General features: G+C 48.9%; 9 protein-coding genes and 2 long non-coding RNA genes across 19 annotated transcripts; 4 read left to right on the plus strand and 7 right to left on the minus strand.

Moving 5' to 3' along the window:
* Positions 1–1,767: 1,767 nt before the first annotated feature.
* Positions 1,768–3,144, minus strand: LOC105696216 (protein dj-1beta). The gene is made up of 5 exons (XM_012418480.2): positions 2,932–3,144; positions 2,649–2,807; positions 2,305–2,494; positions 2,092–2,223; positions 1,768–1,965 (listed from the first exon to the last, which is right to left on the minus strand). Exons 1-4 carry the CDS (start codon positions 3,094–3,096, stop codon positions 2,096–2,098), a joined length of 642 nt encoding a protein of 213 aa, XP_012273903.1. The 5' UTR covers positions 3,097–3,144; the 3' UTR covers positions 1,768–1,965; positions 2,092–2,095.
* Positions 3,145–4,940: 1,796 nt separating this feature from the next.
* LOC105696222 lies at positions 4,941–13,604 on the plus strand. The gene is made up of 9 exons (XM_023435000.1): positions 4,941–6,478; positions 6,568–6,749; positions 10,849–11,021; positions 11,464–11,526; positions 11,605–11,732; positions 11,871–12,242; positions 12,360–12,703; positions 12,784–13,053; positions 13,162–13,604. Exons 1-9 carry the CDS (start codon positions 4,941–4,943, stop codon positions 13,602–13,604), a joined length of 3,513 nt encoding a protein of 1,170 aa, XP_023290768.1.
* Positions 13,605–16,792: 3,188 nt separating this feature from the next.
* LOC105696199 lies at positions 16,793–18,880 on the plus strand. Its single transcript, XM_023434985.1, is given in 4 exon segments — positions 16,793–16,928; positions 17,007–18,223; positions 18,326–18,480; positions 18,574–18,880. Coding segments are annotated over 4 exon segments (1,815 nt in total).
* Positions 18,881–19,440: 560 nt separating this feature from the next.
* On the plus strand, positions 19,441–28,897 carry LOC105696276 (receptor-type tyrosine-protein phosphatase S). 3 transcript variants are annotated; one of them, XM_012418642.2, is made up of 29 exons: positions 19,441–19,911; positions 19,972–20,127; positions 20,189–20,469; positions 20,583–20,799; positions 20,856–21,185; positions 21,248–21,598; positions 21,660–21,806; positions 21,865–21,983; positions 22,059–22,242; positions 22,988–23,049; positions 23,156–23,548; positions 23,633–23,825; positions 23,912–24,223; positions 24,297–24,541; positions 24,599–24,671; positions 24,743–25,284; positions 25,352–25,620; positions 25,678–25,966; positions 26,054–26,141; positions 26,264–26,340; positions 26,417–26,692; positions 26,785–26,982; positions 27,092–27,288; positions 27,373–27,479; positions 27,561–27,775; positions 27,832–27,960; positions 28,018–28,172; positions 28,257–28,392; positions 28,526–28,897. In XM_012418642.2, the coding sequence occupies exons 1-29, from the start codon at positions 19,674–19,676 to the stop codon at positions 28,598–28,600; spliced, it is 6,054 nt and encodes a 2,017-aa protein (XP_012274065.1). In that variant the 5' UTR covers positions 19,441–19,673; the 3' UTR covers positions 28,601–28,897. The 3 variants fall into 3 exon arrangements, with proteins under 3 accessions (XP_012274065.1, XP_012274066.1, XP_012274064.1); XM_012418643.2 differs by having other exon boundaries at positions 23,156–23,351; positions 23,430–23,548; positions 25,352–25,966; XM_012418641.2 differs by having other exon boundaries at positions 25,352–25,966.
* On the minus strand, positions 26,228–26,563 carry LOC105696281. The gene is made up of 2 exons (XR_001103706.1): positions 26,441–26,563; positions 26,228–26,360 (listed from the first exon to the last, which is right to left on the minus strand). It is a non-coding gene; the product is annotated as an uncharacterized LOC105696281 (long non-coding RNA).
* Positions 27,016–28,118, minus strand: LOC105696279. Its single transcript, XR_001103705.2, has 4 exons — positions 28,001–28,118; positions 27,581–27,724; positions 27,179–27,449; positions 27,016–27,107 (listed from the first exon to the last, which is right to left on the minus strand). It is a non-coding gene; the product is annotated as an uncharacterized LOC105696279 (long non-coding RNA).
* Positions 28,765–31,931, minus strand: LOC105696200 (ornithine decarboxylase antizyme 1; the record flags this gene model as incomplete). Its single annotated transcript, XM_012418447.2, has 3 exons — positions 28,765–30,762; positions 30,839–31,088; positions 31,800–31,931. Coding segments are annotated over 3 exons (498 nt in total), but the record flags the coding sequence as incomplete, so codon positions are not given.
* Positions 31,932–36,069: 4,138 nt separating this feature from the next.
* LOC105696278 (myosin-2 essential light chain) lies at positions 36,070–38,180 on the minus strand. 2 transcript variants are annotated; one of them, XM_012418647.2, is made up of 4 exons: positions 37,872–38,180; positions 37,736–37,763; positions 36,689–36,994; positions 36,070–36,614 (listed from the first exon to the last, which is right to left on the minus strand). In XM_012418647.2, the coding sequence occupies exons 1-4, from the start codon at positions 37,872–37,874 to the stop codon at positions 36,508–36,510; spliced, it is 444 nt and encodes a 147-aa protein (XP_012274070.1). In that variant the 5' UTR covers positions 37,875–38,180; the 3' UTR covers positions 36,070–36,507. The 2 variants fall into 2 exon arrangements, with proteins under 2 accessions (XP_012274070.1, XP_023290761.1); XM_023434993.1 differs by lacking the exons at positions 37,736–37,763; positions 37,872–38,180 and adding an exon at positions 37,137–37,687.
* A 279-nt stretch (positions 38,181–38,459) lies between these two features.
* Positions 38,460–42,931, minus strand: LOC105696277 (mediator of RNA polymerase II transcription subunit 24). Of its 3 annotated transcripts, none has more exons than XM_023434991.1 (12): positions 42,704–42,931; positions 42,282–42,520; positions 42,075–42,200; positions 41,627–41,963; positions 41,128–41,550; positions 40,825–41,008; positions 40,367–40,766; positions 39,831–40,276; positions 39,646–39,738; positions 39,268–39,558; positions 38,734–39,181; positions 38,460–38,616 (listed from the first exon to the last, which is right to left on the minus strand). In XM_023434991.1, the coding sequence occupies exons 2-12, from the start codon at positions 42,408–42,410 to the stop codon at positions 38,470–38,472; spliced, it is 3,024 nt and encodes a 1,007-aa protein (XP_023290759.1). In that variant the 5' UTR covers positions 42,411–42,520; positions 42,704–42,931; the 3' UTR covers positions 38,460–38,469. The 3 variants fall into 3 exon arrangements, with proteins under 3 accessions (XP_023290759.1, XP_023290760.1, XP_012274069.1); XM_023434992.1 differs by having other exon boundaries at positions 42,646–42,931; XM_012418646.2 differs by lacking the exon at positions 42,704–42,931 and having other exon boundaries at positions 38,470–38,616; positions 40,367–40,742; positions 42,282–42,410.
* A 279-nt stretch (positions 42,932–43,210) lies between these two features.
* Positions 43,211–55,197, plus strand: LOC105696307 (LIM and SH3 domain protein Lasp). 3 transcript variants are annotated; one of them, XM_012418687.2, is made up of 6 exons: positions 43,211–43,501; positions 48,355–48,449; positions 50,833–51,104; positions 51,477–51,680; positions 52,066–52,208; positions 52,891–55,197. In XM_012418687.2, exons 1-6 carry the CDS (start codon positions 43,433–43,435, stop codon positions 53,068–53,070), a joined length of 963 nt encoding a protein of 320 aa, XP_012274110.1. In that variant the 5' UTR covers positions 43,211–43,432; the 3' UTR covers positions 53,071–55,197. The 3 variants fall into 3 exon arrangements, with proteins under 3 accessions (XP_012274110.1, XP_012274113.1, XP_012274112.1); XM_012418689.2 differs by lacking the exon at positions 43,211–43,501 and adding an exon at positions 43,822–44,193; XM_012418690.2 differs by lacking the exon at positions 51,477–51,680.
* Positions 55,198–55,270: 73 nt separating this feature from the next.
* LOC105696304 (putative pre-mRNA-splicing factor ATP-dependent RNA helicase DHX16) lies at positions 55,271–59,120 on the minus strand. Of its 2 annotated transcripts, none has more exons than XM_012418684.2 (12): positions 58,938–59,120; positions 58,650–58,841; positions 58,404–58,572; positions 58,083–58,324; positions 57,797–57,996; positions 57,396–57,691; positions 57,028–57,332; positions 56,800–56,957; positions 56,440–56,713; positions 55,927–56,362; positions 55,754–55,859; positions 55,271–55,692 (listed from the first exon to the last, which is right to left on the minus strand). In XM_012418684.2, the coding sequence occupies exons 2-12, from the start codon at positions 58,810–58,812 to the stop codon at positions 55,384–55,386; spliced, it is 2,658 nt and encodes an 885-aa protein (XP_012274107.1). In that variant the 5' UTR covers positions 58,813–58,841; positions 58,938–59,120; the 3' UTR covers positions 55,271–55,383. The 2 variants fall into 2 exon arrangements, with proteins under 2 accessions (XP_012274107.1, XP_023290772.1); XM_023435004.1 differs by having other exon boundaries at positions 58,650–58,864.
* Between the last annotated feature and the right edge of the window lie 7,204 nt (positions 59,121–66,324).

Raw genomic sequence — 66,324 nt, forward strand, 5'->3', positions numbered from 1 at the left:
GGCGGAGGCCTCATCCCTGGAGGAGCCATCGGCTTCGTCATCGTCTCGACGGACGTCCTCCACGGGGACATTAACGAGGTTTTTTGTCCGATTCCATCCGAGGGATGGATTTATGGTGATGGGGCGGTTAACGCCCGTCGACTGCGTCGCCATTGTCGCCGCGGCCTTCGGCGAGGACTCGACGCCCTAGGAAATAAGAAAAACATTAAAAAATATGGAGAAAACCTTATCGAACGAAACCCAGAGTTCGGATGAGGAGCGAGCCTAGGTTTCCCGACACCTGTCGAACCGACCAGGTTCACCGGTTGATTTCCATAGGAACTCGGAGTTCGTTATTGCAAACTACGTCTAACTAAGCTAGTTTCCATCTGTATAACTAACCGGTAACCGATTCGTTCCCGGTAATTAATATATCCCCGAGTAACGAGCCGCGGCGCGGTGGTCCGGCCTACCGCCTGGCGGAATTGCTAGCATTTGTCAATTATTAATCAAGCCATTTATCCAGTTGGTTAACGAGACGCGTCCGAGTGCACTGGAGCAGCTCCCGGTCGGCGGGGCGATTTCTCGGCTTCGATCTCTCCATTAGCTCGGCCGGTTCCGGTCGCAGTTTCTCGGGGATGCCCGAAATCAAGGGCGTCGATTTTTCCGGTTCCCTTGGAAGAAAAATCGACGCCGGCAGAGGATCCCCGAGAAATAACTGGGTTCGTCAGTATAAATAGCCGGGAGGTACCGTTGCTCGATCCAGTCCGAGGGTGATCCGATCGTGATCGATGTAGATCGCTGCTAGGATCTATCGCAATTCCGAGCGCCGACGGGGACCGGTGTCTCTACCGGTGCCTGCTCGAGATCTGTTTCCGGGTCACGACACGGCAGGTTGACGCCGAAGGTACCATTGTGTCCCGTACCGATCCCCGATCTCCTTGCATCGATTAGCATTGATTTGTGGACCGTCGTGAATTACCCGCCGGGCACCAAGGGTAATGGAGATCGCCGCTTCTCTCTCTCTCTCCTCTTCTTTTCGATCGTGCCGACTCTCCGTGGATATCGGTCCGATCGTTCGATGACCCCGCAGCGATTTCAATGAGCGTTTTCCGACCACCGACGAGGCGTCGACTTTTATTCTAGAGTACATACATGAATTCGTTAAAATTACCGGATACTAAAATTACCGAGACCGATTTTTTTTCTTTTTTTTTTCTTTTTTTCTTTCCCACGTGTACCGAGTAACCGAGCGGGATTTCCTCGATGTCGTTGATAAGGTGGGAAAATTATCCCGATTTATGGGGGAGGTTTCGACGGTACTTTACGGTCGAGGTTGCGGCTCGACCTGCTTACATTTCTGATGGTGTATCTCGGGTTACGAGATTTATATTAAAATACCTGCGTCGAAGCCTCCGAGGCGAAAGGTGCACATTGACGATGCGTGAACGCATTTTATGCTCCGCGATAACATCGTGAACACACCCTGTTATCCCGAAGCGAAGTGTCTCTTGGCCGCGTCGGGAATTCGTTTTGAGGTTTCTTTTGTAAAATTAGCATAGGGTGCGTCCGACTTCTCGATACGAGTCTCGCGCGATTGCGTAAGTAAACGTCGACAAGAAGGGAACGGAAGTCATCGATCGTCATTGACGCCAAACAATAGCCCGTGCACCGAGGAATACCGCTTAACGATATGTCCTTCGAGATTTACCGCCACTTGCCGATCTAGTCGAGGAAATCTGGCGGTGGAAAATATGAGGAACGCGGAAACTTAAAGATAGGACCCACTGAAGGAAAATTATCGTGTATTACACTTATTCACTTTATGTCTCTTGTAACTGAACATCGATCCAGTGCACTCATTTATCTCGACACTGAAATTGGTTCACTGCGATATGTAATTGACCTGTCGATGGAACGATGGTGTATGACCTTGCGAGACGATGATATAGATGAACTCCAAAGCAGACCGCTTTACCTGCGTAGCTGCAGAAAGGTATACTTATTTCATAAAGTACATTCTAAAAATGTTTAATCACATTTTTTAAAATAAATTTTGCACATTGATTGAAGCTAATAAAACCCAACAAACAACGTAAGCTGTAGTCTTACAACTTCATTTATAGTCTTCGTACAGCATCGCTTTTGCCACTGGAGCAGCAGCTTCCTTATTTAACAGTTTTTCCACAATAGCCAGTCCGAAAGCGAATGCAGTCGCTGGACCTCTACTTGTTATCAAGTTACCTAGGAAATATAATTTAAACCATTTGAGTAAAATTATAATATATAGCCATTACACAGTCATTTAAAATAATTAGACCGTACCATCCGTGACAACTTTCTCGTCAAGATACTTGTAATCATCTTTTAGCTCATCCTTGAAAGACGGGTACGACGTAATTTGTTTTCCCTTTGCGACATCGTGTGATTTTAAAGCCGTAGGAGCAGCACAGATAGCTGCAATCACTCCGCCTTTAGCTTCCTGCTCTTTTAGCAAGCTCCCAACTTCAGGCGACTACAAAAAAATAATATTACGATCCCTTTAAATGTAAGATATATTTATCGATAAAAACGCAATGGAAAGAGACCGATCAGAGTATGCCTCAGGCTGTATTTAATTTCTATACATATTTTTAAGTATTCCTGTAAATACAAAATATATAACTTACGGATGCCAAAGCCTTCGAGCCACCAAGCCCTCCGGGAAGTATCACGGCATCAAATTTCTCAGTCTTGACATCAGCCAACTTAACATCGGTACAGATTTTCACATCTCGGCTGCATTTTATACAACCATCGCTAGTGATACTAGCAATCGTAACTTGAATCTGCGAAAATAAATGAACTAATTGAATATTACCAGATACCAAATCGACCGTACCCCGCTTAAATTACATAAACGATGCGTGACCGGCATCGACCGCAAACTTTAAGGTTAGAACTATTTCTCACCCCGGCACGTCGAAGTACGTCCGTAGTTATAACAGCCTCCATCTCCTCGGCTCCATCAGCCAGCAGCAATATCGCAGTCTTCTTCGCCATATCTGTCGAAACCGCACAAATCTGATAACTCCGTTTAACTTTCAACACAAAACTTCGCAGCAGAACACTTAACATCGGTCAATCCAAAGTCGCCTCGTTCCTCGTTCCAGAATGAAGCTCGCAAGATGGCGGACGCCTCTCTCAAGATGGCGGCATAGTCGCTTCTTTCCGCTCCCCTCGAGTCGTATCCACAAAGCGAATGAATTTCCTCCTGTTTCGATCGTCAAAATCATTTAGTAAATTCGAGAACCGACTCGCCACAATTTCTCCCTACCCCAACTCACTGGGTACATGGAATCCATCGGATAACAATTCCATGATAACAGTTTTCCGAAAGGTAGTTTATCGACAGGGGTATGTCCCTATGGTGTAGATAAATGAGTCAGCTTCCACGCGCGCCGTTAGAGGGGAACACTCGTCTTGAGCCTCCCTCCACTTTTCCGGGCCCCAAGTCCGGCTTGGTTTGGGCCCAGTGGAGGGGGGGGTATTCGGCGGGTCGAGGGGAAAGGAGAGGGGGGTCGGGGCCCGTTCTCCGAGGCCTTGGATCGTCGGCCGGGGTGGGGCGACCAGGGGGCAGCGGCGCATTCCAAGGCAGAACAACTCGGCCCTCTCGGAGGCGGAGAAGGCCCGCCGTCTCCCATGACATTAGAGCGGCCACGGTACGACTCCGGGTTCTCCCTTCCTCGTTTCGGCTGAGATCGACGGTGCCGATCGGATCGCGGAACGGGCCCAGAGCCAATCTTGGGCCCGCTCCAAGAGAAAGTGCGCCCCGATCCTCCGAGGCGACCACCGGGCGCGCGAATCGAGCCAAGTCGAGTCGAGAGGAGCCGCGAACTCGCATCGCGTGGGACCGAAGACCCAGCGGGCCCCGACATGCCGTAACAAGGCCCAAGAAGTTCGGGCGCGGTGCAGAGGAAATGGAAACCCATGGAGCAGCTACGAGCCCCGATCGGCGCCGCTGAGACGGATCTTCTCGAGGTAAGTGACCCTGCCGGGATCCGACGGCCCGATAAGGCCCAAAAGTGGGAAAGAGACGAAGAGAGTGTACAGCGCACCGAGACGCGACCGGAGAGACGTGGACGAGGATAATTAGATCGGTGACAGCCCGCGAGTCCTGAATGCACCCTGGGCCCCATGTTGAATGGGCCCTATCCCGAGGAATCGAAGCCGAAAAGGGCCCAACCCTTTTGTGAAGCTCGCCAAATTTCTCTCCGCCCCCGTAATCTCTTTCAAAGCCGGGAAACATGAAAAAAAAATTCTCGGTAAGTCCCAAAATTTTCGATGTCGGGCCCAATTTTATGTTTTGAATTTTTTTTAACGGAGAAGAGGGAGTAACGCGGGAGACTATCGGTCCCAAGTTCGCGCACGAGAATCGGTCTCGCGCGAATGCCCGAGAGATTTATGGGCCCGAGTCCGGCGAGTGCTCTTCTTAGGGCCGTTCCTCACGGATCGATCGCTCCTCCTAAGGCCCCTCTCACAATCAGAGGGGCCATAACGCGATAACCGACCTTTCGTTACTTCCTCGCGTTTCCGCGCGGACGGAACGAGACGCTTTGGGCTCGAGAGTGGGGCCTGCTCACGGGGACGGAAAACGTTAATAATAGCCGAGTATGGCGTGCTCGTAAAGGCGGGTTCGCACGATTCTTTTGGGCGATCGTTCCGCCGAGATCGCATCGTAATTGGACGGTTCGTTACTCTTTAATGTGGGAACGTTTCTCGTTGAAACGGACCCGAGCTGGAATTTTGGGCCCGCGTCTAGGTCCGTCCTTTGCCTCCACTTCTTCATTTCGCTATAATTAAAAGGACTAACTTATATAATAATTCGTCCGCAATCAGGACTGAGGCAATGGACGTGACGTAACGTCGGATGCAACGAGAGTGATGGGAAAGTGATGGAAAATGGATTTCAGGTCGGAAAGATGTCCCAACTGGGCCAGAACGAGCTGGACGGGTCCGAGAGCTCGCAGCATCCGTGCCACTGCTCAGCCATCTCCAGCATGGACTCCGTCCGGGCCCAGAGAGACAGGATCGAGAGGAGTCTCGGCAGCACCAGGGCAACCACATCCCAGGACCTCCCCCGGGGCCTGGAGGCCCTGCAAAACGCATTCGAGCCCATGAGGAGACTGGACCCGGGACCCAGCCTCCAGGAGGATCAGCAACACTCGCTGGACTCGTCTCGAAATTCAGAAATCCTGAACCAGCAGCTACAGGAGAATCCATCCCCGAACTCGAGATCCAACGAGCACCAAGGATCCATCCTGACCCACCATGGACGAGGGATCACCTGCACCCCAAGGAATCTGGACCTGTCGAGGAACCTGGCCTTCGAGGCGGCTCGCAGGGTGCAGGAATCCTCCGGCATCCAGGAATCCCAGCATGGGCCGACGCCCAGTCCTGGACCCTTGATGGACCCTTCCCCAGGGATGCAGGAACCACGTCAGAGCGATTTGGAAGGGCAACTCGAGGACCAACGACAAGGCCCCGCCAAAGACAAAGTCAAGGACGTCCAGCAGATCCTGGGTCCCTATCAACACCACCATGAGTCCAGCAGGAACGTGCACGACCATTTCCTCAGCGAACCCCATGCCCACGTCCACAAACATCCCGAGAACTTCAGGACCTCCAGCATGGACGGTGGAGAGGGATTGATGGAGTACCAGCACCGGCAGCACCATCACCACCATGGGAGCGCGAAGATGCCTGGGGGTGTCCATCATCACGGGGGATCCTCCATGAACCAGAGCCTTCATTCCCATGGAGGACACTCGCTGAGCGGTCATCACCACGTCCATGGGAATCCCATGTGCACGAGTACCACCAGCTCGATCCCCATGAACGGACCAGGCTCCCCGGTGCATCGCCACCATGGACCCAACGGGGCCAACTCCAACTCCAGCTTGATCATGCACGACGCCTCGCCCACCAGTCATCGCAGGTTGAACCTGACCGGTCATCACCACTCTGCGAGTAACCCTTCAGGGTTTGAACCTGGTCACCTGCACCCCACGTCGGGGGCTCTTAGCGGAACCTCGTCGTCCTCCAGCTTGATGAACCATGGTGGGTCCCCGACCATGCACCGCCACGTGGGACCGGGAACCAATCTATCAACGACCCCATTGATCGGTCATCGACGAGGGAGCTCGTCGGCCAGTTTGACCGGGTTGTCTTCGGGAAATCACCATCACGTGAGTTCTGGGATCTCGTGCGAATCCTCCTCGTCTACCGCCAACACCAGGACGCATAGTAGATTGGACCACGTGCACGATCTTCATCATCGGCATCACCATCCCCAGACTGGACACGCGCATGGAAGTGGACCGGAAACGAGGCAGAGGACTCCATCCGGCCTGGACCTCCGTCATCATCATGGGCACGTGTATGATCATGGTCATCCCCATGGGCAGGCCGGCGAGACCAAGAATCCCCCTCTCATGGCCGTCAATGCTCTTCAGGTAACGTATTACGGGGTATACTGGGGGATGTTGAAGAGGGGGTTAGGTCGCGGGGGTGTAACCCGAGGAACTCCTTGCGGGCGTAGGTGTCAAGTCCTGCCAAGGGCAAGTGCCAGTGCCACGCGATGCAGCAGAGTTCGGGGAGCAAGAGAGGACCCGATGGAGAAGCCGAAGGCGGAGTGGACGTCGCGTCTAGGACCCATCAACCTCCGGCATTACCACCTAGACCACCTCCTAGACCAACGAGACGTTACGATACCTCAACCTCAAACGAACGTAAGTAACTTATTTCCTTGGGTTCTTAAGTTAAGTATACCACGAAGGGACTTCGTGGGAACTGTTCCCCGTAATCGTCGAGAAGTGTTGAAAAAAATTCAACTTGTGACCTATGTTGGAAAAACTCCACCTCGCCGACCCGTGTTGAAAAAAATCCACCTCGTCGTCCCAAGTTGAAAGAACTCCACCTCGCCGACCCGTGTTGAAAAAAGTCCTCCTCGTCGACCCAAGTTGGAAAAACTCCACCTCGCCGACCCGTGTTGAAAAAAATCCTCCTCGTCGACCCAAGTTGAAAAAACTCCACCTCGCCGACCGTGTTAAAAAAAATCCTCCTCGCCGACCCAAGTTGAAAGAACGTCCACCTCGCCGACCCGTGTTGAAAAAAATCCACCTCGTCGACCCAATTTGGAAAAACTCCACCTCGCCGACCGTGATGAAAAAAATCCTCCTCATCGACCCAAGTTGGAAAAACTCCACCTCGCCGACCGTGTTGAAAAAAATCCTCCTTGTCGACCCAAGTTGAAAGAACGTCCACCTCGCCGACACACGTCGGGTAGTCTACCGACTGGACCTGGGGATCGTCAACCCTTGCCTGCTTTACCTGGGCGATCAGCTGATCGATCGTCGAAAGGTGGACCTCCGAGCTCGATCGGTACATCGGGGACCTCCACAGCGGCGCGGGCCACCAGGAGGGCGTATCGACCAGCAGCAGAGGAGGCTCCCGCCACGGGTTGCGCGTGCGGGCCGGGAAGAGCTCGCTGGACCGCCGGAGCGCGGAGGATGAAGGTGCCGGAGGATCCCGCGCCGAGTGATAATCGGCCAACTTTATCCCTACCATCACGACGTTGGCATCGATTCGTCGAGCCGGTGCCGTCCTCGTGACGCGGGGCGTCGAGTTTAATCGCGTCCGTCGCCCCGTGGACGTCGGGCCTCCCGAATCCCGGGGGTCACGGGGTATCCGGAGGACGCCACGAGCGATAGAAGTGTCCCCGATCGCTGACGCCCAGGGTAGAAGAACCCCAAGCACGTGGATATCCAAAAAAGCCGAAGAGGTGCGGATCCAATAGCCAAGAGAAGTCCAGGTGGGAAGTTACCTAGAAGTAATCAGCGCGACTTACAAACGAGGTGAGGACGTACACGGGACACGGTGGACATCTTCAGGGTGTCGGAAGGCACCTTGGACCATCATTTTTGGACCTTGAAAGGAGTCGCTAAAAACTCCTGGGATGTCATTGGAAGGTGGATCGGCTTCCAGGGGATGACGCCATTCTTCGTGGTTGTCTTTAAATTCCGGTGGAAGCAAGTGCAGCGACCTCGACCTCGAAGAGCCGCGGGATCCATGGAGACGCGTGGATCGGCCGGGAGGTGCGTAGGCGACCTTTGAGGGGACCTCTTCAGGGTCGTCTTCGAGGTCCGCGCTCCCGGGAGGGCTGTAAAGCGCTTCCGAACCGATGGATCGGAAGCCCCGGAAAAGCCGGGACCTTTCGAAATTGACGTCACCCTTACACCCGATCGGTGATGACGTCCGTCGAGAGACTCGTCCCTGAAGCGACGACCAATCGCCGGCGGCCTGCCGGGAGACCCCACGTACTCATCAAGTACTCCTTTTTCCCGAAGAGGAGGAAAGAAGTCACCTGGATCCGGCCATCAGTGCAGGAAGAACGCTCTCTTCCTGGTCCACTATCCGAGGGAACGTTTTCACCCGCTGGAAGCGAAGAGACGCCGAAGAGAAATCGAAGAGGGAAGGAAGAGATTTCTTGGGGTTAGTCGAGGATCCCCGTAAAAGTCGGATTTTAGTGCTCGTCGAGGGATGGGGTTTATCCCGGTTGCCGGAGATCCGGAATGCCTTCCCGATGCCGAAGACGATCTCGGAAGAGATCCAGGGAAATGAGGGGCTCCGGAGATGAGAGCCATCCAGCGGATCCCGACGTGGGGACGAAACGGGGAATCGAAGACGTATCGGAAGATCCAAGGACGCTCTGAGGGAGGGGAGGCTACCCCTGGGGCACCATGGACGGATATCCGGTGCTGCAAATAGTGCGCTGCAGGCTGGGCACGGAGATGGAGGTGGACGCCACCGGATACCCCTTCGCCGTCGCGACGCATTCGCACTCGCTGCGATCCCACTTGCCCAGGCCGACCAACCACTCGCACTTCTCGAGATCTCGTTATCCGCACCCCTGTGGTATGCCGATTAAATGTCTCGCCGATTAATCGCCCCCTCCCGGTCCTCAGAGTCCTCGAAGAGAGAGAGAAAGCTTCCTGAGCGAGAGAGAGAAAATGGAAAACGGACCCTTCTGCACGGTTCCAGGACCTCCCTGGATTTCCAGATTTTTTCCTGGATTTTCTGCACCTTCCTGGACCTCAATTTTTTTTTTCGATTTTCCAGGACTTCCTCGGATCCTTCTGATTTTTCCTGACTTCCCTGCAGCTTCCTGCATCCTCCTAGATTTTCTTGAATCGCTCGCTTTGAAGCAGTCGCAGGTCCTCTGCACCATTCGGTCGGTCAGGTCCCCGATTATTCCGGCGACAAATTTTCCAAGATCTTCCTGGAATCCTTCGATCCCAGGACCTTCGATCGGTCCCTCCGTGGGACCTTCCAAGACGGTTCCTCCCGCCGTGAAAGAAGTTGCGTGGTCGGGCTAAGAGGGAAGCCGATTTCCCAAAGGAGCCGCGGGGGTTTGGAGGGAATTGTCCTGGACTTATAAACTTGCCCCGGGAAACCGAAAAAGGACCTACATTGTCCCGATTCCAATTCTGCAGGTCCTAGGAATGCGTATCCTTACGGGTCCGAAGGAGATTTTAAGCTTTCCCATAGAGCGTACCCCATCGGTCGCGCAGGTTCCTCGCAAATAAGGCATCCCTCTTTCTTCCTTGATCCTGACGCAAAGAGCATTCTCCTGGCGCCGAAGCCATAAATATTCTGCCCCAATTTATCCCGGGTAATTGACGATCGCGTTCCAGACTTCTTTCCCTCCGAGGATATCCTCCTTCGAGGCGCTTGCCAGGATCGCCGGATTCCTTTTTCTGGAAGTCCTTGAGAAAGAGCCGCTGCCTTCCTCCTTAGGTCCATTTATTCCATCATCGCTTTTCCCTGCACATTATCGATTTAAAAATATTCCGCAGTACCAAAAATACCCCCCATAGAAATGCGGAACAGTCCTTAAAATCGGAGGAAAACGAGAGATTTTTTCTTTAGTCCTGTCGGGATTTTTAAACTCGAGGAATTTCACGGGAATTCAGCCTTCGGGCTGAACTCTCATCTCCGGTAGAAACGGAACCGCCGCGCGGAGGATTCTCACGCAAGGACAATTACCCAGCGGTTTTCAGAATCTAACGTAGGATCGAGTCCCCTCTTTTTCCTGGATTCCTTCTTTTCTTCCCCCCCGTCCTGTCCGCCCGTTTTATCCCTGACTCGCCAGTAGCCGGCACAACCGAAGGACCTTTTCAGCGAGAGGGAGGGGTTGGCCTCTTTAAGGTCCGACCAAGCGCGAAGGGAACTCGGGCTGCTGCCTCGTGGACATCCAAGGATGAATAAGGACCGTGATCCTAGTTCGTACGTCCCTCGTCGATCGATCTCACCCCTCTGACGTCCTTTTCGAAAATAACCACCTCCGGAGTGGGTCTCGAGTTCCGCAGCTTACTCGGAGCCTCCTTCTCCTCTCCCGAGAGCGTCTCCCCTGCAAGGATGCACTTGATTCCTCCTCAACCGAATTACGCCCTTCAATTTGGAGAGCGAAAATTACGCAAACCAGGGAAAGCCTAATTTTCATTTGCGTCCAGGACTAATGACTAATGACACCAAGTGGGGGAGGGACTTAATCCCGAGATCGTTTTACTTCCATCTCGCTTAGGGGAGGCTTGATGGAGCACCCTCGTTAATCGAGATCCCCGACTCTCAACTTAAACTTCAATCAAAACTACCCTAATCTAGCGGTGGGTTTCCGTCCCCAGATCCTGCCCACAGGATCGCCCATACCTTCATAATTCCCTAAAACGACAAATTTCAACGTTTACTCCGAAATGCCTGATTAAAATGTGAAATTTGACCCGATCGGCTGGATTTAACCGAGGAAATTAAATAGGACCTTTTTTCCAGGACACGCGGGGGAGGGAGGATGCTGCAGAAAATACGTGATCCTGTGCTGCCTTTGCGGAGGATTAAGTGCAGCCGTTGGCAGTCTCTTCCTGGCAGTGCATGCTGTCCTCTCGGCGCATACCGCCAGTTTGGCGCTTTTCGAAACCGTACCATCTTACATCCCAGGGACCATGGTAATATAAACAAAAAATCCATCTCATAGATATCCTGCGAATCCTCTCCCATGAAAAATCGTCCTAGGAATCCAACACTCGTGTGTAGCTAAACTATGACTCGTCCATTCCAAGGACCTCAGAGAGGAGTTCTCTCGTCAAAGAATCCCTTTTTCGAGTAAATGGCCGAATCGACGGGGTCCTTCGTCAAGCTCTTCGGCAATCGTCCTTAAGTTCCAAAGTAGAGCCAGGATATTCCAATCCTCGGAGCCGAATAAATCCTTCTCGGTCCTCGAGGCTTTAAAGGTTCGCCGGGGAGATCAGTCGGGACATTTGGAATCTCTCGTGCCGAGAGGGAATGCGCCTCTTCAAGAAGAGGGGACGAGGAATCGTATCGATATATAAAGCCCTTCGGGGTTATTCCGCCCCCGAGTCGAGTCTCTTGACGTGCATTTCCTTGCAGCTCATCCTGATGGGCCTCTTCACCATGCTCCTGGCGAGGCGGAAGCATCGCTACGGTCTCCTGGTGAGCCAATCGAGAAAATCTTTAATTAACTCCCACGTGGAGCTAGGAAAACTCATCGGAAATTAAACGACATTCCAGATGAAGGTCTGCGGCTCCGTAGGGGTGGTTTGCGCCCTCGTATGCGTCCTGGTCACCGTCACGACCACCGTCGTCCACATGTCCAGGTTGCAGGGTCTTCGAGAATGCATCTACACGGCAAGGGCGAGGTAAATTTCACCACGTTCAATTACTCTCGTATGCTCTTCAAAATTCCTGGATAACACCTATCAGAGTAGGAATAAAAATAATTCCATCGTCTCACCCCTGAAGAGGACAGTCCATAATTAGGATAATTGCATTTCTAGGTCCTGCACCTGTTACGGGACGCCGCAGACCAGGAAGGACCCAGGAGTCCTGTTCGAGGGGACTCCTGACTGCGAGGCAGTGCACGGAGCCCTGTATGCGTGCCTCAGGGCTCTCTTCGGGGTCTCCGTCGCCGGCATCCTCGCTTGCATTTTCTCCTGCATGCTGGTGTACCAGTTGCTGAGCCACGAGAAGAAAAAGATGTACTGGGAGCAGTTGGAGCTGAGGTGCAGGTCCCTGTATGCGCAGGGAGGCACGGTTGGTCCAGCAGCCACCAGCTGTGGATGCTGCAACGACTGCGGAGGAGCTGGCCCCTGGTGGGCGCAGACTCCTGGCAACCTGTACACGCCCAACCCTGACATGGCACCCTCAAGGTCCGATTTCCACTGTCTAGGGTCAAGGTGTTCCTAAAATTAACAATTTCTTCATTAGACTCTTCACGGTACGCTTAATAAGCAAGACTAATTTTTCTTTTTATCTGCACCTTGCAGGAGGTGGAGGCTACCTTGGTCGCGTTCCAGAGGACCAGCTCCAAGTCCCGACTCGAACTACGGTTTCCACACCCAGTCTCGACAAACCGAAACCAGTGCAGACAACGCGACTGGACCTTACAGCGTCCTAAACACCCAATCCGGAAGTCCGTACTCGGTTTTGAACTCCCAAAATGGAGCGTACACCCCAAATGCGGCGTCTTACAGTGTCCTGGAGACGCCAGTGCCTCTATGGGGTCCACCTCCACCTTACAGCGACCCTAATAGTCCTGCAAGAAGGCCACAGGTGCCAGAGCCCAGGCCAAGGGTCGCCAAGAGGATGGAGAATTTCGAGACCGGCGATGGTCAGTAAAATCGGTCCTCGGGTATTTTAATTCTTTATGAAATTATTAATCGTGGTTATAAAATTTATTTCCACTTCCAGTGGACCACAGGCCGAGGCCGACCAAGCGGCCGACCGACAATTATGAGAATGCTGAGGAAATTTCCAACAGCACGGACCCGGAGGGGGGCAACGAGGGCACCATGAAGAGCAGAAGAGCCAGGAAGCCCTTGAAGGGGGTCGAAAATGGCGCCTTCCAGCAGGAGGCGAATCCTGCCTCGAAACAGTCCGAGAGCGAACTCTATTTCGGGGACGTGTCGTCCTGCTGCGGACCCGAGAGCAGCTTCTACGACCTGGCTGTGGACAAAGAAGGTGACGGGATTTATTAAAGAATTTTTTAAAGACTAGATAGTAGAAAAAAATATTTTTAACGAAGGAAATGGGGGGCGGAATTTTTATCGACGACGTTTAACGTTTCAGGCGTGGAGCACTCGGAAGGGGTGGATTACCTGGCGGCGCACCTGGGGAAGCGACAGCTGTCGAAACGGTCCAGATTGCCGTTGCCGTTATCCTCGGATGGTACCGATCATCCCTCTGATAATTATGCCAACGGAGACGAGCCCAGGACTTCCAGGGGCCCCTTTTTGGCACCCGATGCTCAGTACGAAGTCATTCAACAGGGTCGCTACACTTACTACAGTCCCCAAAATGGCGAGGACCTCCAAAGTGGACCCGCCACTTCTTCCTACTTCAGGGAAGAGGATCCCGACAGAGGCAGGGAACGGGATTACAGGGATTACAGGAACAACTCCGAAGAGGAGACTCCCCAGTGTTGCATGAGCGACTCCGCCACGCTGGATTCTGGATGGCAAAGTGGAGAACAGCAACAATCGGACGACAATGTTCGACCGGTGAACGTGTAGTTTTCAGAATGTTGAAGCACTCTTCGGCAACTGTTCCACAACAGTGCGCACTTTGTCGGTATTTTCTGTGACGTAAACGTGATAAAATGTAACGTGCTTCGAGATGAAGTCTCTTGATACGGAGGCAGAGACCGAAGTGTGGAAATGTTGGTGCTGGATGTGGAACGTCGTTCCACTTCAGGGTTGCACCTGCAGTGAGGGATGAAACTTGGATTTTAAAGTCATCGGAACTTTGAAATTTTCGGGTAACTTCGGTTAGAAGCTGAAGTTCCGGAAGAAGTCGGACATTTCGACAGGACGTTGCCGACTTCCTGTCCTGCCTGGTGCTTGAATATGTTTAAGGATGAACTTTTAGCATGTACTGTCGGGACTCGAGTGTTGATGTCACGATTGCCAATTGTTTGAAGTCTATTTAGTTCCTATCGAAAGAAGTGACCTCGATAGTGGAGAGAGAAGAGCCTGAAGACGACCTCCTGTGGAGAGGAAGGAAAAGGACGACTCGGGCAAGGACTCGTACTTTACGCTATTCATTCATGCTCGAGGTAGACCTTACGCAAGTTCGGAAGGTACGACTGACCTTCGTCGAAAGGGACTAAAGAATATTCTTTTTTTTTCCCCCCGAATCACAGTTTGTATAACGCGTACAAAACCGAAGAGAGGTCGAAGGACCCCTAACGCGAGAGTCCTCGTTCTCGCTTCCTTCGAAAAGTTCTCCTTCACGGGCTTGGAAAGACCATCGACGGTTCTCTAGTAGAATTTAGGATAACTTAGGAGAATGAACACTAGATTTAATTGTAAGCGGAAAAGAAATCGGTTTCGAAGCGTCCTGTCGATGGAAAAAGATAGCGAGCTCCACCGGAAGTCCAAAGTGTCGCGCAATTTTCACGGGGATATTAAGGATATAAAATCCAGCGGGCGGGAAATATTTTCCCGAAGGATCACATCGCTGGCTAGAGGACGAAGGAGCTCGGCATCTTTATTTTCTTAGACTTCGGCGAGAAACGTCCATGTACAAAAGTCTGCTTTAGTCTTGCCGAAGGATCTCTTCGAGGTGTGACTTCCGTTCGCTTCACCGGAGTCTCGCGCTTTACCTAGTTTCCCTTAATCTTCTCCTCCCAGCTCTAAACGTTTCCTTTGATCCTGCCAATTTTAAACGCGGACTCGTCCTGATTTTCTTTATTTAACTCATCCCAAGGAAACGTCGACCAGGAACCGCAGTCATCCCGAGAAGAGAAATACGTAAAAAATTAAAATTCGACATCTTTTCACGAAAAAGGAAAAATGGCGATCGCCCCATTCTTACTCTTTACATTCCCTTTCTGAATTATCTCAAGATTCACGCATGTCAGAAATTCCCGAGCGCGTAGATCGACGAATCGGCGCAGTCAAAACAATCGCCGATGGACCAAGGACAATACAGGACACCTAGGTACCTTAAATAATGAATATAGAAATATGAGGATTAGTCAAATGAGATTTGCAGTCGAGGGAGCACAATGTCGCGAGACTCCTAAACGGAAGTTCAAGCCCGTGCGTTAACTAATTTTCTACCCCCGGTGAGGCATCTCGGAAGGTGGGGAAAAAGCCGACGAAGGCGGCGTCGCCCTGGTGAGGAAAGTGTACCTTAAAATCCGCATCGAGGGTCGGTCAAATTAAAACAAGGCGTCGTCGAGGAGGTTTGTCTGTAACTATTGAAATAAAGCTTTGTTTTGTAAAAACATTCTCGGAGTAGCACTCAGGATTTTCCTCGCAGGAGTGGCCGACGTCCCAAGAACCAGGGTGACCCCAAAAAGGAAAGTTCCACTCTCCTCCTCGTAGAAAGCATTCGTTCGTTCCGCAGCTCTCGAAAGAAAATTTCGCCGATAATTAGAGGCGCAGTTGCACCTGCCTCGATTTCTCCGACTCGATCTGCGAAATAAAAAAAATTGTACTTTCAAGATTTTTCGAGCAACGGAAACCGAAATCGACCCTATTCCCCTGTTTCTTCGAGATCATCCCCTGTTGTTCGGTTCAGCGTCGAGGTAAAAAAAAAATTGTACTTTCAAGATTTACCATTTTTCGAGCAATGGAACCCGAAATCGACCCACTCCGCTATTTCTTCGAGATCATCCCCTGTTGTTCGGTTCAGCGTCGAGGTAAAAAAAAAAATAGTACTTTCAAGATTTACCATTTTTCGAGCAATGGAACCCGAAATCGACCCACTCCGCTATTTCTTCGAGATCATCCCCTGTTGTTCGGTTCAGCGTCGAGGTAAAAAAAAAATAGTACTTTCAAGATTTACCATTTTTCGAGCAATGGAACCCGAAATCGACCCACTCCCCTGTTTCTTCGAGATCATCCCCTGTTGTTCGGTTCAGCGTCGAGGTGGAGGGCGTCGCGTGCCGGAGGGGCGAGGTTAAATCGCGACCTCCTCTCCGAGGGTAATTACCTTCGGCGGTTGTAACCGAAGGGCCGGAGTCGGTTGCGTACATCGAGGCGTCGGTTTGCATTTAAAAGGAGCGTTGGTATTGGGGCAGCTGTCTCGTCTCGGGGCACGCGTCCCAACGGTCGGCGCAGCTGTCCAGAAAATCACCCATGGTCGGCTCTCCGTGAGTTCCGACGCCATTTTGAGCATCCTGTAAAACAACCGAGGGGAATAATAAATAAATGGAAAATGTGGAATTTTTCGGAGGAAAACTACGAGAATCGCTCCGAGGGTGATTTTTAAGGGAGGAATGGGATCGCCAGGGAAAGAGGAGGTCCTTGGGAAGGACTTTCCCGAGGAAAGAGGAGACCATAGAGTGGACCCCCGATCCGTAAAGGGACACCGGGCCCCTGCGGGCTGCAGGGGGAGCGGAAGCGCCTCTGCGCGTCCACCGTGAACGCAGTGGCGGCAGTCTCTCTCCGCCTGCAGTCGCGATAGGTCCTCCTGTACGTGCAAGAAATTTTCGGCCACCGCCAGGGTGATTACAGAGGACCAAAGTACCCGACAAACGTGTACATTACCAGGAAAATTGCGTGGAAATTCGGGAAAACGTTAAATCGCCAGTGGGGGTAGTCCGATCGCGATAGGTCCTCCCTCTGCAAGGGTGGAAAAATTTCCCGACCATCCCCAGGGTGATTACAAAGGAGCTTACCAGGTACCTTAATTCAAAAATAGGGGGGAGTCTAGAAAAAAAATTATCAAGGGGTGCAGGGGAGAGGGCAGGATGCACAGAAGGCAAGAGATTCGGATTCAGGAAGAAATCATCGCGGCGCCGATCAAGAGCGTCACCCTGGCCCTGGAGACGTACCGACCCACCTCCCACGTCAACAGCGTGTTCATCGTCCTGGTGAACCCGAAGGGTCAAATTTAGATTTTTGGACGCGGCATCGGGGATCGACGTCGAGGGGTCCGCAGATGATCCTTCGTCTCGATCGCAGGGTCGAAAGGGGTGCAGGGGGGTGGCACCTCCCGAAGGACTCTGCAACAGGTGAGAGCACCTTCAGGAAAAATGTCCAGGACGACGGAGCCGCCGGCACCGGTGCACTGCTACACCAACCCCTCTTTCTGCGGCCAATCGGAGTACATCCCGGAAGCCGATCTTCCGCCACCTCCGCCACGATTCCAAGTAGATGAGCTGCCTCCGCCTCCCTCACCTGGGCAGATGCAGCCCAGGTATGGTCGCAGTAACCCCGCTTTCCAGGGATCAGGACATCCGGATCCTGCCTACGATCCTGCCTACGACCCGACCTTCGACCCGGCCTACGACCGAGGCTCCAGGTACGAGTACATAGAAGACCGCCCCTCCAGGTACGAGCACCTTCCCCAGGGTCGACCTCGCTGCCCCCAGCAGGAAGAAGAGGCCCGCAGGGGCAGGTACGGCTACGTCGCTCTTTCTGGTGATCCCGAGGAGGAGTTCCGGGAGGGACGCCACGTGGAACCTTCTCGAGGTGAGGAACCGAACATGCGAAATTGTAGACATAATCGTTAACGACGCACCCTGACTCCAGGTCGCTATGCCAGGGTGCCCCTGAGGGAGGAGGACCCACCGGCTCTGCCGGATCGTAATGGCCTGCAGGAGACGTCAGTCTCCCCCAGGAATAATCCAGCGACGCAGAAGCTGCACGAGCTGCTGTCGACCCCGAGGAAACCACGCTCTAGGTCGGAGGAGAGGGCCTTGTCCCCTAGAAGGCACTGGGCACAGATGTCGCAGGGTGGAGGCACTCCTCGGAGAAGAGCCCTGACCCCTGGTGGCTCTCCCACGGGTATGTACGAGACGTCCAGTCTCCTCGATCGGAGCCAAGTCGACCCGCGACCGCGTTTGGGTCCTCCAGGTCGCGCTCCCAGTCCCGGTCCCAGAGGAACGCCCATCGGCACTCCCAGAAACAGGAACTTCTCGCCGGATGGGCTGCAGACGTCCACGCCGAACAAGGAGACGCCCTCGGCGAGGAGGTGCCTGCCCTTGACGGAGCCCATTTCCGGTCGCCAGGTGGACGGCAGGCGATACATCGACCCTCCACCGAGGTACGCGTATCTAGAGAGCCCGGAGTCCGTGCCCATGGTCGCAGGGTCCCCCAGGTACAAGGTCGTCCCGGTGGATCGGAAAAGAATCGACTACAGGAGCGTCGAGAGCGCCTTCATCGCCAGGACTGCCGTTGTAAGTAGGAAGCCAAACTTTACCTGAATCAATTATATTAACCATCAATAATCATTAATAATCATCATCAAGTAGTATTAATTATTATTACCTCCAATTCAGGTCCCTCCCCTGTCACCTCCACCTAGCGAGGCCAACACGACCCTGGCCAGCGGTCCGGAGAAGAACGACAGAAGGAACGCTCCTCTTCTCCTGGTCCTGGTGGGCGTCCTGACTTGTGGACTCGCCCTTTATCTCTCCTGGACCCAGGGCAGGAGGTAAGACTTTCTTACCTTACACTTTTCTGTCATGAAATTGAAAAAATGTGTACCTCGGTAGGGGTTGCATCTTATTGGATTTCTTTTTTCTAGATATTACCTGGACAGTGCCGCTGGTTGCGGAGCTTGCTGCGCCCTCGCAGGAGCTTGCAGAAGTCTCAGGAGAACCTGGACCGGTCTGGGACTTGCCGGACTCTCGGCTCTCAGCTGTGCCGGTCTTTTATTGCTGGCTGCGAAAGCTCCCAGACAGGGGACTCCTCTTCACGATGTCACGGCAGGTGCTCTCTGCGGTGTCTCTCTTCTGGGTGCAGCTCTTGCGCTCGTTGCCTTGATCGGACCGAAGTGCAGCTTTGGTCGACATCGCCGGGTGCACTCTTGGATTCCTCGATTTTCTCCCTAACAAATAAATCGACCCGCAACACCTTCGATTACCTTCGGTCACTGCCCGACCACTTTACGGTTTAGAATGTATGGTAGAACCTAAGTAACCTGTGAACCTTGTACCGCACGAAGAACGACCGTAAAAGACGACTGCACCGTTAACGTTAATTGTCATCGACGGAACATTTGTAAGAACCAATTATATTTTTTGTAGAGTGTTTGCAAAGTGAATTCTCTCGGGCTTTACCGCCTGAAAACCCTAGATATCCAAAATCCAGAAGAAAATCTATATGGTCGTTTTCATTTTTGATAACCGGTATCACTAGGTATCACTAGGTCACTAGAAAATCCGCATTGAACGGCGATACTACCGAGTCGTTCCTCTCGTGCCTCCAATATGAGGAATACTAATGTGGCCATGTTCTCGAAACTGATAAAGCATGTCGGATTGATTACAAGGAAGTGACGTTTCCCTTATCGAGAACGCGCAGAGAGGAAGTCGCGTTCCTGTTGAATCCTTTCGGAATTCTGCTACCGAGTGGTTTAGTGCTCGCTGCGACGCTATCGGTGCTTCGAGAGGAAAAAAAATGCATTTTCGGGAGTTTCCTTCGCAATACGGCGACCGCTCTTTTCTGGACGTTACCACGTAGCTCTTCCACCTGTCGAGGAATCCTCCGACCTGGAGTGAGCTCCAAAAACCGCCGGAAAAATCGGCAAGTGGTCGATGAGTCACGGACGAAAAACAGAAACTCCTCGGTCGCGAGTGTCCTGAAAGAAAGTAGGGACGGATAAAATTGAAACGATCGAAAAAAATGGAAATCGCGAGACCTGTAACCGCTTCCATCCTCCTGATGGTCCTGGTGCAGCTGGTGGACGTCCTCGGCAGGTTGACGGTCGTTCGTGGTCCGATAAAAGGGCCTGGCTTTTTGGAAGCGCACAGGACAAGACGCCTCCAATGCATTTCTGAAAACGACGACAGTGCGTTGGTGTGGAACACGAACCTCAGGTGGAGTTACCCATCCTACATGAAGGACGAGACAATAATTACAGGTATGCCTCTTAAGTCGAATCCCCGGGGAATTTCGAGGTGACTCGGAAAGAAATTTTCAGACTTCAGGAGCTCTCGCGAGACTCCGGCAGGAAACATGACCTGCGCGTTCAACGAGTTCTCCACCTGCTTCGCAAGCTGGACGACGGATTCGACGTGGGAAATGGCGAATTCTCTGGAGCTTCCTACCGGACCAGTCCTGGACAGGCGATGGGAAGGTAACGAAACCGGGAGAAAATTTCACGAGACGGAATAATCGTGTCCGGCGACCTTCCGCAGATTTCAAAGAGGTGGACAACCAGGAAAACCTGGACCAGTACCAGGTAGTCGAGACAGTGAAGAGCATGGGTTCGCTGAGCTTTTCCGTGCGAGGCATCAGGGACCTGCACTTGCTCCTCTGCGAGACGACTCTATACGAGCGGGACTTTTGCTACTGGATCATCCTAGGAGGATGGAACAACACCACCTTGGCGCTTCGAAGGTGCCCGGAAGGAGTGCCTCCACCTTCGGTCTACCCCGACCTCAATTCCGAATGCAATAACTCCACCACAATTGCGAAGGTATTGCTATTATCGCGGATAGAAAAATGATATGGACAGAAGCTTTAAAACGTATAAAATTTGTATTGTAAAAAACGTATAATTAAAATGAATAAAATTGACTAAATCCCCAGTACGAGGCACTCGGCGCAGCAGAGTGGAGAACCTACACCCTGAAGTGGACGAGCGACAACCGGATGGTCCAGGAGGGCAAGGAGATCGCATTGTACGACGACACCGGGGCGATCCTCCTGTCATTCCCGAGGGGGAAGAAGACCGTAAGGAACGTCACCGATGGGTACTACTTCTTCGTGAGGAGTCCCCTGCCAGTGCGCATGAGGATTCACCTCTGTGAGTACCCTGAAGCAGGTGTCGAATGGCGAATGCTGAAGAGGTGGCCGTTTTAGACAAGTACCTGCACACCACCCGTGAAAACGAGGTGTTGACGAGTCCCCCGGAAGTCGGCCCTAACGTCTGCATGGAGATGATGGTCGCGCTTTGCCCGACCTGCTTACTGCACATGGCCCTGACGAACGAGTACAAGGACGACCTGGAGCTGCCAACGATCCGGGGCGCGACGGTCACAAGTGATCACGGTTTGCCGATGTGGCAGCACGTCCTGGTGAATGCGTCGATCTCGGGAAGCAAGGTTCGCCTGCGATTAACGAGTCGTCTCGAAGAAAGCGCCGCCAACCCCTTCTGGGCCGTGGCGCACGTCCACTCCTGCTATCCCCAGGGTAAGGTCGACGCTTTGACCCTCTTCGTGGTCCTTACCTCGTATGAGCTCGTTCTCTTCCAGAAAGCACGAGGTCGTCGGTGATGACCACCTCGGAGGACTACTCCGACGACTACTTCTGGCCCAACGTCACCTGCCAGAGGATCTTCTACCGGCAGAACTCGGTCGTACAGACCGCCCTGAAGTCGGTCAACAACCTAGGACTAAGTAAGATGAGGTATAAAATACGTCAGAAGGTAGTTTTAAAGGGGTACTTGCCCGTAGACGAACCGCTGTGTTCAGAAGGAAGAGTTGGTCCATTTTGTGCCGCTTCCTGCGATGACATCGGTAACTGGAGATGCTCCCAGGGTGCCATTTGCTACGAGAACGGCTGTCAGTGTCCCCAAGGGTACCATGGCCCGGACTGCTCGTGGTGTAAGTTCTCGACGTCTCTCATAAATTCCACCCTCTTAATTGGTTAACATCGCTTCTTCAGCCTGTTCGCGGGTTACTTTTGGATTCGGTTGCTCGAACGCTTGCGGAAGGTGCGCACACTCCAATTGTCACCCCGGCACCGGCATCTGTACCCAAGGATGCGACAGGACCACCTCCACCTACTTCGTGCCTCCCTACTGCATGATAGGTACTCACCTTGGATGATTTATCCCATTTTGCCTCGACTTCAGGGTCTCGGTTTTCAGGAATCGACCCACCATCGGCTCCTCTTTTCCTCTTCAAGAACCAGACGCACGTGAAGTTGCATCTCGACCTCCAGGAGAGCTACGGACTCATGCCATCCCATCTCCTAATCTACGTTAAGGTTATCTAAAAGCGCGTTAACATTGGGGCGAGCAATGCAATACAGGCATCTTCTTATACGGTTAAATCTCTACAGGAGAGATACGCTAACGCTACGCATACGGTCGACCAGAAGGACATCGTCTACCGAAACTCAACGACCCTGGAAGCCATCGTCGACAACCTGATGCCGGGAAAGCGATACACGGTACAGGCAGAGATCTGGGTGAACGATGTAACTATCGCAGGACATGTGACCACGGTCACTACCGATTGCTCTCGTAAGTATCATTCTTAAGGTGAAGTGAAACACCCTTCAAATCAGTCGATTCGAATACAACACTTTTTTTTAAGGGTAAAAGACCAAACTGTCCGAAACTTCGACACGTCGCTCCTGATCATCTAAGAATTGTCCTGACACATTCAAAATTTGGATTTTTTAACAACATTTTTTAACTCAGCCCAGACCGGAACCAAAATGGCGTCGAGCTCTCATATTTCGATCATCCAATTATCGAAAGCTCTGATATGAGAATCGAAAGGGTCAGGACAATTTTACGAGAATTTAGAACACTCTGGTAATCGATGAACTCGCATTTGAACGGGATAAGAGCAAAAAAAGTGTTGTATGCGCTTCTATGCTAAAACGATGGTAATACGGGGTCTCGGAGTGAAAATTTAATTGACCTGGAAATCACAGATGGCGCAGGGGGTCCCTCTGCAGTCAATTAGGGCCCCAGAAAGCTTGAATCCAGAGGATTTCTGGAGTTTTACTTCGATTTCTTGATATTTATTATACGAAAACGACAGGTGTAGTATGCCATTTGGTACAATATTCAATGTAATTCGACACAGCTGTCGATATAAAAACGAACGTCGGCATCGTAGGCATTTAGAAAAATCTTCTTTATCGACGTTGATCAAGTTCCTCGTCGTGTTTCACTTCACCTTAAACAGTGCAAAAAGATTCCCGCTGTCTAGTGGTTCGCTTACACCCAAGACACCCTTGACGTTTCACCCTTCCAGCCGGGACCAGCGTCGAGGTGGTTCCTGAAGAGACGAGCCTGAGCGTAACTATCCGGAAGGCCGTGAGTACATCTGCAATACACAGAAGAAACGGCATAAAAATCTGTTACGAAGGCGATGACGTTCTTGAAGGAAATAAAATAACTTAAGCGATCCCCGGTTCTCCAGGAACGTTACCCTTGTCCGGTGGACTGGTACAGAGTGACCCTTGAAGACGTTGAGGCAAAAGTCGTTAGGTACACGGGGCCCATCGAAAATTTCCTATTCACCATGACGAATCTGACCGCGTTCACCTTCTACAGGGTATTGGTTGGTAACGAGGACCTGGTGGTGTTCTCCAAAGAAGTGAGAACCAACGAAGGAGGTAGGTGCTCTTCCAGGAAGCTCCGAGAGCGAAGAGACGCTTCGGCGAGGATTCAGACATTTCTTTGGACATTCTTAGCACCCACTCCAGTGAGGACTCTCCAAGTGACCTCGCTGGTTCCCGATCGAGTTCGTCTGGGATGGAACAGTCCGGCAACGATAAGAGGACACTTCACCAAGTACAAAGTATTTCTTTGGGTAAGACCAGCTACCCTGGTACCAAAGACACGATTTCCAAGATGGCGCCTGTATGACCTAAAACAGAATATCGTTGATTTTTAGAACCTTAATTTAAAAGGCTGCCAGGACGCGGGTCGGCCGAGTCCCAGGCAGGAGCAGAAAACCCTGACGACGACCACGAATTCCATCACCCTGACGAACTTGCATCCTTACGCGGAATACGAGGTGTCGGTCATGGCTTGCACCTCTAAGTGCGGTCCACCGGAGAATTTAAGGTTCTCTACCGATCCCACCGGTAAACACCTCCATTTTATTCCCCACTAGGGGGTGAGTATATGTAATAAAAAATATAACGCTTCTGCGACTGCGAAATCTGTCCAGAAATCGCGACCTCGGTCGTCGGCAATCTGCGAGTGGAAGAGGAAAACCTGAAGTGGGACTATCCAGTGGACTGCTCGACAATTTCCGGGCCGATTGCGGTTGTTAAATTGCTCCTCGAAGGGGTAGATCAGGAGGTGCAGAATTATCAAGGAATCAGGCAGACCGGGATGTGGTTTTTGTCTTTGAGCAAGTTCCCGCCGACGATTTACGGCGCCCAGAGGTACAGAGTGCGAGCGTACATAATTAGGAGGTACCATGGGAAGTACAACGAATCGGTCTACCAGGATCTGATCTTCGTGACCAGGCCGAAAGGTTCGAGCTTTCTACTAGATTCTACTTGATTCTACCAGTCGCTTCATTTTTAATAACGTGATTTTACCCGTAGCTCCTCCCGCCGTGAGGAACCTGGAAATCTTCGAGGTGGACATCCAGGAGGCGGCGATACACCTGAGGTGGCAAAAACCGTCTCCACCGACGAACGGGGAAATAGTCGAATATGCCGTGACGTTTCTAACTGAAAAATCGTCATTCAGGGCGAAAACGGTCCACGTAAACGAAATTTGCGAATTCTGGCCGGATTATTTCTGCGCTAAGGTCTTGATACCATTCGCGGTGTATCCGCAGGTGGAGGTAAGGAGTTGACGCAGGTTGAAATCCGATTCAAAGTGATCACTTGACGTTTCCCAGGTGAGGGCCGGCAACAGAAACGTGTCGGAGCTTGGAGCACCTTCGACGATTCCTAACAGACAGAGTGAAACAGGTGATGAGTACGGATTAATACCTGTGAAGAAGACATTTGCACGAGTTCTAATCGGAAGTGCGTCTTTGCAGAGCCCGACGCTCCTGGAAAGATCGTCGGGGAAGCCATGGATAAAGGAAGAGTCAACCTCACCTGGACGCATCCTTGGAGAACCGGCGGCAGGATCAAAAAGTTCGCCATCGAGATCCTGATGAAGTCGACGAGGCTGCGCCAGGATCCGACCCATTGGAGAGTGACCAGGATCGAGGAACACCTGGTCCAGAAGTACGAGTCCAAGTACTCGAAGGAGTTGAACCTGTTGCCCTCCTCCGTCTTCAGGATCGACGTCCGGGGAGTCACCCTCGGGAACCTGCGCGGCGCTCCTGCAGAAGTCGACCTGGAGACGCCGACGTCGTTGAGGTTCTCCCAGGACCTGAAGACAGAGATCCGAGACATGGACTCCACCGTCTCCATACTTATTCCAGAGGTCGTCAACGACACCAGGGGTAGCATCATGCACGTGATCGTCAAAGGACCCAGACCCTGCGAACAGTTCTCCAAGGTGGAGGCAAACCTCGCCGCGAAGGCGAACGTGGAGTACTACGAGGTCGCCTGGAGAGCGGCGACCTTCTCGGTGAAGATCAATCCTTTTCTAGGTCTTCTTCAGGGTGACGTCGAGATAAATAAATCTTTCCTTCCAGACGGAGGAATTCGTGGGCCGGGAATTTATCCTAGGGGACAACAAGATCTACGGAGGGGCTACCAATTGCATCCTGCACCCTGAAGAGTCCTACGAGGTTGCAGTAGTGGTGCAGGAGAATCCGGAGACTGGCAGAGGAAGGACCATCGTGACGAGGACTTCCTTGCTGAGGATCGGCCAGGTGCCCAGTCGACCCGAAGCGTGGGCCATTCCGTTGGTCTCCTTCCTGGTGTTGGCGATTTCAGGGACCGTCTTCTACTTCTATCGCAGGTATTTTCTCTCAGGAGGACCATCGCGTGGGTTCTTCAGGGCGCTTCTTCCTTCCAGGAGACCTAAACCAGAGAAGGACACGGAACTGACGGGGACTGCGGAAAGTCCTGTCAAGAGCTGTGCAGAAATGAAAAATCCTTCGCCAAGTCCTGTAGAGTCTCGAAAGCTCTCGCGTAGTCCTAGTCCAGAGGATAGCGAGTCCTTCGCATCCAGCACGTCGGAGATCCCTGAAAATTCAAAGGAGACATTGAAGGAAACGGAGCCATCCTCGCTGGTTAAAGTCAAGGATTTCGAGGACTACGTGAAAAATGCTATAGAAAGCGAGGCGCTGGACGAACAGTACTCGGTGAGTTGGACTGGTCTACTTTGAAGTAGTACAGCCAGGTCTTACCTGGACTCCGTATTTTGACGCTGTTCCTCATAAATTTTTCAGATCTTCCCTAGAGGTCAAACGAAGCCATGGGACTATGGGAAATTGCCGGAGAACAAGTCGAAGAACAGATATGGGAATTTAATCGCTTGTAAGGGACTTCTGCCCTCTCTTCCAGTAGCTCTTCCACTTCGGGAGAAAGGAAAGAACATACGAAATTGAAAGGACAACCACTAGGAGTCTTAACAATTTTTTTTTCTTCAATATTTGCAGACGACGAGACGCGGGTCATCCTGAAGAAGCTCCCCGACGACCCCTACTCCGACTACATTAACGCCAACTACATAAGGGTACCGCAGCGGATGAGTTTCTACAATTTTCCTTAAAATTAAACTTTTTAAATTAATCCACCTTCCATCTCAAAAGGGGTTCAGAAAGGAGAAGGCTTACATCGCCACACAGGGGCCGAAGCCCAACACGGTGCTGGACTTCTGGAGGATGATCTGGCAAGAGGAGGTCCTGATAATCTGCATATTGGCGAACGTCATAGAGAGCGGGAAGACGAAATGCGAGCAATACTGGCCCGACGTCGGAAGGAAAAAAAAATACGGCGAGGTGACCGTCTTCAACGCCCGCCACAACGTCTTCGCCGACTACACCTTCAGGTTGTTCCACGTCTCCTGCGGAGCGGAGACCCGGAAGGTGCGCTTTTGTTCTTAATTTAATCCGTAATTTAATCCTGCGAATAATTCTTCATTTAATCCCGGGACCTGGAACCTCCTCAATTTTTGCAGATCGAGCACCTGCATTACACCGCATGGCCTGATCATGGGGTCCCGATGTACACGCATTCGGTGGTAGCGTACTTGAAGAAGCTCCTGGCGACTCCTTCGGGAAAGGGACCAGTGGTGGTCCATTGCAGTGCCGGGGTCGGCAGAACCGGGACCATCATCCTCTGCGACATTTGCCTCCGCCGTGCAGCTGCCGAAGGGGTGAGATCGACGCCACCTAAAAGAAAAGGAAAAATAAAAGATATACAAAAGTCTAAACTCCGAAATGTCTTACGGAGTCACCTTCAGGTTCGAGGACCTCTTCTTCCAGGTCGTGGACGTCCTCGCTGAAACGGAAGCGTTAAGGAGTCAAAGAGCGAACATGGTGGACAACAAGCAGCAGTATTTGCTCGCCCACCTGGCTCTGATGGAGTGTCTCTTGTCCTTGCCAACCACATTACCGTGTAATGGAACCTTGCTGACCAGGATCAAGGAGCTGAAGCAGCAGCTGCCGATCCAACGTCAGAGGTGAACAAAAAGTACCTTGCTCCAAATTTCTGGTAGTGTCCAAAAGAAAGATGCACCTCTGTATATACATTTTTTCTTCCGCAGGCTTCAAGACACTTCCTGGCAGGACGAAGCTCTGCAGCCGTCCACCTTGATGAAGGCCTTGTCCGACGACAACAGGTCTAAAAACAGATACCCCGAGTTAGCTTCTGGTTCGAATATTCCTCCTATTGAAATTCGTCTTAAAATTCACGTATCACGTGCCCGTTCATAATTCCTGAATTTGTCTCCAGAGAGACTGAACCGAGTTTACCTGAAGAGGTACCCGCCGAGCGACCTCGAGAGCGACTACATCTCAGGGGTCTACGTCGACGGGGTGAGATCTCAGAGCCAATATTTCGCATCCCAGCTCCCCTTGCCGTCGACCCTCGCCGACTTCTGGAGAATGATAGCAGAGCTGAAAGTAGAACTGATAGTGATGCTTCAACCTCCCGACCCACGAGACCCGGTAAGTCAGAAAAGAAGCGTCTTCGAGAACGTCCTGGAGAAAAAACATCCTTCCAGACCTGCTGCGAGATCGCAGCGGAAACTGGGGAATTCAAGCCGACCCCATTCCTGACCGTCACGACGAAGGAATCGGTGGACACGGAACATTACACTTCCGTTAAGCTATCGCTCACCGACCACTCGCAGGTGCGTCCTTAATCATGGGTTTACCTGTCGCTGTACTTACATATTCACATTTCATAGAAGCCCCTTCGGAATCAGCCGATCACGATACTCTCCACCAAGGGGTGGAAACCGGGAAGGAACCAGGAACCACCACCACCCATAACGTTGGTGTCCTTGTGGCAGGCAACGGAGAGGATCCCCAGGGGAGATGGACCGATGGTCACCCTGTGCCAGTAAGGACGAGCCCTCGGAAGAGTACATCCACCTTTGATCAGGGTGCCTTATCTATTTCACATAAAATTATAATTACATTCTAGCGACGGTATCACGGGATGTGGACTTTTCCTGGCGATGAGTTTCCTCCTGGAGAGGATGACGGTCGAGAGGGAGTGCGACGTTTGTCTGGCGATTAGGGCGGTTCGCAGATCAAGACCGGAGTTTGTGCAACCCTTGGTAAATTATACAGTAAATAATTACACGCGGATAAATGACGATGCGTAAACAATGATATAAAAATGGAATCGCACCAATGATCGTGTGGAAATTATCGGGAAAAATTGATGCCACTTTTTCTCTTCTCTCACAGGAGCAGTTCGAGTACCTGTACGACGTTACGGTCACGTACATGCAGTACTTTGAAACGTATGCAAATTTCAGTTAGTGATCCGCGAAAACAGGGACTGCTTGTCATTCAATAATGACCTCGACCTGAGATTTAAATCATTAATAAAAGTGTACGAACAACCGCTTTTAATTTCATGACGCACTCCCAACTCCCTAGAAATGTTATCTTAACGTAACGTGAAAAGATATGGTATAGTGAACTTTTTTTTTTTTTCTTTATTATTTAGCAATTACGCCTTCATGTACGAATAATAAATGTAGCATACAGTAGGATCTTCCATGTAAGTGTGTGTGTATGTGTATTTCGTATAATACTAAAAACCACGGACCGAGACATAAAGAAAAATTCGCCGTTCACTCGATTTAAGAGTTCGGCCAATGTGTACCGAATACCACCTGCTTTCTTTCATTTATATCATACACGATGAATAAATGTCAGGACAAAATAGAACATCGATCGCATAAACTGAAAGTGCGATGGGTCCACTTCGCTTACTACTACTTATACACCTAACGGACTACTGCATCTCATCATTTTTTTTTTGTATTTTCCATTGTTTAGTTTTACGTTTTTTTCGTGACTTTTTCATTACATATCCCCATGGCGTCTGTTACCAAGTCAACCCTAAAGAACGCATTTATTAGCAAGAACTCTTCAATGTTAATCGATTGGGAATTACCATTAATAATCTTAACACCTAACTCTAGAAATATAACCAAAGGGACAACTAAAATCCATACTTAGGCTACACCCTGACGACAATGTTATTTATAATTATACGTATATTCGTAAAGTAATAAGGAAAAAATTATGGTAATATTAACAAGGATAAGTAATAACAACGACAGTATCGACGGACCCCGATAAAGTACCTAGGGTTAAATGGAAATTGTACAAAAAGATGTTAATCCCGGGAATACTGTGCCACGAGTTACAATTTCTACCGTTTCGGACGTTATGACGTCAAGCTTGCATTTTCATTAAAAAAAAAATAAAATAAAAATGGAAATAATACCGCATTTAACGAGATCTTCGTACAATGCTAAGAAAAATGTTAATTTCGTAGGAAATTAATTCACTTATCACCGCAGTCCACGTGAAGGTGTATCATACCGCGATTTGAAGCAAAAAAAAAAAATTTACGAATCGGCCATGAATTTTCATAACGTGATATTAAATGGTCGCCGTTTTGCGAGGTTTTTTTTTTTCTATTTTACAACGCGACTCGTGTAAAGGCTCGAAAAGGCTTAATCGAAATCCACACTTCGGAATGATAATCAGGATATATCGTTAATCTAACGTGACAAATCCGTGCACATAAGACAAAGGAAAAAAAAAAAAAATAGACACAGCAGAAAGCGGCTGGGGCTGCGAATAATTGTACAAAGTCTCGGAGAAATACCAAGTACCGACTCCTCAAAGGTGTAAACGATCGTGCCAACTGTCGTTAATAACTAACATTAAGTAAAGAGTACCTACACATATCACCATGCGATTAACACGACTTACGACCACGGTAATACCCAACCTGCCACAATTAACACCGAGCTTTGTCGATAATAAATTCCTTTACCTTCCACGATAACGCGAGAATCATAGCGAGCGCGTCTTCAAACTCGATCTTGTTAGTCTCAGAATGACATATTCAAGAGGATGTCCCATTTGATTTGTTGAAAGCCTTCGTTACGTACGGAGTTCTACGAACCTGACTATCGTTTCCGTTCGCGATCCGGAAACCGTTTAAACGTTCCCTCCAGCTTTACGCAGCGACTAACAAATAAACCCGCAATTAGAATAACATCCCCCATTGATCGAACGGGCGGAAGAAACCCAGGAGTAGAATTTTGAGGTAAGGGTTTGAAGTATAAAGAAAAGATCGCTGTTTAGCGGTTCCCGAGGGACACGAGGGGGACCGCAGCACAATGGCACGCACAGCGAAATAAAGTGATTCTAAAACCGATCGAGACCCGATCGAAGCTCCGACTTCCTCGTTTCCCGAGAGGGTAGAGCTCCTAGAGTTCGACCGGGTGTACAAGGTGCGCGTCGCTGCGTCAAACTTAAGAGAAACGAATCGTAGGTGGACTACTCGATGGCGTAGAGCATGTAGAGGTTGCCGGCGTCGCTGCCGGGCGGGACCAGGGCATGGGTCGGTGGAAGGACCGAGAAGCCCAAGAACATGAAGGTGCGCACCAGCATGGCTAAAAAAGTGAGAACCCGGTTACAAAGACTCGTTCTGAAAAGGCGCGCCGACAGTGTCAAGGGAACCATAATCACCTCTATCGGTGCGCTCCTTGCGGAGGCACACGACGATGTTGGTGCAGTGCAGCACCTCCTCGGCGTACTCCAGGAGAGAGACGAATCCCTCCTTGGATCCCTCCGGCAGGAGGCAGCTCGGTACCCTGATATAGAGGCAGCCTCGCCATACGACGGTCTCCCATTCGACGGAGGTGCTCTCCGTCAGGTGGAGGGAGAACGTCAGGCGCAGCGATTCGTTGTCTTTGACGGCTTTCAACAAGTCATCCTCCTGGAAGGTCCCGGTTAAGGTAAAGTGAAACACGCCGAGGAACTTGATCAACGTCGATAAAGAAGATTTTTCTAACTGCCTACGTTGCCGACGTTCGTTTTTATATCGACAGGTGGGTCGAATTATATTGGGTATTGTACCAAATGGCATATTCCACCTGTCGTTTTCGTACAATAATTATAAAGAAATCGAAGTGAAACTCCAGAAATCCTCTGGATTCATGCCTTCCGGGGCCCTAATTGACTGCGAAGGGACCCCCTGCGACATCTGTGATTTCCAGGTCAATTAAATTTTCCCTCCGAGACCCCGTATTGCCATCCTTTTAGCATAGAAGCGCATACAACACTTTTTTGCCTTTATCCCGGTCAAATGCGAGTTTATCGATTACCAGAGTGTTCTAAATTGTCGTAAAATTGTCCTGATCCTTTCGATTCTCACATCAGAGCCGATCGAAATATGAGAGCTCAACGCCATTTTGGTTCTGGTCTGGACTGAGTTAAAAAAATTGTTTGAAAAATCCAAATTTTCAATGTGTCAGGACAATTCTTAGATGATTAGGAGTGACGTGTCAAAGTTTCGGACAGTTTGGTCTAATACCCTTAAAAAAAAAGAGTTGTATTCGAATTGACTGATTTGAAGGATGTTTCACTTCACCTTAAACGGTTATAAATTGATGCGCCTCCACCTCCTCTTTCTAGTCGGAGTACCTACTTGCACAATGCGGGAGCTCACAGAGAGCTGACTCTGCTTGATCCCCACGCCGCGGCTCTCTGTGTTGACTGTGGATACAGACAATGCGGCATGGGGCACATCAGGACCACCACAGAGGCCCCACGCCCAGCGTTATGCAGTAGTGCTGCTGCTGCCCGAAACCTTCTTCCAAACCCTCCTCCATGCACTTGCTCGTCTCGCTGAAATCATGGCTACTGTAATATTCCAGTCGACGTCCGACCTCGCCGCCACCTTTCGCGGCATTTTGCAATACCTTCCAGGATGGAGAATTAGGGGGGACATTCGAACATCTGCGAGATATATCTCAAAGTAGACCAAAGTCAATTTTTCCAAGGACTAGGAATTTTCTCTAAATAGGAACTAGCTCCTTCCTATCGAGGAACGGCGTACCCGCGTCTTGCGACTTTCCCCCGAGATTTCCATCCGAGACCGATCTCACGCGCTGCCAAAATTCCCACCAGGGAAAGCCTCTTACATAAAGTCTCGACACATCACGTCGCGCACCTATTTTTAGCGTAATTGTCCCCCGGCGGAAAAGTACGCGCACTTGGCGCGCAATAGAAAAAGTCACCCGCAGAAATTCCGCTCAGCCCGGACCGTTCGCGGAATTAATTAAGCATAGTCGCTAATCGACGCAGAGGGGGGTCAAAGAAAATTCAATGAAGGCTGGGTAATTGCGCGATCGAGGGAAAATTATTTTTTTGTATGAGCTCTCAGCCGAGCCGAACGGTGATAACGACTATCTGCGATAAGTAGCGATCGGGTGACAAATAACATTCCACACCGTCTCGAAGGGGTGTCGTTATCGGGTGAGCAAGTGAAGCGTTATCGAATCGCTTTACAAGGTATTAGGGAATTAAATGATACGGAAATCTTATCGGGACGTGCGAGCTCTCGCCTTTCCGCAGGTGCACGTCAGGTGCGAAGGGTAGAAGGACGCTTTCCAGAAACAAGGGAGTTACCTCGGTCTCGGAGCCATTTCCGCGTTTTAATATCGAGAACGTGGAAGCCCGCGATGGCAGAAAATCCGAAGAGCCAAGGCTCCTCTTCCTAGGAATCGTCAACGCCCTTCTAGCACGTTTTTCTTCTCGTGCGGCGCGACGACCCTTCGCGTTATCACATCAGGTCAAGACCGCTCGAAAAATCCCGATTTACTTTTTTCCTCTTCCTACGTATATTCCTAAGCGATCACGCTGATAAAGACGTACTGCCGCAGGCCGAGGCGAGCACTGTCAATTTATAGAAACTTCAAGTGCGCATAGGAAAGCATCGACGAATACGGCGGACGTCATCCGAGCGGGCCCAAAGCCAAATCAAGCTGCTGCATTTCGAATAATACGACTCTCTCCTCTTCCTTGGCCAGAGATCTGTTTACTTCGTACTCTTTGCGAGTACCGATCAACGAGCTCCGCCAGGTGATTCCTGGTATCCCAATTATCGAAGCGCTACCGAGCAGAAATGCTTCTCGAGTGTGGAAACAGCTTGAGTTCATAACTCTAAAAAAAAGAGAGAGATTAATGGGAGTCAAAAATTGATAATACCAAAATCTCGCGGATCTGCGTATACGTGTGTGTGTATATATATGTAACTTGTATTGATTGTGAGATAATTTATGGAATAATTTTTTTCCTCGAGCGTCACTATACTTGGTATTCGATGATCGTTCCCCGGAATACGTACGGGGATTTTAATTCAGCCTAATCAGTTGCGCAATCAAACCCGTCACGAGTTGATTGTCTCTTAAAATGGAAAAAATTGGAAATTTCATCGATAAGAAAGGAGCGCCCAAAAGAGTCAATTTGGTTATGAATAGCGTTGTTCTCGCGCTATCTTTTCGTCGTATCGAAGGAAAATCAATTAGCAAGTTCAATTCCGTTATCAGTTCGCTTTCACGTAGTTTAAGTAAACTCGGGGATTTATCTCGAGGCCGGAATGTTAATAACCGCGAAACGCGATAACGCCGATTGGTAATGCCATTTTTCACTCTCCAATGTGCGCATCGATTTTATTACCAGAATTTTATTAAGAGAATCTCTCGCAGCTGTTCTAAATATCGAGACGATAAGGTTGAGCTGGAAAGTAAGATGCAAGAGAAATTGAAACCGGAATTAATACCGTTTGATTATTGGTCTCTGAGAAGTCGATCCACTTGCCATACTTTCTCGGAAGTGATCATGCCGATGATAAGTAACTGTCAACTGTGGTAAAATTCCATCCTGTTAAATCTTTCAGAGGATAAGTCGTTATCTACGGTTGGTGCCTGACACGGCAGGAAATGGCGTGTCATGATAACGCCTTGTTACAGAAATTAAAAGAATTTACAAGCATTTCAGTAAGACGATAAATATTTGTAACCTCATCGAAGAATGATAATTTGCAGCAAGGATAAAATCACAGTCTCCTAAACGTAAAATGAAAATATTATAACAGGACTGAATAAAGACGGAGAGCGTCACAAGAATTTTAATAATTACATCGGACACCGACCCTTCCATTCCACATCCAGCAAAATAGCGTGTAAGAATAACTTTGCAAACTGCTTATCGTGCTCTGATAAGCAATCACGTGACCATGACTAATATACTCGAGCTCTATTAGTTTACTAAGTGTTTATTACAGACAATTCCCAACAAAGAAAGAATTTCCATATCGACTCTTAATAGGAAGTACATAGTCGATAAATTAGCGAGATGAGAAGACACCGTTAACGTAAATCACGGCAATTAAATTTGGATCTACGAGTACTACTCGAATCGTTCCTGGAACGAGATGAAAAGATAGAGCCTGTTGAATCACCCGCAAGATGGTAACAAGCAACTATTTACCCTAGTGATTTGTCGAATCAATAAGCCAATCGATACGGCGCATTACAAATTATTTACAGTTTGACCTTGGGTACCTCTTGGTTACAACGTCAACAAGGCGAATTAACCAGCATTTATCACAATTTCTAGAGCGCTCTCAACACCTCCTGCGTGGAAGATCGAGCATTTATCTCTTAAACGCTCTTAATATCGCTCACGAGACAAATTGCAGGTCAATTCCGAGTCACGAGGTGTGGAACATCAATGAGAAGACTTGGTTTTCCAAATCAGCTGATGGCATTGAAAACTGATCGCTTCCAACAGCTCTTTTGCGCACGCTCTTCCACATTAGCTACCGAATGCGTATAATTTCTTCTAGAAGGTTAAATTGATTTCAAGGCAAATCCTACAAAACGTCTACAGAAAACTGAAAATAAATTAGTTCGAGTTTAATCCGCTAGGCTACATTTCTTTCAATAAAAAAAGGTGGACACTTGTCACGCCACTGCTAGAAGAATCCAGTCCTTATTGGTTGCTCCAAGCCTTAAAAAAAAAAAAAAATGCCAATAATGCCGTTTCCCTATCATTCGCTTATCCCAAGTTTATCGGCACGCAATGAATTATCGTTCGATCGATTTGACCTCGAGATCAGGAGATCGTTTCGAGAAACGTCTCTCGGAAATTGAAAATCGGTCACGGGAAGGTTAGATGGAGGGGGATTGAAAAACGTCCTGGAGCCTGGCGAGGCCATCCAATGGAAATTCCCCCAGATGGGACGAGCTCTCGGAAATTTCCAGAAAGTCCGTGCCGTTTATTTCGGGCTCGGTGGGAAAGAAACGCTGAAAAACTTCGACTGCTGGCAGTCGTGCGGTCGTGAGAACAAGGTATTGCAAAATGGCGTCCGAACATGAAAGGTAAAAATGGCGCACCCGTGTCCCCTTATCCGGACTTACCAATTACTGGAAATTAAGCTCGGCATTGTTTCGTCGTTTTTACTACTTTCACAATTACTTAACGACAGTCTAGAACTAATACTCATACTTCCTCCTTCGTTGAATCTTGAGGGCTTTAAATTAACTGTACGAGACAAGAGAGGTGACTTCGTTCTTCTAGGTACTCCTCCTCTCCCCCCTGCCTACGGCGCAACGTTATCCGAACCGAACTCGTTTCGAAACGAAACCTTACTGGAGCACTGCTCCGTGTTTCTTCTCTCGCCTGGCCAACTATACACCTGACGTCAGAGTCGCCTCGACCAATAGGAAAGCAGACCCTCCGACACGACGCATGTCCCCCACGCGCGGCGCTGCGAGTCAGTATGGAGACGTTTCCGACTTTTTCAAATTCCCACCAGTTATCATTTTTTTTATCACGTTCGAACCGTTCTACACGTGAGACTTACAATTAACGACCGTTTACGTGCCAAGGTGAATAATTGCTTAGAAAAATTGTGATCCTCCCAAATAAATTGTATTTTAGCGAAAACTCGAATACATGGCCAGAACGGTACAAGAGTGCGGGAGGGTATATCGAAAAATAAAGTTTCGGACTATTAACTATTCGAAGGATTTGGAATGTCCCATACAGATTCGGCTGTTTCGTATACCTACATTTGCTAGTAATGCTAGGGCGCTGGTAATTTATAGTTAAAGGTCAAGGCACAACATACTGGATCATATCCGACCGAGAAGAACTACTTGATATACCTTAATGTTAATATAAAAAAGTATATTCTCTTTCTTATGCAACCATAGCGTGCCCACTGGAGAACTAAGCAGGGACAGGGATGACGATTCGAGTACCGAAGGAATCAACTCATAAATAGATTTCTGGGGAATTAACGAGCTAGTAAAGGAATTAATGTTAATGCTTGTTAAGTCGACACGTTAACCACACATCACTTGACGAACGAAGTCCTCGTAATTGATGTTACCCTGAGAGTCCTCATGGCCTGCTAGGAGAGTCTCGACTTCTTCGTCGCTGAGTTTTTCACCTTAAAAATTTTGGTGTTGAAAAAATCTGTTTTAACCATTCTATGATCACTGAATAAAATTTACAATGGTTTACCTAGAGTCGTTAGTAGGTGTCTCAACTCGGCAGAAGAAATGAAGCCGTTTCCATCCTTGTCAAAGTGACGCAAACCCTCGATAAAGTCATCCGCCGTATCGGAGGTACGGGATTTGCTGATGGCTTGATATATCGGTAAGAACACTTCGAAACTAATTCGCTCGTCTGGTTTATGCTGATGCGTAAATTTCTTCACGTCCGACTCAGTCGGATTTTGCCCAAGGGCACGCAACGCGTCTCCGATTTGAGCAATGTGAATTTTACCATCGCCTCTGCTGTCGAACAGTTGGAATGCCTCTTGGAATTCTATTAAAAATAACAGTATTAGATGTAACGACATTGTACATGTATTAAACTATCACATGTCATTGAAAAAATGAGACGTTTCCTGTTAGTAGATACTTATTACTTATACATGGAAAAGAGGTCATATATCACAGAATTTTACCATCCATGGATGACATCATTCTGTTTGCCAACTCCTGATAGCTATACATGTACATTGTGACAGCTACTCGAAACAGTTCTTTAATCGCCTAATACTCTTTTAATCGTTTCCAAATTTTATCGATCACACTAAATGCACAAACAATTACTCATTACTAAAATAATATGAATCACTCGTTAATAAGACACATTCTTAACGTCTCGTCCACCGCCTCTGAAGAATCTGCCTGCGATAAAATAATCTCTTTAACGAACGAGCATGGACTTAATTCCGAACAAATTTCGAGCAGATGTTACTTAGTCCAAATGTCACCGTAGAACGTACGAGACTGGAGCAGGGAAAGAATTCCAGACAGCGCTAAGTGAGGGGGAAAAAAGATCATGTAGGTTTCCGAGGTAAGCGTCTTGGGACGCTCACTTTCAAATCTGGCTCCATACATGGCGATCCCACCATAGCGGTAGCAAGGTGAGGTATCTCTCAAAAAGGCAAGGATACTCTTGACCTGAATTAAAGCCTCGAGAGAGGAAAAAAGGTCCGTATGCGTGCCCCCCTTTAATTCCGTCCAGTAACCGTGACGCTTCTCGAGACGTCCCACTTACCGGCCAGCTGGTCCTCCGAGTAAGATGCCTGCAAAACGTTGCAATTAGTTCGCGTGGCAAACATTTACCTGGATCGACGAAGCGTACAGGTAGATCGAGCTCTTGACAGACACGTCAGAAAACGTCAAAAACTCACCATGGTCGTTTGTCGCGGGCGTTGCTCTCTCACTCTTTCCGAAGGGTGCGGTAACTTCTCTTTGTGACGGACACGCGTTCGGGTCTACTGCTATTCGGCACAACCAGGCACAATGAGAGTGTTTGGAAGATGAGTCAAAACCAATGACGTTCTTAGGTTAGTTCGCAAAATAGCGGATTGGACCTCCACCGACCATTTGGGAACATGTTAAAAGCAGACGGTCACGTAGAGCAATGACCTGCGACTACATAATCAACGTAGTCAAGAGAACCCCTAAAAAGTCCCTGCCACCTCGTGCTGCCCCTATGCGGATCTTGCTGGAACCTCATATATATCTCTGCATTGAAAACTCGAGATCGGTAATAACGCGACACTAAAGGTCTTGCTGCGAGTAGAATTTAATTGAGATTAAATTTGTCCTTTACGTCCATTTCTTGGAGAATTTTATAATCGTAAGAAAGAAAATAAATCCAGTCAAAAAACCGATCGCAACTGGAGGTACAGTTTAAAGGTTAAAAGGTAATGGAACATTTTATACAGTCTCTTGGCAAGGAAGTTGTGCATGAATAATAAGTTCCACATCACCAATTATTTATCCTCATTTTGTTGATTTCAGATTAATGTTGCGCAGCATACACAGGTCACGAGCAGTGGCTTTCCGACCCATTACTGTTTGAATATCGTATAGTCTTAATAACAAGTCAGTTGTAAATAATTCAGGTAAAGCTTTTAGCAAACAAGGCACCTGTAAGTTAAAAAAGAGAACGCGTTAAAATCGTTGTCTGTATAATCGTAACGTGAAGCAAGTTTTCAGCCAAATTAATTATCGGACTGTTTCAAATTAATTTAATTAGAAAATTACCAATGTTTGCGGCATTCCCTGAAGCACGATCCGCGTCCTGTCTTTGCCGCACTGTACCATGAGGCGGAGAAATTGAAGAATGAAATATGTCTGCTGAGAGATTTCACCATCCCTTCCAGCAAGAAATGTGAAAGTGGTAAAAAGCCCATTGAGAGCCGACATCAAGGGGTCCCTAAGAACAATAGATTTTTGTCCGCTCATCGGTCCCTGAGCCTGAGGAGAATTCGTTCCGAATATCGGATTCGAATCCCCGGACTCGTTTAATCTCAAAATCTTATTCGCTGGAACACCCAGGGCATCCAATTCTTCGGTATCCAAATCGCGTCTGGCACGCTTTCTGTTACTACCTCGATTTGGATTAGAATTGTTATATTCCAATGTGGAGAATATGCACGAGACGCACAACTTAGCCAGGACCGATGACTGTGGCTCAACTAATTCTTCGCTTCTAAAAATCATAAAATTTTTAAAATCTCATTATGTGATAAAAATAGGAGTAAAAAAAAAAGAAGATATAATTTAATTTCTACTCACTGAAGTGAATTATATAAATATTGTGGTACAACATGATTCAACAGGTCGAGAGTACAGTTCTCGATGTCCAGGTGGAATATCGAAAAGGTGAGATCGACTGCCCGATCCAACTCTTCCTGGTAGCGATACTTAAGTGCTTCTTTCACCAGATTCGATACGAACCATAAAGAACCTCCAGTATTAAATAATGACTCTAAAGATTGCGTTGCCTTGACATTTATCCATCCTCTTTGGTGAATATCACGCCACACTGATTCCAATTGCTCAGATATCGGTTGCCTTGAGATTATACTAAAAGCAAACACAACAATTCAGTGGAATACAAAAACCTATTAAAATGAACAAGTGACAGAAATATGGAGATTACGAGTATATTACCTATGGGACATAGAAAGCACCTTCGTTTTTGATTGCGTAGGTGGATGAACGTCGTATTGCATCTTACGTATAATTTGGAACATCAAACCAGATCTACAGTAAACGTACGGTGTAAATATATAAATGCATAAATCACAACTATTTTATGATAGATAAATTGTATTAAAGTCAATACTCTATTTTACCTTTCTTTAAAGTTATCTTGCATCTCGTCATTGGGGAAGGGTGTGAGGAATTGTTGTACCATATTCATTGGTTTAAGAAGAGCATCTTGATGAGTTATGCTCATATGAGCACAGAGCCAAGCTGCGGCACAGACTGGCAAACAACAAGCAGCAGATCGTAGGCCATCGAGGGCTCTCTTGACATCGCCTGCTCCAAGGGCTCCGCTTTCCCAGGCACAAAGTAATTCTTTGACAGCACCCATGGCAGACCTGCACGCCAAATGCCATTTTATATTACTGGGCTTGAAGTCAGGATCCGGAGAATTGATCTGTGCCAACAAGGCATCCACTCTGGATGGATCTATGTTCTGCAGCATTTTCTGTGGCGATTTGGGCTTGTCACGCTCTGGCATGCATTCTCGCACCCATTGCTCGAAAAAAGAGTCTCCTCCTTCTTCCAGGACAACCTAGAAGAAAAAAAATTTAGAGGTTTCGAAAAGGTTCGTAGTTGACTTTTTACGTAATGAAAAAGTGGCGTAAATTCTTAAATAACTTACGTCAGAACCGTAGGTCTGCACTATTGAACAGAGCATGAGGAAAGAAACATCGAAGAGCATCGCCCTCGTCGCAGCTGTCTTGCCAGGAACTGGCTCATTTATCTGCTTACTGCATTCGTTAAATTTTATTAGCTTCGTCACAAAAGTCTTCAACTTTCCTTCGACAGTGGCCACTGCCAGCATCAGCTCAAAGCTTTTCCCATTAAGAACTTGACACAACATGCTCAAAAGTGCTTCCTGGATTTTTGTATAGTCCGCATTGAGGGTCTTCAAGATTCCGCCCAATGTTGGTTCCGCACGGATAATCACCTTTTGAATCGACGATGTTGGCGACCTCGAAGACTCTAACTTCTGCAGCGCTGCCATGACACCCTCTCTGAGGAATATCGAGATAACAGATCTATTAAAAAGAATTTTTCGATTACAATGAAATATGACAGCAGTTAAATTTCCCTTACCGTCTACTAGCTAACTGCTGTGCTTGCTTTTCTGTGACCAATTTAAATTTTTGCAACTCACTAAGCAAACATTCTACGCAGTTGCACGAACACGTCGTATCCATTATATCTAGAAGTGGTGTAAACTGAAGTAGCAATTCAAAGGCATCTAAAATATCTTGTGAATACTCGAATTTTTCATCACCTAGAAAAAAAAAAATCACAGATTTCCACTAATTTCAAAGTCAAATTTTTAACATAAAAATGGCTGAACCTCTTTTCTAAATGTGCTCTGATAAAATGTATGCTAATAAAAATACATACTACCAATAGTAGAAGAGTGTAGTTCTTTCAATATCAAAGGGACCTTAAGGAAAGTGAAGGCACCCCATTGTGACTCATGAAAAGTGCCAGTAACGTCATGAAGGCATACAAGACAAGCTCTGATTATTTCACAGTATAATCTGGCATTTGTGTAGCTTTTTAGTCGTTGTATCATTAGCAGCTGGTTTACAAAAGCAGTCGTTTCCATGCAGGGATTTGTCAGCACTTGAACCGAGAGAAGTGGTTGAAGGCAGTAAGTAATAGACTCCATTTCCATCGTAGACCTGTTCAATGATAAACTGTCGATATCTAGATCGCACAATTTTTTAAGGGATTCTTCTATTGACACGGAAGCTTTCAAAGTGCTTGCCTTATGCAATGCTTCAATCTCTTGACATTTCTTAGCCACTTCTGCATGAAGATCTATGAATAAGAAAAAAAATGTAATTTACAAAATTAAAAAAAATTGTAATTACAATTAAAGAAATCAAGTGCTAACCCTTGTCGTCGTGTTTGGCTAGATACATCATTGCACAAAGAAAGTTTGAGCTCAGCATTTGCTTTAGTATACTGGCAGGCTTATCAATGAGTTCAGTGGGTTGCGGCAACAATGGATTGTTCTGTGGCATTTTAGTCAATGCATGAAGATAACATTGCAGCAACCAGTGAACTATGGAAAGGACTGCCGCTGCTAGGAGATCCTCCTCGGGCTTACCCCGGCAGGTGATGCCAACTTGAATCGTTTCCAAAAATTCCAAGAGGCTTACAATGCAATGAGGCTTATAAAAGGCGTCGTACTTGCTTATTCGTTGTAATACGGCGGCATAAGACACCAACTATAATAAAAATAATTAAACGTAAACTTCTGCAAATAAAAATTAACGAATCGATGAATGGTATGTATTAATCACTGATAAAGTAAAATCTACTTTTATGAGGAAACACACCTGAGAGCTCAGCGAGTGTTTGAGATAGGATAGTACTAGTTGATTTGGTCCAGGTCCGACTAGAGCCTGTTGTAAAATACAATCTGCCAGATTGTATACATCGCCGCTAACTCCTCTGGGTAAAATCTGTAATGTAATAAAACATTAAATCTCGTGTTTTTAAAATATTAATTGGTAGAAATATATTATCATTTAATTTAGCGATACCGTTTTTATGTTGATCCCCCACTGCAAATCGGTCCAACGTTCCCGCCAGGCACGAAGTAACAGTGCCTTCAGACTACTAGTTTTACTCGTTACTTTAGTCTCCATTGCAGATACCAGTGGATTACACATAATTCATGTATTCAGTCCCATGACACCCAACCAGCAGTATTCATTATAATTGTTCAGTTCGTCTTCTTAAATAATGTACAATAAATGAAAGAAGACTCATGCAACATGATCTGGAATTATTTTAAAATTGAACGAAAATTAAAACAATTTAACCTCCACAACTTGAAAATATACGTTTCATCCAAGTACGGCTGATAGAAATTATTTGAAATATGAAAGAAATGAACAAACATACCTAGATTGGGAACATAGAATTTTGACAAACCATACATGATTTATAAACACATAATTACCGTCAATAAAAATTAGCTGCAGGACACCATACTGTACAGCAGCTTTAGCGATCAGCTGTTTCAGGCCACCACGAAATAAAAACCACGCAAGAACAGAGATGAGTTGGGAGATTGCACACGGGCAAGAATTCGCTCCATTTCTATTTCAGACTGCTCCATTAGTCGTCAATCTACCAAAATATATACATTTTCTATAGACACGTCGATTCTTAATTCTGGGTAAGGTTCGAAGTAGCGTCGCCTGATGCCACTAAACCCGCAACCATAACGCCGCCATCTTCTTTACCGACGACCCCTATCACCTTATTAACGGAGCGAGTCAAAGTACTACGTGAATCTTTAAACCGTATTACCATGAAGCCTTCCAAATCTTCGTAAAAACAATACCACGGAAAATCCTATTCCTCGATAATAAATATTCTCGAAAGAAATCCCAATAAACAAAGGTAAATTTCCTTTCGGGTTAGAAATTGATACTTGAGTTGACTAGGTGGGTGGGCCACCATCTCTGTCACTCGGCGAGTTTTTCTGGCGAGAGGCGAGGCGAGGACGGGATGGCAGTGCGGCTGGCGGCTCTGCAGCTTTTCTGGTAGCATTCGAGTTCGTCGCGAGTTTCCGTGTCCGAGTCCCGGAATTCCCGTGTGCGATCCCCTCGCCAGCCGTCGGTCGCGAGTCCGTTAAATGGTGTGCTAATTGAGCGCGACGCCGCCCGAAGCGAGGACACCCAAGATGAGTAAGACGTGCGCCCGCTGTGAGAAAACGGTCTACCCGATCGAGGAGCTCAAGTGTCTGGACAAGGTTCGTGGAGTGAATTCATTTCCAGGCTTTCCCGCGACCCGGCTGGACCCGGCCGAGTGGAGGGCGAAGCCGCTCCCGAGTGACGGTGCGCCCACCGCGGGCGAGTATTTAGGTTAGGTTAATGCCGTCCGGCACAGGGGCCGACGCGCGAGCACGGCGCACCACTTCCTCGGCCAGTTCCCGTTTACGCCGCCCTCGTAATGGCGATGCCTCGACGCTCTCTCGGGAATCATCTTCCCTAGCCCACGTACGTCTTTACGAGCCGCGACCCAGCGTTCGCGAGGCGGGAGTACCGTTGTTCCTTTATCGACGAGCCTGCACGTGTCGGCGAGAAGCGCGCGTTGGCCAGCTTCCAAAATTGTCAACGGCCCCGTCGAACGCCTCGCAAAGGACGTAAATAATAACCCGAAAGTCGCGATCGATCCTTCCGGCGATCATTCCGAGCGAGATCCCGAATCCCCCAGGCTGCATCGCGTTTTGTCTCCGGTAATAATTACGCGCCGGCAGCGCCCAAGAGTTAGGTTAGGTCGACGCGATCCGCTGCGTCGGAAAGGCGTGCTCCCCTGCGGAAATCAGTCACGGACGCGAGTGAACCATTTCTTTCACCACCGACCGGTATCCGTTTACGCCACCGCGTCGTCAAGTCGGATCATTGGCTCGTCATTAAACCTGCACGTGTCAGCAGGAACCACGTGAGTCCCTCTCATCCGATCATTTTTCTCGCCTCGCTTCCCTATTCATTATTTCCATATTTATGATCAATGGTCACCGGGGAAGCACCTCTCCTCTATCTTGTCAATAATTCCCGAGATCGATTACCTCGCCAATGTCGGTATCATTTTATTAATGCAGCGAGTGCCAGAGAGCATATTAACGCTCTACATATTTTCGTCACGACTTTTAAGTGTCCCATTAAGTCATCGAGGTGCATCCTCCATGTATGGAGAAGGACCTAGGGGTAAGAATAAAAATTATTCCTTTTTTTTTTTCCTTACGAGATTTTCTCCGCCTTTCCGTGCATCCTCTCTCCATATATGGAGAAGGACCTAGGGGTAAGAATAAAAATCATTCTTTTTTTTTTCCTTACGAGATTTTCTCCGCCTTTCCGTGCATCCTCTCTCCATATATGGAGAAGGACCTAGGGGTAAGAATAAAAATTATTCCTTTTTTTTTTCCTTACGAGATTTTTTCCGCCTTTCCGTGAATCCTAGAGGTGATCGCAATTTCGAGGCCTCGGAGAGGATTTGCGCAATTAAACCGCAAGGGCGGCCCGAAGCCTCGCCTCGATGACAACATACAAGAGTCCATCCGGGTGACTCGTTTTCGCGAGGCAGCGCCAAGTCGCTTTACAGGCCCTCGGTGTCGTCCCGACGATTTCATTTGCGAGCGGCTCGAATTGCGGGAAGTTAACGGGCAGTTAACGGGGAGCGAGGAAGCTCGCGCGAGAAAATTCCCGGGAGCGAGCTCGCGCTAGGAAAAATTCACGGGAGCGAGCTCGCGCGGGCGGCTCGATTCGCGGGAGCGTTTCCGCTCGGCGTAATTTATTCCCTCCCCGGCTCGCGTATTTCCGCAAATTAATTCCCCTTTACCGGGGACGTTGACGCGAACGAGTTACCCCCGGGTGCGGCGTCTCGGTAAAAAGAGCACCCGCGAGGAAGTGGGATCTTAAACGGCGAGGTTAGGACACGTAACCGCATAATCGTCGCTTTACCCGCAAAATTATATTGAAAATTAAATTCCCACGGGTTTAAATTAACATCCCCGAGAATTGCATCGGTATCGCGTCCACCACCTCGTTCGAGGGACCAGGACCCAGGGTTACCGGGGTTTCCCGTTCCGCCCTCGCGTTGGAAATCCTCGTCGGGTGTTTGATTTCCTCTCTTATCGTTTTCGGCAATTTAACCCTCGGGAGCTTTTTAGAGGCCGCTAATGTCGGGCCCGCGCGTTCCCGCCGCGGCCTCGGTTACGTCGTTGCGTGTACGCACTCTATGTGCCCCCTTTTCCCCGGAGCCCCCGAGCCGACTTCATCTCGCCTCGTGAATGGCTCGAAAGAGGACGAGCAGGAAAGGGCAGGGGAGGCGCCAAAGGCGAGACGTATAGCGTTACGCGGTCAGCAGCGTGGCGAGGAGGAGGTCGAAACTCACAAAGGACAATTAAAGCCCGCTCGTGTGACACCCCCCTCTCGCGTCTCACTTCGCGATTTTCCTTTTGCTCGGTGTCGCCTTTTTATGCCCCCGCCTCGAGTTTCGAGGGAAATTCCCTCGCAACCCTCGAGGATGCGTCGGGAGGCCCGCCGTATAATAAATATGGAAGTTAATTCACCGTAAAACAATTAACTCGAGAGGTAACCCGACGTCGTACCGTGGTATGCCCGGTAATCGCTCTCGTGCTCGCGGAGACGTCTCATGAAATTCCTCCAGGAGTAAATGTCAAGACGCCGATTAATCGATTACCCATGTACTTTGACCAGCTGATTGCGAATATGATAGGGGAAATTGACGCAAATCGTATCTTCGAGGTGAAGAGTATTTGTTCGTAGTTAATGACTTGGGCAAATTTTCAGGGTTTTTCGGTCCGAGAGAAGGGAGAGAAGAAATCCGGGCCGGAACGACGGTTTCCGCGACTCCTGGAAAATTTCCCCCTGTAATCCGGCACGCGGTGGGCGGTCTTTCCTGGTGACCCTCGCGGAATAGACGCCGGGATGCCGTTGGAGCGATGGTTCGGAGGGATGCGGAGAAATCCGCCGGCGGTCGTCGCCGGGGAGGTCTGCGGAATTTTTTTTCGAAGCGGAGGAAATTCCGCGGCCGAGCCAGGTGACCCAGTGATCCTTGGACGTGGCCGCGGACGGATTCCGCGGTGCCATTGGGGGATTGCATACGGAAATTCCGCGCGCGGAGAACGGCCGCGTGGGTATGGTGTACAGTTATGGGCAGGTGGGCCGCGGAGATTCCAACCTGTTGCTTCCGTCGAGGCTCTCTTCGAGTTCTGTGGAGTGGAGGCGAATCGCCATCCTCGAAGGTGGACGAGCGAAAATCCCAACGGGAACCGCGACGTCGGCGGAGCGATCTTCCCCCGGGATCGGTCTTCCTGGCTCTCCTCGGAGGTACCCATCTTCCCGACTTTCACTTCCCGCGAAACGGCGCCGCGTTTAATTCGAGCGCCCCGTTTCTTGCTCGGCGTAACGGAGACCCCCGGCGGGTATTTCCGCCGCGGGGCGGATCCGTTCCCTCGTTTTTACTATACCTCCCGTCGACCGGGTTTACCGCTAGAAGCTCCAATAACCTGACGTAACGTCGAAAGTTGATATGCACGTATTCGCTGATAAAAGTGCCCACGTGAATCCGCACCCTCGATTTTAATCTCGATGCTCCTATAAACTGCGATTAAATTCCATTGTCTCCGTAATATCGCATTCGGGATCTAAATAAAATTAAAGAGCGTTACCGCGTTGCATTTAATTCGGGTAAGAAATTGGCTGTGGTAAATGCACGATATCAGGGGTTTACATGTCTTCTAACTTGCAGATTTTTTAACGCTCTACGTGAAACGTCAGTTATGAGGTGTGCAGAAGGGTATGAAAAATTCCGTCGATTTTAATTATTTCGCTACCGCGATAAGTTGCGATAAAATTCCATTGTCTCCGTAATATCGCATTCGGGATCTAAATAAAATTAAAGAGCGTTACCACGTTACATCTAATTCGGGTAAGAAATTCGCTGTGGTAAATACACGATGTCAGGGGTTTATATGTGCCCATAATTATGAAAGTGGTCTAAGTCATATATTTTTTGTTTCGAAATTACATTGAATTAATTTCGTTTGAAATAATATGGCGTGAAATAACTGATAAACTCATTTTTTTTTTTAATTTTGACTTAGACCACTTTCATAATTATGGGCACATATGTCTTCTAACTTGTAGCTTTTTTTAACGTTCTTCTACATGAAAAATTGAAAAGTATGAAAAATTCCATCGGTGTCCGGGTTTCATAGTTTCGGACGAATCGTTCCTGCGGCATGGAGGGAAGGATCGTTGACGGGTCGCATCGGAGAGTCATTGCTCGTTGCAGCCTACTGACCGATGCTCGGCGTATATCTAATCGCGTGCCAGAAGATCTCGAGCGAGTCGATCTTTGGCTCCTCGGTGACAATAGGACGGGAAGGCCGATGGGAAGCGGCGACTCCGTCCGGATTTTCCCGGCAGAAATTTTCCGGGATTTTTGAGGACTTTTCAGGATTCCTCGGGGCCTTAGGACGAGATTCCTCCCCGACCCTCCTTTTCGGGCGCATTCACCACGCCCATAAATTCGAGCCGAAGGTGTCTCGACCGCGGGGTTCCATCCGGGGAAAAGTCTTCTCCTCGAAAACCGCAGGGGAAGAAAGAGACCCCGATTGACGCAAGCGTTGCTCGGTCTCGTTGGGCAACTCGTTGCGAGAAACAATAGCAGGAAGCGAGCCGATTTCGCAAATTCGACGATCTCTCCCTAGGGAGATGCGTCGGGCTCCCCGGCGATGCCTTATCGATGGGAAAGTCCGACTCTTAGGGAGAACTCGGCGCGATAAGGGGGAACTACGAGTCGTAATTAAATCCTGAATAATTATGAATATAATCCTAAAGTAATTATCGATCCTTTGATCGAGAAAGAGTGCCATTCATTTCTGTGACAAACGTGGACATAGTGCTTAAACGCGAGGGAGGACTTAGAGGAGGCGCCTCCGGAGGGACCCCGACCTCCCTCAAAGCCGGCAGCTAAAATGGGACCGACCTCGACGCTTCGCCCCCTTCTTTCCCCCTTTTCCCCGGGAAAATAGACTCGGGATTCATGTTCTTTTCTTTTTTATTTCATTTACAGATATGGCACAAGCAGTGCTTCAAGTGCCAGGGCTGCGGGATGACTCTGAACATGCGGACCTACAAGGGCTTCAACAAACAGCCGTACTGCGAGGCGTGAGTACCCATTTTTTACGTGGACTCGACCCCGTCGCTCGGCCAAGATGGAATTAACGCGACGTCGTAGTTGGTTCCTGGCCGTCGACGAAAATTGACGCCGGAGGGCCGAGGGAGGAGCGCGTTTCGAGACTTGGCGTTCCTCCGTGATGACCTCCCGACAGGAATTTTTTTTCTCTTTTTCTTTTCTTGTACCCCGCTACCTAAAAATTCAGAAGATTGTCTCGAAAATAATTTTTGGTGATTATTCTCGAAGAACGGTGGGAACGTTTTTTTTTTCTCTATTTTACTTATTTATTCTTGGCTCTTTTTTCTCTCTTTCGACCGACCACGTCCCGTTCGCAGAGAGGCCGGCGTCAATTGTCGCCGACTCTCGCTTTCTCTCTCGCACGCGCGACGCGCCTCCTGTCGCGTTCCTTGTCGCACCGCTCACAGACCGGCCGCGCAACACGTGTGGGACTCATTCAGCCGTCTAATTTCGGCGTGACGTCACACCTCGCGAAAGGGACCTCCACCGGTGAGTCACTCCTCCCGCCCTCTTGGGGGGACATTCGCGGATCTGCCCCGTTATCGGGTACCCTCTAACGGGAGATCTTCAAGACCGAAGGCGCGAGTTCAAGGGGAAAGGGAAAGGCGATAAGAGGGTCAGGAAATTCTCGCGGTTCCGCATTTTTGTCCCCCTTTCACTCGGGCCCCACGGACCCCGGTCGTCGGCGGGGCGACAAAAAGCAGGCGGTTTTAATCGAGAAAACGCACTCGGGGCGGGCCGTTTCTCCGGCTCGCGGAATGCCACGGTAAAAACCGATCTACCCGGGACATGGCGTGTCAATGCGCTCCGCCGGCGTGACGTCGCGGTGAAGGGACCCGCGACACCCCGGCGACCCCTCGTCGCCTCGTTATCTCCAATCGAGCGCGCCGCCGGATTCGTACCCTCGCGGATACGCCGTCTGGCGGTCGGATAACGATCTCTCGTCCTGGATGTTTGACGGTTCAATGTCGCCGATGGTGGACATCGGTTTCTCTTTATCTCGACCCGCGATCGGACGCCCTTGCGTCACCGGCATCGCGGCCCGGCCCGGGAACGCGGAAGCGCATCGGTGACAAACTGGTCGGCGGATGTTTCTCCAGCGGGCCTCGTAATCGATACTTTTAGCTCGTGACGAGCCGCGATACACGGCCGAGGCCGTGGATCGGCGTATTAACGCGTACGAACGCATATTAACGCATATGCACATTTATTAACGCGATTTTCGAATTTTCTCTCGCGGAGGATCTCCTGTTAGAGCGCCGTGCACGGTGAAAGGTTGCCCAGGAAAGGGACCGACGATACCATCGACGACGCGCCGTGGGCGTTCCGCGCGCGGAATTTAACCAGCGAGAGGAATGCGGGTGAGTAAGGCTTCGCGCGCCTCGCGGGTCGCCGGAAGACCCGCGAAGGGCGCGCGACCGACCCCGCCTCCGTCGCTGCGCGCAATGAGCCGAAGGGTCGGCCCGCCGCCCTTATATACCCTCGGCGCGGGGCGGTGCGCGCGCACTCCGGGGGGATTCGACGCTGCGCGCTGTGGGACAAGGTCGCCAGTGCCCCGCGCGCGCGCGGTCGGGTCGCACGGGGTCCGCGCGCCCCTTCTATCCGGTCTCGATGATCGTTTATCTTTTTATTTCGACGCGCATCGCCCGATTAAATTCACCCGGGGATTTCGAAACGAGCCGCGCGCGAAATCCGCTCGGCCGCGCCGATCGGCATGCCGAGGTTTACGTAACCCCTCTGCGCGGTACAATGCCTCCGGTGAGAGAGACCGTAAGGTTACCGTACATGGAAAACGAACTCGTGACCCACATCTCGATTACATGCCCGTTCGACCTTACTCCTCGGGACGAAAAAGAGAGATAAAGAACCGACGACCATCGTCACCCGCTTTAAATAGCGAGGTCGCGAAGGTGGAGAAAGAAAAATCACTCCATCTTCGTTAACGACGTTATCTCGTAGGAGTTGAGGCCTTTCTAGGAGACTCCTTGAAATTAAGACGAATGCGGATTTCGCAGCGACCTGAAAAAATGTCAGGATCTACGTTAATTACCGTCCTGTCTCTTGGCGCGTGTTCCCACCGCGAGGACGGCGATAGGGCGAACAATGGTAATAACTAGGCGCGTATCAGCGCTAATCACTATGCAAATTCCTGGTCGCGCGTTCGTCTTGCGCACTGTAAAGTCGGCACCCACGGCGAGTGCGGTGCATATCGGACGACGTCCCCGGGGTAGGGGATCCCGAAGAGCGCGTTTCCGGTCGGTAACCCTTGTTTCCGCGAAAATCCACTTTTTTCCCCAATTTTTCAATGTCACTCGAGTCGCTGTTTCTCATATTATTTTTTTCTCGCCATTTTAGGCACATACCAAAAGTCAAGGCTACGACGATGGCCGAGACACCGGAGCTTAAGAGAATCGCGGAGAACACGAAGATCCAGAGCAACGTGAAGTACCACGCGGAGTTCGAGAAGGCGAAAGGGAAGTTCACGCAGGTGGCGGACGACCCGGAGACCCTGAGGATCAAGCAGAACAGCAAGATCATCTCGAACGTGGCCTATCACGGGGAGCTGCAGAAGAAGGCCATCATGGAACAGAAGAGGACCATGACCGGCGAGAACGGCGAACAGATCGGTGAGGGTCCATCGAGCCGGCATTAATGTCGACCTCTTTGTAGAGAGCTGGAGCGAGATTTAGATCGGACCTTTTTGCGAGCTTGCGGTTCTGGAAGGCTGCCAGGTCGAGTCGCACCTTGTCACGGATCCATCCTGGGGTCATGTTCTCTCTCATGGCTTTCGTTCATTTTTTTAGACCTTGTGAGATGTCCAAAAAGCGCCGAGGGGAGAGCTCCCCTCCGTCGCGGTTCCAGGGGTAGACGAAGTCATTTGACGCCTCGTCCTTGAAATTACTAACCGACCATTCCCACGTTCTCGTTGTCCGTTCTCTTCGTCTCATTCTCATTCGTCGCAACGTGTCACCAGCAGCTTTTTGTGCTTTCTTGCTTAGAGTACGTAGAGTACACGGACGGTACGATCGCCCCGGCGGCCAGCGTAAACGCGAACCCTCCACCGCCGAGAACGGCTAACTCGCCGGTACAGAAGACGCCGGGAAGGATCGCGGATTACGATCCGCTTAGCGAGACCAGGCCGAGTCCTTATTCCGCCAGGCAAGCCGCTACAACGGTAATTTACACGAGCGACAAAGGTGCAGGTAAGGGGCACGAGGGTGGCGAGAATCCCGCTCTCGACGATACGCTTTAAGAGCATGCATCGCGCAGGATCCGAAGGATCCAGACATCGGGGATCGCTAGATCCTGGATACGCTCGGGAGGAACCAGGAATCTCTGTGGATCTCTCCATTCGTTCGAAAATTCATAATCGTGACAACGTTTCGGTGATCGCAAACCATTTCCCATTTCCACGTGATTTCGAGCCGATCCAGGATTTCCTGATTAACCTCTCGGATCGATCGTCGATGTCGATCCTTTGGACGCTGACTCGATCTCACGTCGGCTCCCGATTGCGATGGCAAGGGACGGGAGTCTGGACGTGTGTCGAGATCGTCGATCGATCTCCTCTTACTCTATTTTTTCCAGTGACGAATCCGCCCACTCGAAAGATCGGATCGGTGGCAGACATTGACCCTGTCAACGAGTACTACGGCTCCTTGACGCCTGCCACGAATAACAACCACGTTCCTCAGCATCAACCACCGGCGCCACCGCCTGCCAGCACGGGAGTGAGTCCTAAAGTTTTTCAGATTTATTTACTCTTTCTTTATCATCGATCGAGACCTGGAACCACGAAGGGGGGTTTACAATTATTTTCATACCCTTCTCGTTTGCATTATCGTAGAGCACGATTTTAATGATATTTTTCTTTTCGATCGAGGCGTGGAACCACAAAGAGGGGTCTCCGATTTATTTCAACCCCCATAGGCCGCTAATGCCAATTATATCTGTTCCTTCCTCGTGGCCGCGTTATTTCCGTGAAGGCGCATTGTCGCTCGATCTGCCTTAACGCGATGGAATCTAATTTAATTTAATTCCAGCGGGCATTATTTTGATCCAGCATTATTTTGATACCCTTCTCGTTTGCATTTTCGTAGAGGACGATTTTAATGGTATTTTTCTTGTCGCTCGATCTGCCTTAACGCGGTAGAATCTAATTTAATTTAATTCCAGCGGGCATTATTTTGATACTCTTTTTATTTGCATTATCGTAGAGGACGATTTTAATGATATTTTTCTTATCGATCGAGGCGTGGATCCACGAAGAGGGGTCTCCGATTCATTTCGGCCCCCATAGGCCCCTAATGCCAATTAGATCTGTTCCTTCCTCGCGGCCGCGTTATTTCCGTGAAGGCGCATTGTCGCTCGATCTGCCTTAACGCGATAGAATCTAATTTAATTTAATTCCAGCGGGTTTACCGAGCGATGTACGACTATGAGGCGCAGGACCTCGACGAAGTGAGCTTCTGCGACGGAGACCTCATTGTCAATTGTACGGCAATCGACGAGGGATGGATGACCGGGCTCGTACAACGCACCGGCCGCCACGGAATGCTGCCGGCGAATTACGTAGAGCCCGCGCAGATCTAGAATTCGGCATGCCCGGTGTCAGCTCTTCTCGATCCTAGCAAAGGCAACATATCAATCGTAACGAGACCTGACTCCGGACGGCGGGCTAGGTGGGACAAAATGTATCGCGTTTCCGGTCTGGCCTCTCGTGATGCGTCCACGATAGGAAACTCCAGGTTTCTGCATATTTGCATACAGCATGCAACATAGGAACGCGAGATTCGGGGGTTCGTTCGCCGTCCAGCGTAGACTCTTCTCCTGTATAAAGAATACCTTGTCAACCGTTGAGGTCCATCTTATATTGTATTCGGTGGGAAATTTTATTCCCCTGGCCTTGCCGGGCGTTCTTTTTAGCGAGACGCGAAAACCACACCTCGTCACGTTTCCGCGATATATATTTATAACAGGCACGCGGGCCTGCGGGAGTTGTTTCTTTTGTTTAAATAATCGGCGCAACCGAGAGGTGTCGGAAAGGGGTCTCTCCTTTGTTTCGTGGAGAACGAGTTGAGGACTCGAATTGACATTTTTATTTTTTTTTTTTGTTCAATGGCATGCGTCATCTTTTATCTATTCCAAACAAGTGCATTGCAAGGTGTGCACTCGGGAAATTCGAGGTCACACCTGCTGACTGACCCTGAACGATTCCGTTAAGCTGGGACCAAACTCAACGTTTCTTTTTTTCTTTTTCTTCCCCCTTTTACGTGTAATAGGCTGCGAAGGGTGGGATGGACTAAAGGTGGTACATAATCTTTTCTTTAAACGATGGTATTCTCTGCGCGTCCTCGCGAATTCTTCATTCCGTCTGCTTGTTCTCGGTTGAATCTGTTAACGGAGATTTCACTGGAGTCTCGGGGAAAATAATGAAGAATATTGTAGCTTAAGGTGGAAAGTGAGGGCTTCGGTGAAACGCGATCTCTTGAATTATTTTCCTCTCGGGACTTTAGTGAAATGTCCCTGATGAATTTTATTCCCGGAGAGAAGTATATTCGTTGTGGGTTACATTTTCTTTGCGACGTATGGGAATTGTCTTTCTAGATTAGGGACTAATTGTTACGCCGGCGATCGGGCACCTTTCGGCGCTTCTGTATTTTATTTAGATCCTCGACATTTACGATCGCCGTTACTGTACGTAGCATACGATCTTGTAACCGGTAACACTGACTATTTTTCCACCGCCAGGTTTGCAATTCCATTTGTAGCTGAGCTCGAGTGCTGATCGAAGCAGTCGACTTATTTTAAGAGTCTCCTGCATACTTGTTTTCCATGCAAAAGGAATCGTCTCGTTTATTTATTGGATTAGATCTTACGTAAATGGGAGGGAACTCGTGGCAGCGATTACGGGTTAATTCGATGTGCCTTAAAAATCGCGGGCTTTCGATTAGGATAGAGGGAAGAGATTTTTACAACACTTTATACAATATTTTCGAAGGCGTTCGGGGATACGCACGACTTCGGCCCGATCGAAAGCCTGCAGTGCCTTTAAAGGAAAAGATTCTAAAAAAAAAATACTTTATCTAGGTAAGAAGCCGGAAAAACTTGTAATACCGTTAATACGAACGATTACGTTACACTTGCCTCTTAACTTTGAATTGTCGGGAGCAACCGGTCGGAAAACGTTGCTGCTGATTTTAACCGATTAACATTTAATAGACATTTATTGCGTAGACATTAAGTTTTATCCAGAGAGAAATTAAACTATTAATCGTTCCGGGGGGGACCGAGTGATCGACGAATGCTTCGAGGTCGATACGGGGTTTCGCCTTTGAGAGTATTTTTTTACGATTGACTAATGGAAAGTTATCGGAAGAAACGAGAGCGGAGAGCTTCGTTGGCATAGTTTCACTGGATAATGCGTCATTGATCGCGTGAAGAAAAGTCTGGCGAACGCGTAATGAATTTTACGGCGATAACACGCCGAGATAGAGAAGCACAGGCAACGTTCAGCTTCGTGATAACGGATAAACAATATTTTTTTTTCAAGCGCGTTAACTGAACACTTTTTTTGTAATCTTTAAGTCGCTGATAGGGAGGTTTACGATTACAATTCGAAGTACGATTGGATATAGAATTATATGTTAGCGTTGTGTTTAGACAGATAATATTATATTATGATATCGAATCATAAATAATAAATATGTATGTTATGTATCCGTTGGCTGCACTTTCGTGTAATTTTTACGGGATTCGAAGAAACGATTTATTTTTCTTTTTGTTGTTTTTTTTTTTTTCTGGAACGTTTATTCGTTTTGAATATTAAAAATGGACAGTTGTACAAAATAATCTTGCTCGCTACCGTTCTAGGCCGGAAGATACTCTCGAAGAAATACCGTCACGTTAATTCGTACCGTCCGGTCGTGCTCTACCCGCGACTTTCGGCATTTTTTTATTCGTCGTGTCTTCTAGTTCTTTGGGTTTGTAGTAATGTGGAGCGACTTCTAACAACCACTTGCTCTCGATCTCTGTCACCTGCCGCATGAACTCCTTTGTCGTGAACACCAGTTCATGGTAAAGCAGCCACCTTGGCAATTCTTGAAAGAGCGAACTGTTGGGATGAATGGAGACCGTTTGATTATGCTTTGCCGTTTTGTAATTTCCTCCCTTCGATAGTCTCGCAACGTGGTAAAAGTATCCAGCTGTTATTGCCTGTGAAATATTCATTCCGTTAAGTATTGCCGTTAAATCGGTCGTGAACGCATCATTTTACCTTCCTAATGTTAATGGTTTCCGTTATTCCCGAGACGAGTTCCATCTCGACTCGTTGCATCAGTCCTACCAGTTGTTCCCTTACGTCTCTGGCCCTTTTCATTGACCTACGAGAAGATATATCCTTAGTTCGTAATAAATTGCTTATCAGGGCGCCTGTAATATTTTTAATACCTATGCTGGATGAAGTTTTCGTAACACCAATGAGTGCTGAAGTCACTCTGTTGCCACTGATTGTAAACGTTGAGTAAGGTAAGATGGTCGCCACCAGGTACGTGGAAATTTTTTCGCGCCGTATCGGCATGGATTATTTTATCCTTTGGCCTGTAAAAAATGGCCCCATTTACCGAGAGCATGGCCGCGATAGTGGCTACCTCCTCGGAGCATTTATATTTCTCGCTGGCTAGCAGCATCTTAGCCATCATCGGGTCGAGAGGAAATTCTGCCATTCTTCGGCCGAGTTTTGTAAGTTCGCCACGATGGTTCAACGCACCGAGGGCATAAAGTTGTTCCAAAGCTAATACGAGGGTCTCGTGCGGTGGAGGGTCCAGAAAATCAAAATGCACCAAATCGTTGATTCCCAATGCCTTCAGAGTCAAAACGGCATTGCCTAAAAATTGTCAACCACGTTACAGTCTCTTGGCATATTTTTAACCTGGATTATCAATTCCGTATGATGAAACCTACCGAGATTTATCCTTTGTATTTCCGGAACTGTATTATCCTCGAGTTCGTGTTGATAAGCCCATGCTGTGTACAGACGAAAACATTTGCCTGGGGAAACTCTTCCGGCTCTTCCTGCTCTCTGATTTGCAGAAGCTTTACTAATGGGCACAACCATTAAGCTTTCCATGCCCGTTCGGGAATTAAAATTATTTTGTTTCGCGAAACCGGGGTCTATCACGTAGACGATGTTGTCAATAGTTAACGATGTCTCCGCGATATTCGTAGCAAGTACTACCTGCAGAAGGAACAATGAATCGTTAATTTTAGGGTGCATTATTTTTTTGTATGATAAAATAATTGTTCAAGAAATATTAATAGTACTTTTCTAGCCCCAGGTGGAGTGGGTTGGAAGATTTTCGCTTGCATGTCGCTCGGCAGATTTGCATAAACCGGTAGAATCAGCAGTTCTGCTAACTTGGTCCCGAGCCTTCTGACTCTCTCCTGAAGCATTTCCTGGCACGTCTCAATTTCGTCCTGACCTTAGAATAAATCCGTTATTAAAGTCTAAAATAAAAAACGCAATAATATGTATCAAATTTAGACATTCACCAGTAAGGAAGACTAGTACGTCCCCAGAAGGTTGTGTAGCATGAATCTGTAATATGGATACAACACAGGCGTCGATGTAATCAGCTTCCGGAGCTTTGGTGTAATAAATGTCAACTGGGAATCTACGGCCAGGTATCCGAAAAATTGGAGCATCGTCGAAAAATTCACTGAATTTAGTGGCATCTAAAGTTGCCGACGATATCAACAGTTTTAAGTCTGTACGAAAGCGAGTGATATCCTTGACCAGGCCAAATAGAATGTCCGTGTGCAAAGTGCGCTCGTGAGCCTCGTCGATGATCATTACGCTGTATTAAAAAAAAAATTAATTTTAGATTTATGCAGGATGACATTTTATATTAGAAGCTTACCTGTAAGAAGCCAGGTCAGGTTCGCTTAGAAATTCTCGATGTAAGGTACCATCTGTCATGTACTTAATTCGTGTTCTATGCGAAGTGCAGTCTTCGAAGCGAATCGCATAGCCAACTTCATTGCCTAATTTTACGGCCATTTCATGTGCCACTCTGGCAGCCACTGCCATAGTCGCCACTCTTCTTGGCTGTGTGCATCCGATTAATTTACCATCGTTAGTAAATCCTGATTCATAGAGGTATTGCGGGATCTGCGTCGTTTTTCCAGATCCAGTTTCTCCTTCGATGATTAAGACCTGAAGAGATCAGTATGTAATGTAATAATACATGGATTTGAAAACTTAATGTAGAATTATGACAAAAAAAAATTTTTCTTGGACAGGACAAATTTTTGTATGCACCTGATGATCTCTGATAGCTTGAATAAGACTATCTCTAAATGGATAAATAGGCAGACTTCTTTTCGTTTCCTCGATAGTAGTCAACGTCTTAGTTTGAGATGGCTGAGCACTCTCTCGTTTATCTTTTGTGCTGCCCGGCATTTGTAATGCTTGTACAAATTCCACTTCATCTTCAAGAAGGAGATCGTAATCTTCTTTGGCTACGTAACAAAATTATTTATTATAACAAATATAAATTATAAAATGAAAAAAATAATTAGGTAGTACTGTAATCACAGGAGCATACCTTTCCTATCTTTTGCACCAAACCGAAAGACTGCTGAAGACATTTGATCAGATTCCCATTTACTCTGCTCCGATTGAGGTGGTTCGTTATCCATAGATTCCACCTCATTTTCCACTTTTCCTTTTTCCAAAGGCATGTGGTATCGTTGAACCCTTTCAAGTTCTCTAGCTTTTTCATGTTCTTTTGCCAACTGCAGTAATTGTCTTTTGTGCTGTCGCTCCCTTTTTTCTCGCTCTGTAAGACTGAGTTTAAACAGATTTTTTAATTTCATGCCAATTTTTAATATTCAGTGTAAGATACTTAATTTGTCAAAGTAGTTACATTTCTTCTTCAAACAGGTATTCATCGTCAATTATATCAGCTTCTAGCTCAGCAACTTTATCCTCCTTCCGCTTTTCCAAATATTTCCTGCGAGATTCGACACGTAGTTTAGGTACAAGTTTTTCCTTTGAATCGGCTTCCATGATTTTGAGTCTTTTAGCAGCTTCGGCTTTAAAATTATAACGCAATTAAAGAATGCATACATAGTTAAATTAGACATAGGCAGAAGTGGCCTTTTGAATTTACCTGCTCCAGAGCCAGCAGGCATAGCAAGTTTTCGTACTTTACTTTCATCTTTAGCTTTTAGTCGACTGCTGAATTCGTCTCGTTCTTTAATATCTTTTCTACGCCTCTCTTCCTCGCTGTCGCTGTCTTCGCTTAAAGACTCCTCCTTTCGATACCTGCTCATTTTGCGTGGGTGATCAACTACACGTTGAACTAATTAATTTCAAAATTAAATCCTTATCATTTTCTCAAATACGTAACACATGAACCATTAAATTAGCTAAAAACATAGAAAATGTCAATTCTAACCTCAAAGATCAGTCGGTGTTTCGAGCTTCCTAACCCAAAATAAATTCCTTCTCATCAGTTGCTCTTTAAACTACAATCATACATTTTCCATGAATGATTTTACCATTATCCATGAATATTCATGCTGTTATATTAAATATCCAAGGACTATTATCAACTGTTATTAAATGTATCGACCAGAAATTGTCGCCACTTTCACGATTTGTCCACCTCTCGTGGCGCCACTGTCTCGGTACCACTTGCCCCTTTTTCTGAAGCTCAAATTCATCAGTGAGATTTCCTTCTGATCAATTATTACGGATTAGATTAATAATACCAGTGTTTCATCATTATTTTAACAGATTTTTATTTACTTTCTATATTAATTCTTACTTTGTCCGTCTATACATAAAAAAACATTTGCCTTTGAAAAATGAAATATTTCATCACGTGACTAAAATTATTATTATCTCTCATCGACATACCTGCTTTTACACTTTTTTAAAACCTAGTATCTATCACCTCCCATTTGCAATTACGTACTTTCTTGCTCAACTCGAGGAGGTATTTATATTGCGAAATCGCCGAGGACCGACGAATACCGTTTTGAAAATATAACCAGCCATGTCGTTCTCAATTCTCGTTGCGTTCTTCTCGATTTCCTGCGTCGTCGTCCATTTGCAAAGAGGAAACGCTCAGGGTATTTATAATAACGCCAGTAACGTAAACTATTACGATAATTTTCATATTTCTTTCGTTACATAATCGTTGATGGTGATTTTAATCGTTATAACATTTTTACCATGATTACAGGCATTAATTGTCCGGAGAACGAAGAGTACATGAGCTGTGGTCCAAGTGCACCATGTGTAACTTGTGAGACTCTTAATCGCCCTTCGGATTCCTGTAGAGTTAGAACAGCAAATTGCATTGTAGGATGCTTTTGCAAGGAAGGTTATATATCTAACTCTGTTGGTGATTGCGTTAAACCGGACCAATGTTGAAAAGTACCTATTTTTATCTTTACTGCGAATCTAAAAAATGGTACGACGCCCTTGAATGATATAACTCTATTCTATCCCCGACATGTTCGATAAGATGCGTAAATGAATAATAAAATATAGTAAAATATCAACAGGGGAAAATCCAAGTGCGCATACGTGGTGGGGGGAGAGCTTATCCGGGGGGAGGGGGGTACAGCGACCGCGCAATGTGCCAGACTTCAGGCAGGTTCAGTTTCGCGTCGTCGTCCGTGCGTGCCGGTTGTGTCGGGAGTGTTCTTCGTGCGTTCCGACGTTACCTCTACGAAACGGTCCTTTGATCAGTCGCACTACCTTCCTAAAATTAAAATAAAAAATTTCGTTCAATCCCGTTTCTCTTATTTCCCAATAATGCCGCATCTGTACGATCGCGATATCGATTTAAACGCATTTTCGCGAGTATGTCCATGCGCTAACCCAACACGTGTCCATAACGTCCACGTCCTCCGGTAAATATCTTCAACGATTGATTTTCGCTTATTTCCACCGAAACGTATAATGTGAAAAATGATTTTCCACCCTTTCTCTTTCAGCCGGTCGAAGTCAGGGTGGTGCTCCGATTTTTTATCCCGATGTTCGCCCGCGAGTTCGGTTGAAAAAAATTGACGAGTAAAACGAAAGTGCAACAGTGACACGAGGATACCTTTATCGAGGACTCCCGAGGGTGGCCAGGGCTAAACGCATCCGATCTGCACAGGGTGAGTTGCAATTTGGAAAAAATAAATTTTTTTAAGAACTTGTGGTTTATATGAAAATTACGGAAAAATTGGTACAGCTTGCTGATTTTATAAGGAATGTTTGGGGGGAGGAGTTTGGGTATAAGAAGGAGACGATTGGAGGTGAAAGGTATACCGTCGTTACCCCTACCGAGGTCAGGGTGGAGAACGGCTCGGGCTACCGTCCTGGCTCGTCGATAGAGACGAGCACGCCCGAATCATCTCGGCTCCAGGGTACGCATCCATTGTGATTTTAATAAGCCTTATGCAAATTACAAATGAAATTGTCAGCGGCAGGCCCGCGGTCCATTCTTCGTCGCTGATGGGGACAATTAGAGGAGCTTTGTCCGGTGACCGCGCGTCGTCCGGCTAGACGGCAACTTCAGGCCCCGACGAGAGACCACCCGCCATCTCCTAATGTTTGTATCCGGTCCACGGGATGCTGGCCGCTTCCTACTTTTGAGACCGACAACCTCCGGCCGATCTGTATTGCTTCCGCTCCTGGGTACCACCTCGAGAAGGGACCAGGAAGAACCTCAGGCGTTCGCCAGGGCTGCAAGAGCCAAATCCCCATAACTGGCCACCGTGGAAATTGGTCCCTGGAGTTGCCGAAAAGTCAAGAAATCGAGATTAATCCCGGACCTCCCTAGGCCTCGATTCCTGCTGGACTTATTGTCAGGGGAGAAGAAGGTCACGGAGATACTGTTTAGGATCACAACGGGAGCTACTAGGGCTCGACGATCCGCCCTCTTGTTGTCCAGGAATAAACTTCCCGGCCGGGGGGCGGGACGGGGAGAAAAACCGGAAGCGAGCATAGAAGAGGCAGCCGGAACCGAACGGAATCTCTCGAAGTTTGGGGGAAGAAATAAGTTTTTACGGTAGGGTTACCAACTCGGGGAGTCGGTATTGTCGAGCTCCCGGTGACGGGAGGACAATGCGTGCTCGGGCCACGACGCTTCGCCCGGGATTCCGGGGGAAGTCCTGTCGACCTGCAACCTGCGATCTGCCACCCCCTTCGGTCCTACCTTCTCGATAGTCCGGAAAGTCGCAGGGGCGACTCCACCTGGAATCAAAATTTCGACTCCGTGGAAAATCGATAAGGACGCTCTTTTCATTTCTGCCCATGAGACATCGGGACGAGGACGAGCCTCTGGGAGGGCCTCAAAAATCCTGCGCAGAAATGGTTTGAAAATTTATGCGAAAAGAATTGTTCTCACGGAGTGAGTCTCGGATATATGCAGGGGGGAAGAAGGGAGATACCGAAGCGAGAGAAAAGATGCGCCGGCTTGACTCGGCCGCAGGACTCTCGAGTATTTCAATCGCTCTTAGCTCCCTTTGACTCGACTTTTCCGTTTCTTTCGGCCACAAAAGCGCATTGTTTCACCCCCGGCCCTTTCCGCGGACAGAAACGCGGAATAAAATACCGGCCCCTCCCTGCTCTCCGCACATGCCTCGCGGATAAGCGACCGAGAGCTCCGATGCCGGATCCGGATCCCGACCAATCCCCTTTCGTCCTCGCCCCCCCCCCCCGATGCTCTCGCACTTTCGTCCACCCAAGTGTCCGTCCGAAAGCTCCCGCGACCTCCTCCACGTTCCGGAAGTTCCGGCAATAATCCGCGCCACTCGGCGCAAATCCGTTTCGGATCCGAAAATATGTGACCCGGGTATTGTGCCCTTCAAATCGCCGGCGATCGTCGCGATCCTCCCCCTCGAGGACTCCCTTACTCCAGAGGATTAAGTCGTCGCGATGAGAAAGGTCCGGACCCCTAAGGCCTAAGAGGGTCCATTTCCCCCCTCTTAGATAATTGCGAGGGGTCATATCGATATAAAAAGAAAAAAAAAGAAGAAAAAAAATCACCGATCCCTCCCACGTGCTCCGATTAATGTTCATCAATTTTTATCTACATTCGTGTGTCTTCATTTATAATTTGTACCCGTTTCCTCGTCTCTCCCCAGAAATGGTCTCCCGGCTCAGAGGACCATCTTGGAGCGGGGAGGGCCGGGGGAGGTGGGGCCGTGAAAAGTTGCGACGAACGAACGTCAGCTTTTCGCGAAGCCGGGCGAGAACGCGGGAGTGTCCCGCGCGCCCTCGCTCCCTCTCTCTCTTCCCCGGCCTGTCGCCCATGCCGCCCTCTCCCTCGCACTCGCGCCCTCGCTATTGATAAACTCTCTTTTCAATAGCCGCGGATGGCGGCTCGGTATTGATAATATTGGAGCGGCGAACGGCGCGGGCTGAATGCCACAATGCTCCCGCGTGATTAATAGACTTCCGGGACTTTTATCCGAGTAAGACGTCACCTCTCGCTCGTACATAGCTCGCGACATAAGGTCGTACCGCGTGTACCGCGATGTACATACTCGCTCGGCACGCGTCCGAGGGAATCCTCGCGGCTGGTCGGAAGTAATCGAGGTCCCATCGATTATTTAATCCAAGGAATTTAATGGGAAACAAACACGAAGGGGAAAGTCGACGGGGGGGACGAAAGAGGGAGGGGGCGCTTCGCGATTTCCGCGTCCTGCGGGACGCGCAAGGACGACGGCGACGAGGCGAGGAATTATTACTGCGCCCGAGAAAATGGGCGGCGGGCTCGGTCTGCTGGAATTTCGCGGCGCGCCGCCCTATATAATAATACAAAGTCTAATATAGAGAGCTGGCCAGGAGCTTTCTCTCTCTCTCGCTTCCTCCTTCCCCCTTTCTCCGGGCGACGCTCTCTCCGTCCTTTGTCATCGTACGAAAGGCTTTGTACCGATTATCTGCATACGCTGCCGAGTACGGCTTTCAACCCTCCTTTCACGTCCCTCTCCTCCCGGCTCCTATACAAGACACCCTGTATACACAGGGAGTGACTCGCTTTGAAGGCTCCTACAGTTTAGCGTAATCCGGTATGCCCGACTTTACTATTAGAATTCCATTCGGCCGGCCATTGACGATTATCCCGAGTCAGGGCGATTTTTTATCCGGGAGACTTGCCGCCATTTTGGAGAACGCCGCGTCCTCCAGGGCGCGTATTAGCGGGAGGAGTTTTTAAATCACGGAATTTACCCTCCCTGGGGCAAGTCCACCCCTAGAGTACAGAGCTCGGGGATTCGAAAAATCATCCTCGGCGGAGTCGGCGCACTAATGATATCTCTCACAAAAGTCCGAAGATAATGAAATCCCTTTTAACTCTTTGACGGGGGCCGTCCGATGCACTTTCTGCTCGGGGTCCTTCGACGCCCACCCCTCTCTGGCCCCGCTGATTTTCCAGGGTTTTTGCTCGCAGAGCCCGGGGGGGGGGGGAGTCTTGCCCACCCCTCGGTCGGCACCCCCCAAGAGAGAGCACATTCTTTTCAGTATTCACTCCCGGCAGTTTCTTGTACCGATACTCTCTCTCCTTCTTTCATCGTCGCGTCATTCAGGCTTTTGATACCGCCGAGCGCGCGACAAAGCTCTTTACTTTTTCCCGCGGACGAATGAAAAGCTCCACGACGTGCACCTAAGGCCCCGGAACTCGGGGGTAAGGAGGAAGAGAGGGGGCATTGACGCTTCCGGGGGTACTTTAAATATTCGTTTGGTCCAAGGGGGGGAGCATCCTCTGCGAGGACGGGCACCTTGTCGCGGGTTTCCTCGATTTTACCCGGTCCCCCGGAAAAATTGACGGGAATTGTATAAAGTCCCTCTCCTTCCTCTTTCCCTCTTGGAATTATTCCCGAGGGATCGATTATTTCCTGCGATGGGAACCGGGGAGAAGGAGCATTTTTTACATCCACGTGTCTTCGGGGGGGGGGTCGGTCTCGTCTTTGGCGCACTTTTAGCGCCCTGTATCCGGGCGAATCGAAATTCCAGGGGTTTTGGAAATTTGGATTTTACCCGGTCCCCCGGAAAAATTGACGGGAATTGTATAAAGTCCCTCTCCTTCCTCTTTCCCTCTTGGAATTATTCCCGAGGGATCGATTATTTCCTGCGATGGGAACCGGGGAGAAGGAGCATTTTTTACATCCACGTGTCTTCGGGGGGGGGGTTCGGTCTCGTCTTTGGCGCACTTTTAGCACCCTTTACCCGGGCGAATTGAAATTCCAGGGGTTTTGGAAAAGTTACGGGGAAAAGGGAGTTTCGGAACGGTGGGTGGTCTTTGGGGGTGGGGGACGATCGGTACCTATTCGGGGTGCGTGCTAGGCGTCACGATAGGGTCGATGGCTTAATGCAAGCAATATTTGGGGGCAGAATAGCAGAATCGGGGTGGAGGGAGGAGGAGAGAAATAGCTAGCGGGAGATACGAAGAGGATAGCAGTCCCTGTCCATGGGTCGACTTGCTCGTTCGCTCACTCGCTCGCTCGCCAGCAGCGTCATCATAAGACCTCTTTGTTCTCCGGCAATTTCAGCGGCATTGTCGCCGTCAACAATGTCCACTTGACATTCTCCTTCTCGCTCCCGCGCATTGTTAGCCCATCCCCCTGTCTCTTTTTCAATCGTAAAGCCCGTCCTAGACGGCTCGACCCTGCCGATGCGCTCGTTAATCGCACCTTCCTGCATTTATCCTAAAACGGGTCCTATGTGTCCCGCGAGACCCGCCACCTTTTTTAGGTTACCCTTTCCCCCTCTCTATTCCCTAATCGCGGCAGGTACTTTCAGGTGGCAAGTCGGGATTTCTTAAAATCGTCTCCTTCTTCAAGGTGTCGAGGTGTCGGGAACTTTTGGAAGCCACCTCGAGTCGGATAACGATCTCCACATATCCTTGACGGGTGTCCTCGGCTATTTTAATAATTCCATATTTCCAGCATTTCCGGAGGTGCGCACGAGCCTGCCGACGCAATCCTCTAATTACAATTTCCTGAAATATCGGGCGGTGGACCTTGAAGGGGAGGTCGGGAGTCCTCGGAGGAGGGATCCGAACCTCGTCCTCTCTTCGTCCCCGGGTGGAGAGGGAGCAGCTTTAGGGCAGCGACTCTCCTTCTCTAGGGTCGTCCCTCTCCGTCGGGGATGCTTTTCGCGAGCTCCCGGCCCTCTCTCTCCCTCTAACTATCTGCCCATTGTCCACATTGTTACGCGGCGGCGTCCTTCTTCCACGCATTGTTTCGGGGCATTGTTTGACGGTAACTCCGCGCGCGTCTTTCTCCGTTCGTCGTTACGAGGACGCATTGTTTCCTCGTTGTTGCGTCTGCTCGGACCTGGCTTCGTTTTCGGTCCCGAGCGGTGTGTGCCTGCACTCTTCATGAAGTTACACGTCGACTTCCTCCACTTTTTTACCCCTCCCTCCTTCCGCCTCCCCCCGGTCCTTCCCTCGATCGTCGCTTCCGCGCCCTCCGGAGCTTTTAAGCGGTTTCGCGATATCCGAGCTGAAGAGGGTGCAGCCCTGACGAGTGTAGTGCAAATTGTTGGTCCAAGAGTCCCGACCTCCCGCCACCCTGGCCCAAAGTCGCGTTTAGGATTTTCCGGAGAACCCGAGGGGGGTGACCCTGCGTCGCCTCCACCCCCTGGGTTAAGGGGAAGACGCGTTTCTTCCTCTGGTACCCGATATTCAGTGGCTGGACTTTTTTTAAACGGTACTGAATAATTCTTAACTATTTTTAAACTATTTTTTTTGTCTTGCATTAAGATCCAAAATGGTGATTTTTCGAATTTTTCCTTCATCGATAATTAATAATCGGGGGGAGGAATTTTGCGGGGGTTCG

This window comes from Orussus abietinus, unplaced genomic scaffold (assembly GCF_000612105.2).
Source record: "Orussus abietinus isolate OABI.00-Male unplaced genomic scaffold, Oabi_2.0 scaffold34, whole genome shotgun sequence".
Lineage (NCBI taxonomy): Eukaryota > Metazoa > Arthropoda > Insecta > Hymenoptera > Orussidae > Orussus > Orussus abietinus.

What these genes read in the sequence shown, in the direction of transcription:
- LOC105696278 (XM_023434993.1), bottom strand. Translation starts at nt 37,191, where the DNA reads ATGTACATGTATAGCTATCAGGAGTTGGCAAACAGAATGATGTCATCC. An exon ending in AATGATGTCATCCATGGATG is followed by an intron (nt 36,995 to 37,136) that starts GTAAAATTCTGT and finishes TATTTTTAATAG; the next exon opens with AATTCCAAGAGGCATTCCAA. An exon ending in ACACCTACTAACGACTCTAG is followed by an intron (nt 36,615 to 36,688) that starts GTAAACCATTGT and finishes AAAATTTTTAAG; the next exon opens with GTGAAAAACTCAGCGACGAA.
- LOC105696307 (XM_012418687.2), top strand. Translation starts at nt 43,433, where the DNA reads ATGAGTAAGACGTGCGCCCGCTGTGAGAAAACGGTCTACCCGATCGAG. An exon ending in AAACAGCCGTACTGCGAGGC is followed by an intron (nt 48,450 to 50,832) that starts GTGAGTACCCAT and finishes TCGCCATTTTAG; the next exon opens with GCACATACCAAAAGTCAAGG. An exon ending in CACCGCCTGCCAGCACGGGA is followed by an intron (nt 52,209 to 52,890) that starts GTGAGTCCTAAA and finishes ATTTAATTCCAG; the next exon opens with CGGGTTTACCGAGCGATGTA.
- LOC105696222 (XM_023435000.1), top strand. Translation starts at nt 4,941, where the DNA reads ATGTCCCAACTGGGCCAGAACGAGCTGGACGGGTCCGAGAGCTCGCAG. An exon ending in TACCTCAACCTCAAACGAAC is followed by an intron (nt 6,750 to 10,848) that starts GTAAGTAACTTA and finishes CCTTTTTTCCAG; the next exon opens with GACACGCGGGGGAGGGAGGA. An exon ending in AGCATCGCTACGGTCTCCTG is followed by an intron (nt 11,527 to 11,604) that starts GTGAGCCAATCG and finishes ACGACATTCCAG; the next exon opens with ATGAAGGTCTGCGGCTCCGT.
- LOC105696277 (XM_023434991.1), bottom strand. Translation starts at nt 42,410, where the DNA reads ATGTGTAATCCACTGGTATCTGCAATGGAGACTAAAGTAACGAGTAAA. An exon ending in GGGGGATCAACATAAAAACG is followed by an intron (nt 42,201 to 42,281) that starts GTATCGCTAAAT and finishes ATTACATTACAG; the next exon opens with ATTTTACCCAGAGGAGTTAG. An exon ending in CAAGATAACTTTAAAGAAAG is followed by an intron (nt 39,739 to 39,830) that starts GTAAAATAGAGT and finishes CGTTTACTGTAG; the next exon opens with ATCTGGTTTGATGTTCCAAA.
- LOC105696304 (XM_012418684.2), bottom strand. Translation starts at nt 58,812, where the DNA reads ATGAGCAGGTATCGAAAGGAGGAGTCTTTAAGCGAAGACAGCGACAGC. An exon ending in GCCTGCTGGCTCTGGAGCAG is followed by an intron (nt 58,573 to 58,649) that starts GTAAATTCAAAA and finishes ATAATTTTAAAG; the next exon opens with CCGAAGCTGCTAAAAGACTC. An exon ending in CTCCACCTGGGGCTAGAAAA is followed by an intron (nt 56,714 to 56,799) that starts GTACTATTAATA and finishes TTCCTTCTGCAG; the next exon opens with GTAGTACTTGCTACGAATAT.
- LOC105696276 (XM_012418641.2), top strand. Translation starts at nt 19,674, where the DNA reads ATGGAAATCGCGAGACCTGTAACCGCTTCCATCCTCCTGATGGTCCTG. An exon ending in AGTACAAAGTATTTCTTTGG is followed by an intron (nt 23,549 to 23,632) that starts GTAAGACCAGCT and finishes GTTGATTTTTAG; the next exon opens with AACCTTAATTTAAAAGGCTG. An exon ending in CTTCGTGACCAGGCCGAAAG is followed by an intron (nt 24,224 to 24,296) that starts GTTCGAGCTTTC and finishes TTTTACCCGTAG; the next exon opens with CTCCTCCCGCCGTGAGGAAC.
- LOC105696216 (XM_012418480.2), bottom strand. Translation starts at nt 3,096, where the DNA reads ATGTTAAGTGTTCTGCTGCGAAGTTTTGTGTTGAAAGTTAAACGGAGT. An exon ending in GCTCGAAGGCTTTGGCATCC is followed by an intron (nt 2,495 to 2,648) that starts GTAAGTTATATA and finishes ATTTTTTTGTAG; the next exon opens with TCGCCTGAAGTTGGGAGCTT. An exon ending in CGAGAAAGTTGTCACGGATG is followed by an intron (nt 2,224 to 2,304) that starts GTACGGTCTAAT and finishes TATATTTCCTAG; the next exon opens with GTAACTTGATAACAAGTAGA.